Raw genomic sequence first — 72089 nt, 5'->3', positions numbered from 1 at the left:
GTCGCTGTAGGTGTTTGAAACCCTGGACTTACTGGAGAATCCGATCGCCCCTGATTTTTGGCACTCTTACTTCCTCCACCCATTCTTGCTGATAATTTTGAAAACCTGAAAGTGACAGATTAATTAAACAAAAAAGTTTTACGGAAAGAATATACGTATAATAAATCATACACAACATAAATTCCAATCTTATTTGTTTCGTATAACCGATCCCACAGATGGCGCCAAATGATCAAGCATATTTTCACGAGGTCAAGGTGAACTTACGCTTGAGTGCATAATATGGTTTAAGGACTAACAACATTCGGACCTCCGACGCTTAGTTGTGGATAACCCGCACCGTTATCGTTTCGATTCCGACAGGGTGGCCGATTTGAGAGTCCACCAACAACCTAGCATACGAGGTTGAGTGGCCCAAAGACATGAAGGTTTTATAGTTCGATACATACCTGAAAGTCTTTAAGATCGTATGAAGCTTTGTTCGTACAATGAAGATATGTATGCTGTTGTTACGTATGAGTAAACGAATATCTTTTTAGGTTTTATGAGCTATGTATTTAAAGGCTCACGAATTAGGGTTTTGATAGAATCTCTTCCCTAATTAAATGCAATCTTATCCCAACTAACTTTCATTATTTAAGGAAAAGAATCCGAATTGATTATACCGTACATTCTTCTAGAATATACTAGACCCTTATGCAAGTATATGAAACTCGCATCAGATGGTATAGGCGTACGGGATGCGACTATACCCGTGTCATATACTTTATATGACGATTAATGTGCGGTTCAGGGCATTGGATGCGCAATCCGCATGTTCATGCGGATATGCGTATCATTAAATAGCTTCAGTCCCATAAACTAAGCTGAAAGTAGTTTCACCTGTTCTATTCTTATGCGTAGTTCGATGCGCCCACAATACACTTGGGAGTTCATCGACCCATTCGTTTCCATATAAGCACAAGCATGCCATTATCCCCTTTACAATATCCCGGTTGGTTACTTCGCATTGCCCATTCGCCTGGGGGTGTGCTATCGCCGTGAAAGATTGCTTAATATTCAGGTCTTGGCACCAGGACCAGAATGGTTCTCCTTCGAACTGGGTTCTCTTATCGATGGCGATTTCATTGGGAATACCAAACCTGCACACAATATCTTCCCAAAAGAAGTTGCGAATGCGCTTGCTAGTAATCGTTACCAATGCCTTCGCCTCCACCCATTTAGTGAAGTAATCAATTGCTACCACCAAGAATTTGATTCCCCCCGAGTAAACAATGATTGCATTAATACTATGAAAGTGCGTAATTAGCTAAGTATTATTCATATAAATTATTCCACGCGTACCTGAGCACGCAGTAATAGGGCCGACAATGTCGATGGCCCACTTGCAGAATGGCCAAGCCACTGTTATTGGTATCATAGGATGTTGTAGGGCTCTGCTGATGGGCGCGTGTTGTTGGCATGATTGGCATGTTCTCACGACCTCAGCTGCATCTTTGTGAATGGTGGGCCAGTAATACCCAATACGCATAACCTTTGTGGCAATAGTCCGATAGCCGGAGTGTAGAGCGCAATACCCTTCATGAATCTCTCTGAGCACTTCTTTCGCTTGATTTGGACCAATACATAGCAGGCTTGGCCCAAGGAACGACTTTATGTAAAGGGATCCATCCACCAAAGTGTACATTGGCCCTTTCATGCGTACCTTTCTCGCTTCCTTTTCGTCTGTAGGGAGCATTCCTTCTATTAAAAGCTTAAGTATGGGTGTCATCCAGTTCGAGCTTTCCTCCTAGATAGGTGCGATGGTAGACTTCTCATCTATAGACTTTTGTGTCAATTCCTCCACCCATACATTTTTTGCGCAAGTGATCAAAGGCTAGAGAAGCCAACTTGCTAAGTGCATCTGCTTTCTTATTCTGACCCCTAGCTACCTGCGTTAGTCTGAACATGACGAACTCTTCTATCATCTTCTGCACAAGTACCAGGTAGCTTTGCATAAAGGCATCATGTTCCTCAAATAACCCATTAACTTGATTTGCCACGAGTTGCGAGTCAACGTACGCATCCAAAAACTTAATACCCAACTGCTGCACTATACGCATTTCTAATAGTAGTGCTTCATACTCTGATTCATTGTACGTGGCTGCGAACGCGAATCGAAGCGCATAAGCATACTCTTCCCCCTCCGAACTTGTCAGAACTAACCCTGCGCCTGAACCCTCCGGGCCACAAGCTCCATCAGTATACAACTCCCAAGGTTGACTTTCCAGAGGTTCGGTTGTGATACTCTCCTTTGACGCTTCTATCTCGATCGTAGTTTCGGCCAAGTAATCAGCCAATATCTGTCCTTTGACCGCGGTCCGCAGAGAGAAGTTTATTTCGTGCTCCCCCAATTCTATGGCCCACTTAGCCAATTGCCCCGAAACCTCAGGTTTGTACAGCACCTGTGATGATACAATTGTTGTCAGTATGTCGCACCTAATCCATGCACACTAAAAGTGACTTATAAGACTGCGTTATACATAGGTAGCACGTTCCGCAACTTGTACCTGTCTTATGGGTTGGTCAGTCAATACCACTATAGGATGCGCTTGGAAGTATCGACACAACCTACGAGCTGTGTGCACAAGCGCGCATACCAGCTTTTCCATTAGGGTGTAATTGACCTCCCTACCACTAAGCACCTTACTGACAAAGTATACAGGCATCTGTACGTGTGTTTTAGAGAACACATAAACATATAACTTTCTATCCGTATAAAAAATAAACAAAGCATGATACATATCTGCCCCTATCTGTGACAAGAACAGAGCTTATGGCATCCTTCGAAGTCGCAAGATACAGCATCAATGTTTCTCCCACCATAGGCGTGGTTAAAGTAGGCAGTTCATCTCTAGAAAAGCTTTCTCGGCCTCCTCTGTCCACTTGAAGTCTGACTTTTTCAATGAGTTCTTAAAGTCTGGAAGAATGGCAAAGACCTCTATGCTGCTTTTGACAGGAAGTGTGTTAGCGCCGCTAATTTTCCTGTCAGACTTTGAACTTCTTTTCCTGAATTTCGGTGACTGCATCTGTTCCACCGCTTCAATTTTATTGGGATTTGCACGGATTCCTCTTGGGGTTACTATGTGCCCCAACAATTTTCCCTCTTCTTCCCCAAAAATACACTTTGCGGGGTTTAGTTTCATGTTGATTTTGCGCAGGGAGTTGAACGTTTCGGGCATGTCATCCAGTAGTTGCACTTTTGTATTGCTTTTGATAACCAAATCGTCGACATAAGCTTCAAGGTTCCTACCGATTTTGTAGTGACCCGAACTTTTCCATGTTTATATATATTAAATGAAATTGTTATTTACATGATTAAGTGTTTCTAACATATTAAGCAATCAAACTTGTTAAGACTTGATTAATTGAAATAGGTTTCATATAGACATTTGACCATCCAAGTTGACCGGTGATTCACGAACGTTAAAACTTGTAAAAACTATATGATGACATATATATGGATATATATATATATATATATATATATATATATATATATATATATATATATATATATATATATATATATATATATATATATATATATATATATATATATAGTTAACATGATATTATGATAAGTAAACATATCATTAAGTATATTAACAATGAACTACATATGTAAAAATAAGACTACTAACTTAATGATTTTGAAACGAGACATATATGTAACGATTATCGTTGTAACGACATTTAATGTATATATATCATATTAAGATATATTAATACATCATGATATCATGATAATGTAATAATTTAACATCTCATTTGATTTAATAAACAATGGGTTAACAACATTTAACAAGATCGTTAACTTAAAGGTTTCAAATCAACATTTACATGTAACGACTAACGATGACTTAACGACTCAGTTAAAATGTATATACATGTAGTGTTTTAATATGTATTCATAAACTTTTGAAAGACTTCAAGACACTTATCAAAATACTTCTACTTAACAAAAATGCTTACAATTACATCCTCGTTCAGTTCCATCAACAATTCTACTCGTATACACCCGTATTCGTACTCGTACAATACACAGCTTTTAGATGTATGTACTATTGGTATATACACTCCAATGATCATCTATTAGCAGCCCATGTGAGTCCCCTAACACATGTGGGAACCATCATTTGGCAACTAGCATGAAATATCTCATAAAATTACAAAATATGAGTAATCATTCATGACTTATTTACATGTAAACAAAATTACACATCCTTTATATCTAATCCATATACCAACGACCAAAAACACCTATAAACACTTTCATTCTTAAATTTTCTTCATCTAATTGATCTCTCTCAAGTTCTATCTTCAAGTTCTAAGTGTTCTTTATAAATTCTACAAGTTCTAGTTTCATAAAATCAAGAATACTTCTAAGTTTGCTAGCTTACTTCCAATCTTGTAGAGTGATCATCCAACCTCAAGAAATCTTTCTTATTTATAGTAAGATATATTTCTAATACAAGTTAATACTCATATTCAAACTTTGATTCAATTTCTATAACTATAACAATCTTATTTCGAGTGGAAATCTTACTTGAACTTGTTTTCGTGTCATGATTCTACTTCAAGAACTTTCAAGCCATCCAAGATCCTTTGAAGCTAGATCATTTCTTATCACTTTCAGTAGGTTTACCTACTAAACTTGAGATAGTAATGATGTTCATAACATCATTCGATTCATACATATAAAACTATCTTATTCGAAGATTTGAACATGTAATCACTAGAACATAGTTTAGTTAATTCTAAACTTGTTTGTAAAAAAAGTTAATCCTTCTAACTTGACTTTTAAAATCAACTTAACACATATTCTATATCTATATGATATGCTAACTTAATGATTTAAAACCTGAAAACACGAAAAACACCGTAAAACCGGATATACGCCGTCGTAGTAAAACCGCGGGCTGTTTTGGGTTAGTTAATTAAAAACTATGATAAACTTTGATTTAAAAGTTGTTATTCTGGGAAAATGATTTTTCTTATGAACATGAAACTATATCCAAAAATTATGGTTAAACTCAAAGTGGAAGTATGTTTTCCAAAATGGTCATCTAGACGTCGTTCTTTCGACTGAAATGACTACCTTTACAAAAACGACTTGTAACTTATATTTCCGACTATAAACCTATACTTTTTCTGTCTAGATTCATAAAATAGAGTTCAATATGAAACCATAGCAATTTGATTCACTCAAAACGGATTTAAAACGAATAAGTTATGGGTAAAACAAGATTGGATATTTTTTCTTGTTGTAGCTACGTGAAAATTGGTAACAAATCTATATTAATCATATCCTAGCTAACTTATATTGTATTATACATGTATTCTAATATATTATGTAATCTTGGGATACCATAGACACGTATGCAAATGTTTTGACATATCATATCGACCCATGTGTATATAATATTTGGAACAACCATAGACACTCTATATGCAGTAATGTGGGAGTTAGCTATACAGGGTTGAGGTTGATTCCAAAAATATATATACTTTCAGTTGTGATCTAGCATGAGACGTGTATACACTGGGTCGTGGATTGATTCAAGATAATATATATCAATTTTTTTCTGTACATCTAACTTTGGACAACTAGTTGTAGGTTACTAACGAGGACAACTGACTTAATAAACTTAAAACATCAAAATGTATTAAAAGTGTTGTAAATATATTTTGAACATACTTTGATATATATGTACATATTTGTTATAGGTTCGTGAATCGACCAGTGGCCAAGTCTTACTTCCCGACAAAGTAAAAATCTGTGAAAGTGAGTTATAGTCCCACTTTTAAAATCTAATATTTTTGGGATGAGAATACATGCAGGTTTTATAAATGATTTACAAAATAGACACAAGTACGTGAAACTACATTCTATGGTTGAATTATCGAAATCGAATATGCCCCTTTTTATTAAGTCTGGTAATCTAAGAATTAGGGAACAGACACCCTAATTGACGCGAATCCTAAAGATATATCTATTGGGCCTAACAAACCCCATCCAAAGTACCGGATGCTTTAGTACTTCAAAATTTATATCATATCCGAAGGGTGTCCTGGAATGATGGGGATATTCTTATATATGCATCTTGTTAATGTCGGTTACCAGGTGTTCACCATATGAATGAATTTTATCTCTATGTATGGGTTGTATATTGAAATATGAAATCTTGTGGTCTATTATTATGATTTGATAATATATAGGTTAAATCTATAACTCACCAACATTTTTGTTGACGTTTTAAGCATGTTTATTCTCAGGTGATTATTAAGAGCTTCCGCTGTTGCATACTAAAATAAGGACAAGATTTGGAGTCCATGCTTGTATGATATTATGTAAAAACCGCATTCAAGAAACTTATTTTTGATGTAATATATTCTTATTGTAAACCATTATGTAATGGTCATGTGTAAACGGTATATTTTAGATTATCATTATTTGATAATCTACGTAATGCTTTTTAAACCTTTATAGATAAAATAAAGGTTATGGTTGTTTTAAAAATGAATGCAGTCTTTGAAAAACGTCTCATATAGAGGTCAAAACCTCGCGACTAAATCAATTAATATGGAACGTTTATAATCAATATGAATGGGACATTTCAGATTTGATCTTTGAACGTAGCATCAACCACCCGCTGATAGGTCGTGCCCTCGTTTACAGTCCAAAGGTCATCTTTGTGTAACAATAGATACCTTGATCCGTATGGAACGCAGTCTTGTCCTCATCAGCCTTTGCCATCTGAATCTGATGGTACCCCTTGTACGCATCCAAGAAACATTTAAATCTGAACCCAGATAATGATTCAACCTTCCAATCTATCTCCGGGAGAGGATAGTTGTCTTTGGGGCATGCTTTGTTAATATCCTTGAAATCAACACACATGTGCCATGAATCATCAGCTTTCTTGACTAAGACAGGATTTGCCACCCAAATTTGATAGTGCACCTCTCTAAGTATGTTCGCATTCACTAACTTTTCTACCTCCATTCGCAGCCACTCGCTTCTTTCCGGGGCCATAGGTCTTTTCTTTTGTCGCACCGGAGTTAAACTTGGGCTAGCATTTAACTTATGCTCTGCTATTTCGCGAGGTACCCCCGTCATTTCCTCTTCACGCCATGCAAAAACATCCATATTGGTTATCAGCATATTCCAAAACATGACTTTAACATTGTTGGATAAGCTGCCCTCAATCTGAATTCGCTTGTCTGGGTGCTTTGGGTTGACGATAATAGAGCAGCTTCGCATTTGTTCATCAATGGTAGGAAGCGATTCTGATGGTGCGATGGATGAACAAAGCGCCCTTCCAGACTCCATCCAGATGGTTGCTATTCCTTGCTTGGTTGGGAATTTTATCATACCATGAACTGTTGAAGGTACCGCGCCAAACTTCTGCAAAGTAACTCTACCCAAAAGCGCATTGTAACAAGAGTAAGAGCGTACCACGCAAAATTCGATGGGTACAGCTCGAGAGTGAGAGGGATCATTATCATCTGCTAATTCCAATTCGAGTTCAATGCACCCCAACGGCCATGCCGACTCCCCAAAAAACCCAGAGAGCACAGTAGTTAGCACGCGTAATTTTGACTTGATTTCCTCTGGTAGCTGCATGAAGCAGTGCTCGTACATAACATCAATGCTGCTCCTCGTATCAACATTTAATCTCTTAACAATGTATCCACAATCGATAACACGCCCCTTGATAACAATCGGTGCATGTGACAGATTTACGGTCTGCATGGGCGGAAAAGATATTGGTTCTATCTCCCACTTCTCTAACTGTTCGGCTTTTCGCCTTTGTCCCGTGTGCCAAGCGTGCACCATGCTGATCGTTTTATCGGTGCTCTTGTCAGCATTCTTTTTTGGATTTGGCGCGCCCTTATCAGGCGCTTGATTCTGCGAAGAAGGTCCCTACTTTTTTGTAGGTTTCAAATGGTTGAGCTCACCTCTCCTGAGGCACTGTACAACCTTTTTAATAAAAGATTTACACCAATCGATTTCATGGCGATAGTCATTATGGAACTCGCAGAACGTGGATTTATCGCGCCTGGCATATTCTGACATCTTGCCAGGCTCAGAGAACATTAAGCAGATAGGCTCAGTAGCCAAGATTTCCTTAGGAGTTTTATTCAATTCGCGCATAATTGCGAAGTTCTGGTTTGGAAAGTGTCCCTTCCCTTGATCGGCTCCCGTGCTTGATCTTCGGAACTTAATGTTGTGCCTTGACGAGCCATAACTCTGGCCAGAACTGTCACTTTTGCACTTTGACCCACCGGTGGACCCCTGATTAGAATCATCATCTTTGCCACTTTTCCCATCATGATACTTGGTGCCGTGCCAATTGGTATCTTCCCTCGCACGCATATGCTAGTGCACTTCTTTAATTGCTTTTGCTAAAGTATCGGGGACCTTCATGCGCAGATGCTGCCATAGGGTAAGATGTCTTTCCCTGCAGAGCCCATAAATAAACCCTGAAACTTTCGGGCTTTCTGGCAGACCCGCCATCTTAGATACTTCCTTTGTATAGCGATCAATAAACTGACCAAGAGATTCTCTTGCCCCCTGCCTAATTTCATGAAACTCTACATGCGTCCTCTTCCGAGCGTGCATGTTATGGAAATTCATCAGGAAGCATGCGCGAAGATCACTATACGAGCTAACAAGGGGAGATCATAAATTGTTGAACCACTCTCTCGCAACACCTTGAACTAAAGTTTGAAATTCAAGACACTTGATTTCATCATTCCATGCTTGCGCACGGGCAGTCCCCTCGTATCTTTCTAAAAAAAACATCGGTATCTGTCGTGCCATCGTACCATCCTATAGTCAACGGGATAACTGGTGGTGACGCGGGCACGTAGTTAGCGATGTGGGGTGTGAACTTTTTATTAACAGGTGCGACCTCCATAAAAGGTTTAACTTTATGGCGTATTATCCTGGCATAAAATTTGTTTAAGATTTCTTCGCCCCAGTTAGGCACGTTGAACGCATGGGTGTACTCATCTGGCGCAGCTTCAGCCAAGATGTTGAGCAAACTTTCCTGACTCTTCTTTCTATCCTCACCTGCAGAAATGCGGGCGCGCTCGGACGAACCACCTGGGGTAAAGAAAGTAGAAAGCTTTGGGATCGGCGAGGTATATTACCGGAAGTGCACGTTATCAAGTGGAGTCTTGGCATTCGTCGGCTCGCTGAGCTCGATGTTTTCCTTGTACAACCACTCGCATGCACTTGCAGGTGTCATGATCCGCCTAGTATTAACTGTTGACTTTGGCGTTGAATATATCGGGATGGACCCACCGTTGTAATTGGGGTTTCCTTCTCGAATCCAGCTTCTTCGTCTTCTTCATCGTCCTCATCACCCGACATTCAATACGCAAGTTTCTTAGGTGGAACCTCTTCGAATACTGGTGGGACGGTGTCTGACAACTTTTTTGCTTTCTCAGAGGTCTTGTCTGCCCATGCATCAGGTTTCTTTTGTGAAGTAGGTATTTACTCCTAGTTTTTTGATCTGGTCGGGCTGAATGCCTGATGACGGGACTGATATTTACCAGACTTGTTTCCTCCTCCCATAGCTTAGTACCTGTTACAGGAACAAACCATAAAAAGATCAGAAGCTTGAAAGCTAATCGTTCGTAACAAACAAACTTCTTATACATTTATATTTATGGTCCCACGGATGACGCCATTTGATCGAACATAAATCTGTCGCAGAGGACTGATCATATGTTGAGTGCCATGTGGGAGTGTTTAAGAACATTATAGTGTTAATCTCCAGTCAATTGTTACCGTAAATAACCTTATTGAGATGATGATCTACGAAAGGGTGATTAACGACTTAGTTCACCATTAATGGCTTACCCGCAATAATGGCCACTTGGGTGGTTTCGTAGGGTTACAGTTCATAATGAACATACATGTTATCGTATAGTGTTTTCTGGATGCAATCGTTAATCGAGTAATACAGAAAATGATAATTGTTATTCGATGATCCTGAGCTAGGTTTAGGGTTATATTTATAGCTAAACCCTAACTCTAGATGTATCCTTAAACGACTCTAGATCCTCTCATATCATTCCCATAAATATGGGTATTATAGTTAGGAACAAGATTTCAGTTATTTTAGGATAAGATATGCTTTGTTGGCCATCTTACTTATTTGCTAAGCAAGAGTTTACCGACTGCACGCAATAGACACAATGCGAGACATGTTATACATGCAACCAGCATGTGATACGCACGATGCGCTAGGCACAGAGATACGCGTATCATTAAGGGTCTAGCTGACCCATACCTATGTTAAAATGCGAAAGCACGCGCATAAAGAAATTTGTAGGCGGGATACGCAGATTCCCACGCTCAAAAACTACGCTGTATACAACCACCTTCCCGCCGGGAGAACGGTTGGCTCGGTCTAAACGGCCAGGAACAATGGGTGATAACGACCCCATTGGAGGATAATGCTTCGTGAGATGCGCTATGTATTGAGGCGTGATGGATGAAGGAATAGAGCCAACATTGGAAAGATCCACGCAAATACGTTTAAGCCAAGTAATTATACCCAATTGCCCAATACCTCGAATATTAAGAGAGATCGTACACATTAGAAAAAAAAACTTATAAAAAGACGAAGAGTCAGATGGAGTGGATTATCTGATGATTATCTGTTATTCCAACGGGTCCCGATGCTTTGCCCAAATTCATTCGTGTCTAGACTGTTTGTGTTTGAATTAGCCGCAGGGGCCTTAGGCTGCCTTTTAATTGTTGCAGAACTGGTAACACGAGCACAATTCTGGTTATTCCCGTTGGTAAGAGATGAAGACCTGTTACGTTCGGTGAGTTGCGAAAATCTAAGCTTTTGACCACTACGAGCGAGTTGTGTTTTATGTGGAGAATATTCGAACGAGGTCATTTTTCATAATGTTTTGAGGATTTTTGATGGTGGGTTGGGAAGTAGGTTTAGCGTTAAGGTATGTCATCATTAATGGTTCTTTTGAAAGGGTGACCTTTGGCTTTAGGAACTGGGATATTTTTATTATTATTTTTGGAAGTTTGTTTCTTTTTAGCTTTAGCTTGACCAATATTAAGTAAATCGTTAAGGATGAAGGGATCTGAGGAGGTGATCGAGGTTCGTACCGGATGATGAGCAGGCATGAAGTCAATCGGTGAGTTGGGGTGAGGGTCGGAGGTACCATGTTGTGAATTTGGATTTTTAATAGAGATGGTGGGCGGGCTGTTATGTGGGTTAACGGGCTGGGTGGGATCTGTATTGGGCTTAGGTATAGGTTCGAAAGGAGAGCCCACATCAGGAGGATTAGAAGATGGGCTGGCGGATGTAGTAAAAGGTGAGTTGGGTTTATCATTGGGCTAAAAAATGTTGGGCATGTAATATTGATTCTGGGATGTCGATTCAGGTGCCTTTTCAAGGTCATTATTGCTATCATTATTAACTTGCGAGCCATTGGATTGTGAGCGGTTAGGGGAAACAGAGCAATTAATGTGTGGTGGTTGGAAGTAGGCGGTCCCCATTCGCTTTGATGATCTAGGAGGAGTTTGGTTTTCCGATAGATTATTGCCGAAAAACTGACCGAAAACAATGTTCTTTTGAATCGGAGGTTCATCAAGCTCATATAAATTTTTTGAACAATTTTTGGGACCGTTACCTTCAATGGATCGTTCTCCATCCATATGTGATTCTTCGTCGAAGATAGGTTCCTCTAATTGTGATTCAACATCACACTCAGAGGTGAAATCTTCATGAAAATCAAACAGAGAGAAATTGTGGACTTCCGTGATAAAAACTTTGGCCTGTTTGGAGTCTTCGTGAGTGATGATAGCTTGGGTGTTGATCGGCTTAAAACTTTTGGTTTTGATAATAATAGAACCGTGTGATAAATCTTGATTGTCCTCGTCTGTGATGGAGCAGTTAAAAGTTTCGATCACTTCACCCCAATTGCTAGCTATGTCTTTAAAAGTTGATTCCAACCAACAAGTGATTGGGACCCAAAGATGTTGATATAGGCAAGACAACTTGACGAAGTGTACTCAGCAGGATCCCATGGATTAATGTCATCTAGCCAATTCCAAAGCGGGTGTTGTGAATTATTAAGCACCTCTAGAGCAGGTCGTTTATCGTCGTATATAAGGATAAGATCATGACCTCCAAGATATTTGACAGTAAAACCGCTTAAGTTTTCACTCTTACAAATCTCACCAAGTATTCGAGATATTCTACAGTAACAATTGGGGTGAAGTTATTGCTATAGCTTGTAGTTATTGCTATATTCTACAGTAACAATTCGAGATATTCTACACTAAAGTATTTGACTGATTAATCGGAGCATGTAGTTATTGCTATAGCTTATTGACTGATTATTTATTAATTACTACGGTAACATCTTTCTGTTTATCTTTATTTACCCCTTTTATTTTTTAAATCCTAAACCTCGTGAGAATATGTCTCCTTTCAGCCCCAACTAAAGCAAAAATCGGTCAAAACAACATTGAACAAAACTTGCTCCCAAAAAATTTTAAAAACCCCCCTCAACTATAAATAACTTACAAAAAATACCCCAACCTCCAGGGGTGTAAACTGTCATTTTTCTAAACTACAAAACAAACTCCACCCAACCACTTCGACAGCCCGTATCTTCCTCCTCGACCCGAGTTAAATTTCACCGACCATAACGTTAAACTCGAAATAATTTTATGAACAAAACGAAACTAGGTACGTTCGAAAAGGACACTTTTTAAAAAACGTTGAACACAACGACAGCCCGTATCTTCCCGCTCGCCACGAGTTAAATTTTTCCACCAGCAGCGTCATACTCAAAATAATTTTATGAACAAAGCGAAAAAAATTGCGCTCGAAACGGACACTTTTAAAAAACGCTAAACACAACGACAACCCGTATCCTCCTGCTCGTCGTGAGTTAAATTTTTTCGCCAGCACCGTTAGACTCGAAATACTTTTATCAACAAAACGAAACTAACTACATTCGAACCGGACCAAAAGCCTCCGCCGCATCACGCGGGCGGACCTGAACTAGTTTCTCTCCAAAATATAACAAAAACGTTAGATGTGCTTTTCTAATTTCGAGGGGGGGGGGAGGGTTTATTTGATCAAATTTGTTCAACTTTTTACCATTATAAACTTTGGCGTAGCAGTGTACGCGTAGCTAGGGGTGTTCATTTTTGGATATCCGAATTTTCGGATATCCGAATTTTCAGATAGTGAAAAACCCCATCCGAAATCCGAATCCGAAATTTCGGATATCTGAAATTTCGGATTCGGATATATCGGATTATCCGAATATCCGATATTTTTGAAGAACTTCGAATATTTTCGCATAATTTACCGGATATTCGGATAATTTTCGGAAATTTCGGATATTTTTCAGATTTTTTCGGATTTTTAGAAATTTTCGGATATTCGGATATCCGAATATCCGAAAATTTTAAGAACTCAATCCGAAAAATCGGATATCCGATTTTCGGATATCAGATTTTTCGGATAATTTCGGATTCGGATTTCGGATAATTCGGATTCGGATTTCGGATTCGAATTTCGGATTCGGATATTTTGAACACCCCTAGGCGTAGCAGTGTATTAAATTCACTCTCTATCAGAAAAGAACTCCTATATGGTTTTCAAAGAACTCATTCTATATTGTAAAAAAAAATGGCTTTAAAAGATAATACGTCTAAGAGATGATGATGTTCCAACTACAAAAATTAAGTATTTCATTTTTGTTATAATTTAAAAAGTTTATAACTACCTTTAGTGATCTGACTCTTGGTTATGGACTACTGATATTAAAGAGAAAGGAGAGAGTAATAAATCTTATTGAAGTGAATGGTGCAAAAACTCATTACATTCGATCCTATATTTATACTATAAATTTTACCGTGCAGTTAGGTGAAATAATAATACACCCGTGATCATGAACATAGTTTGTCATCCACTTTATGTCTTTATCATAACACTCCCCCTTGGATGACAAATTATTAAAGAGAAACTTAGTACTGCCTCGTTAAAAACCTTGCTAAAGAAAAACCCAGTGGGATAAAAACTTTAGCCAAGGGAAAAAGAGTGCAGCATAGAGTTGACTCCCCCTCAAGTAGACATCGTTGAGTCGTCACATGTTTTGAACATGCCTCATGCCAATATTGTGAACATGCGTTCTGAAAATAGCAGTTGGAAGTGCTTTGGTGAAAAGATCAGCAGAGTTTTTGCTAGATTGAACATGTCTCATTTCAATCTGGTTGTCTTTGATGAGATCTTGAGTGTAAGAGAAGAATCTAGGAGGTATGTGTTTCGTTCGGTCACTTTTGATATACCCTTCTTTCATCTATGCTATGCAAGCTGCATTATCTTCATAGATAGTTGTTGGGCTTTTATCGCGTTCTAGTCCACAAGAATCAGTAATGAGTTGTGTCATTGATCTCAACCAAAAACATTCCCGAGTAGCTTCATGTAATGCAATCACTTCAGCATGATTTGATGATGTTGCAACATGTGTTTGTTTTTGAGAACGCCATGATATTGCGGTACCGCCATTTAGGAATACATATCCAGTTTGAGATTTGGCTTTATGTGGATCAGATAAATAACCTGCATCTGCATAACCAACTAAATTTTGTTTTGAATTGTTAGAATAAAATAATCCTAAATCAGTAGTTCCTCGAAGGTATCGAAATATGTGTTTGATCCCATTCCAGTGTCTTTTGGTAGGAGCTGAGCTGAATCTTGCCAGCAAATTAACTGCAAAAGAAATGTCAGGTCTTGTACAATTTGTAAGATACATAAGAGCTCCAATTGCACTAAGATATGGTACTTCTGGTCCCAGGATATCTTCATGATCTTCACAGGGACGAAATGGATCAGTGTCAACATTAAGTGATCTAACAACCATAGGAGTACTTAATGGTTTTGCCTTGTCCATATTAAAACGTTTTAAAATCTTTTCAGTATATGTTGTTTGATGTACAAGTAAACCATTAGGCATATGTTCAATTTGTAAACCAAGGCAATACTTGGTTTTTCCGAGATCTTTCATTTCAAATTCTTTCTTTAGAAGTTGAATGGCTTCATGGATCTCTTTATTTGTACCTATGATATTAAGATCATCAACATAAACAGCTATGATCACATATCCGGATGTTGTTTTCTTAATGAAAACACATGGGCAAATAAGATTATTAGTATACCCTTTGCTTATCAAGTAATCACTTAATCGTTTATACCACATGCGACCCGATTGTTTCAACCCATATAAAGACCTTTGTAACTTGATTGAGTACATTTCTTTGGGTTTTGCATTGGTTGCTTCTGATACCTTAAATCCTTCAGGTATCTTCATATATATATCACTATCAAGTGATCCATAAAGATAAGCAGTCACAACATCCATGAGATGCATTTCTAAATTTTTAGAAACTGCCAGGCTGATTAAGTATCTAAAAGTAATTGCATCCATAACAGGAGAATAAGTTTCCTCATAATCAATTCCTGGTCTTTGAGAAAAACCTTGAGCTACAAGTCTAGCTTTATACCTTGTAACTTCATTTTTCTCATTTCTTTTTCGCACAAAAACCCATCTATATCCCACAGGTTTCACATCTTTAGGTGTGAGAACGATAGATCCGAAAACTTTTCTTTTATTGAGCGATTCAAATTCAGCTCGTATTGCTCCTTTCCAATGATCCCAATCATGTCTATTTTGACATTCCATGACAGATTTTGGTTCTGGATCATCATCATCATCATTCATGATGTCATATGCAACATTATATGAAAATATCTCATCAAGATTTTTCATTTCATTTCGGTTCCATAACATTTTTGAATGTGCATAATTGATTGAAAATTCCGTATTGACATCATCAATCCCCTCTACAGAAGGAGTATTGATTTGTAGTTCTTCTTGAACACTTTCTTTTACCTCATTATCAGCTGATTTTCTTTTTCGAGGATTTTTGTCTTTGGAACCAATTGGTCTCCCACGTTTCTGGCGTGGCAAAGACTCAAGAATGACATTATTGCAAGTTTTTGAAATTTTAATTCGAGCTGGAGCATTTGCTGCTGGTATATATGATTTAGTCACCCTTTTTGTATCTGTAAATGCATCGGGCAATTTATTCGCAAGTTCTTGCATATGCATTATTTTTTGAACTTCGGTCTCGCATTCTTTTGTGCGAGGATCAAGATACATTAATTGAGGTTCACACTGTAGCGACCCCGACAAATCGTCAAGTGACGGCGTCGTCTACGTAGGTCCCATTGCATGGTCATAAGTCTTTAAGACAAAGTTTGACCAAAATATGTCGCCTTCATTTCAAAATAAAGATTGTTCCCAAAGTTTACAAGAATTGTTCAACCAAAAGTTAAGTTACAAGGTTATAAGTACAAAGGAAATCTAGGCGACACGGTTTAAAGTAAAGTCATAAGACGCTCCATGAAAAGCATGTATACTCGACATCCAATGCAAGTATCAAATAATAAGCGGAAGCATGTTTCACATATCGTGCAAGACCTGAGAAAAACATAGAAATCTGTCAACGAAAACGTTGGTGAAATCATAGGTTTAAGTAAGTAAGTACAAGTGAACCACAAGATTTGCATCAATGAAATAATAGTAATACATTCCAAAAGTTTGTTTCACGAGCACCCAATTATCAATGCTTAACATTTCCTTCCATTGAACCCCATCACTTAGTGCTAGAACATACACTGTTTCTCGAAAATATATTTCATTCGTAAACGGTAGCGAACCGTTTGAATGAGGGTTTGTCAAACCCATATGGATCCATACAACATAAGTTCTCGCTTACACCCGGCAAGTGTAACTAATGATAATCGAATTGAGGATTTTGTTCTAAACTCGTATGTAGAATGTTTGTTTTCCTGTACTTGTGTTCACTTAGTAAAAGAAATGTTTATGTTTTCTCATCCCAAATGTAAGTTCAAAAAGAGTAAGAGTGGGACTATGATCTCACCTTGAGCGCGAGAGTTAATAAAGTACTTCAACAAGTAAACGCGTGCAAAGACAAAGCTAGTCTTGACCTAAACATATAGGTTATATCAATATCGGTAAGCACAAACGGTCAAAGATGTTCAATTAGTCCTATGGCTCGTTACGACTCGATTAATATAGCATGTGAATCAATTTTTCAAGTTTCATGCACGATACAAGTAGTTAAGTATGTTAGAACGATTGTATAATCGTTTGGTTAAGTTTGACTAAAAGTCAAACTTGGTCAAAGTAAAAGTCAACGGGGTCGGGTCGGGTATCCGACAATTTTCCCATGATGAGAAATCATTTATGAGCAGAATGGCCAAGTTTCATGTTAATCGGAGTTACGGTTAAGCGGGAAACATTTTGTGAAAGGAAAAATAAAAACAAAAAATGAGCTGGGCATATGCGCGGCGCGCTATGGGTTGCGCGGCGCGCACCCAAGTGTAAATCCTGGTCAGAACTTAACCACGAAGGCAAACATCTGGGATTTCTAATTCTGCGCGGCGCGCGGGTATATGCGCGGCGCGCAATACCTGGGAAACATGCAGTTTGCAGAAAAATGGTCCAAGTCACGAACCAAAACTCAAATTAACATATTTTATGAACCGAAAACATCCAAAATGCATACTATATATCGTTGGAAAGGTAATTTGACAAGGAAAACAACTAACTACCTTTCACAAGCAAAAACATCAATTACAATAACCGAAAACTCGTCAATTGATCAAGAAAGGTTTATTTTCAAAGTTTCAAGTTCGTAAAACGTATTTTATGATTCGGGAATCCAATTCACACATGTGATATGCCGTTTTGAAGGTAATGAAGCATACATTACTACTAAACACTAACAATTAACATTTCATGGCATTCAAGCATCCAAAAATTCATGTCAAGAACTATCAAACCCTAGTCAAACATCTCAAAATCAATAATCATGTTTTTGGAGTTTCCTTAATCAACCTATACATCAAAACGAAGCTAATGATACTAGTAACACAATTAAAACATGAACTTTAACAATCAAACAACATTTAATCTTCCAAAATGCAAGATTAAGCAAACCCATTTCAAATGTTCAAACTAGTTACTCAAAACAACAAATCGAGCAAGTAAATCATATATTCATGCTAGACACGAGCCATAGACACTAACTAACACCATTTCAAATCAAAAACACGAATTTAGAGAAATCTAGAGTTTTAGAAATGTTACCCAAACGAGATGAAGTTGGTATCAAATTGTAGAGGATGAAGAGAGGATTCCAAATATGTAATTTGTTTTGTTGTAAGCCTCCTAGATCGAATTTAGATGATGAATGATTGAATTGGGTGTTTGTGTGTGTGTTCTTGCTAGAGAGAAAGAGAGAGAGATGGAGGTGATTGAATGGTGGTGATTGGGGTGGACTAGTTGACCTAGTCAACTAGTTTGCCCCGTGTCAATTTTAGTCCCTCGAGTTTAGAAGCGGGTGCGGGATTTAACCGATCGAATATTTTTAAAACGCAAGTTAACGAGAGGTGTTATAATTAAATGACGGAATTATTATGAACGTTAGTCAACGGAAACTACGAATTTAAATAACGAAAGGTATTATTTAAAAAAAAAAGACGGGCGTTAAAATAATTTAACGAAAAAAATGCGGGATGTTACATTATCCACACCTCAAAAGAAATTTCGTCCCGAAATTTAGTTGGAAATAATAATCGATACCTCTCACTCGAGACCGGAGATGTCAATGCTATGAATAAGTGAAGGTACGTCCTTGAGTGTTCTCATGAATTTGGATTTTTACGATCCCCGGTTTCAACTGGTTTTCCTATGAAGAGAAGTTTGTCATCAATAGCTGGTGCATCTAGAAGGATTGCAAGTTCCTGTTCCGCAGGACACGTTTCTAAGTTTGTTACACGAAATGTAAGGTAAACGGAAACTTAATTGAGTCGGCAGTTCTAAATGGTAGGAAGCGGCTCCAATACGCCCCAAGGTTTCAAAAGGTTCAATATTGCGGATATAACCTTCCTCGATTTCCCGAAATGAATTACACCTTTCCAAAGTGCGGTTTCTCAATACTACGCGGTCACACACTGGGTTTGGTGGGGTTTTCATCTAAGTTCGGCATAACTCTTCTGGCGACAATGGGTTGTCTCGAGCCCTTCTCGGACTTGAACGATCTCAATTGTTGTTTCTTGATGGAGTTCAGATTTCGGTGGTTGATGCTTTGGTTAAATGAACAGGGGTATGACATTAGCGGTCATATAGGGTTTCGGAAAGTGCTGCGTTAATATACGAGTGATAGCTGTCGTTGTAAGAGGAACTACTGAAGGTGACAATACCAGTCTGTAACATGTCTTTCCAAGATTGAATCGTACGTTTGCTCGGTTCGTCGGTTGTGGGAGATACGCGGTACATGTGTCTAAGCGGGTTCCCAAGGTTTCTTGTAACACTAGAAGTGAAACGAGTATTTTGATCCGAGGTAATTGGCAATGGTACACTGTGTTAGAATAGGATCTCTTAAGATATGTTTGAACAAGTCAGTTAGGGTTCGAAAAAAAATGTTCGTTAGGACTATTCACCCTCGTGGCGAATACTAATGTAATATGATGAATTTCTCTATCCATGGAGAAATGTTACAAGGAGTTTCTTTAAACGGAAATGCGAGTGATAAAGATAGGAGTGAAATGAGGACTTAGAATAGGATGAGCTTGCATCTCGAGGTTGCCATAACGTGCCTCTAGTTGTCAAAAGTTGAAGTCTGAAAGAGAAACGAGATAGTACACGTGGTTGTATAGTTCGGGGTTGAATAATAGTTGGCCGATTATCAGAAATACAAGGGCGTTAAGTCAAAGAAGAGTGAAGTATCGTTGGATCGTGTGTTATCTTAAATTCCAGTAATATCAGACGGTAACGGTGAAATAACATAGGTATGTAGTGTGGTACGTGATGACGAGAAAGTTGATCGGATCCACAATTTAGTATTCGAATTCTTCGCGCAAAATAACGAATTTTAGTTACGTTGATTTTGAGTCGAGAGGGTATGCCTTTCGGCGTTCAAGTAGAAATATTTCCATGTTTGAGTTCCATCTAGTGCTATACGAATTTAGCTAGGAAGGTTGGTGTGAAGAATCACGTTCAAGGCTCAGACATGAAGAGGTTTAAAGTTGTGTAACACAAGAAAAGTCAGAAATGAATCTTCGGTAACAACCGGTGAGATCTAAGATTTTTACGAATACAAGTCTGAGTTGGGAGAGTTTCCTGATTACATGTGGCTTGATTTCGAGATTGATTGTAACGACCTGACCATAAACATCATGGTCTAGAAAATTGGACTTCGTTCAACAGAAATTCTCACTCAGAGACTTTGGTATAGAGTTGCTCTTTTCTCAAAAGTTCGAGCTTAAGATGGTGATGTTGTTCGTTTTCCTTCTTTACTTGAAAAGGTTAAGATGTCATCTATAAATATGATAACAGATTAGTCTATATGAATTTGCATACGCGGTTCAAGAGGTTTATGGATACGGGCGAGCCCTAAATAAATCAAACGGTACTAAGAGAGATTTACAACTAACGTTGCGAGTTCGGAAAGTGGCTTAGGAGACATCGTCTCACTTAACCCCCAATTGATGATAACCGGAACGGAGGTCGATTTGGAACATACGGGATTCGTGCAAATAATCATGAGGTCATGGATGCGAGGGAGAGGGTATCGGTTTCCAACCGAAAATTTCTTAGTTCACAATAATCTATACATAAATGTAGGGCAACAATTTCTCCTTACTGAATAGGTTTTGAGTTCCTTAGTTCTATTGGTGTCGAGTTCAATTTCTTAACGTATATCCTCCGATAATATTTATAGGCACACAATATTTTTCCGTCGGTCACTTAAATCGTCTAAGTAGTATCTGGGGGAAAGAGGTGGAATATAAAGAGCACGAGTCAAATCCTTGGTTATAAAACGTCTAACGGTACTCGAATCGAATAAGTATGAAATATACGGTTTGTGTGAAGAAACGTACCCGTGACTAGTCCATCATCGTCTCGGGCATCCTAGATGTCGATGTTGTAAGTTCAACGGCGCGCGTTGGTTTTTGCTTTATTCTTTGGGCATTCATTCCTAAAATGACCCGATTGGCCACATTTGTAGCAAATACTCGGCTTTGGTACGTCGGGCCCCTTTTGAGTGACGGGGGCGGTACTTCCACAATACTTGGCAATATGACCACTACCTTGGCACCGATGGCAAATTAGCTTGCCACATTCACCAAAATGATGCTTGTGGCATTTGTTGCAAAAAGGTCGTGTCCCGGCATAACTTTTCTTGCCGACGGGGGTGAGAGGTTCCTTGGAAAAGTTGTTGTTGTAGTTACTCGATTGGGGGGCTTCCCATTTTCTTTTGTTGTTACCCGGGTGGTTCTCGACCATTCGTACCGGTGCTTCCATTTCATTCACCGTTTCTAAAGTTTGGTGGGCCTTTGTTAAAGCCTCTTGTAGGTTAGTGGGTTGGGATGCCATTACCCGGTGTTGAATGCTCTTAGGGAGGCCATCCATGTAAAGTTCGACTCTTAGGGATTCGGGAGTCATGAGATTTGGACACATTGAGACTAGTTCGGTAAACCGTTGATTATAAGCTCCGAGGTCATTCCCGACCGTTCTTAAATTCCTTAGCCCTTGCTCGAGCCTTCGAGTCTCATCGCGCGGGAAGTATTCGGTGATCATTCTTTCTCTTAATTCGGTCCAAGAGAGTGTAAGGGCTTCATCGATACCCACTGATTGTACATACGTGTTCCACCATGAGAGAGCGATACCGGTAAGAGTGAGGGTGGAAAACTTGACCTTATCTTGGTCCTGACAACCGCTTATGCTAAAAACGGATTCTGTTTGTTCAAACCATCGGGTGAGAGTAACCGGTCCTCCGGTTCCATCGAAAGTGGGAGGGTTGTACTTCATGAAGTTCTTGTAGGAGCAACCTTCGCTTGAATTACCGGCTCCACGATTGGTGTTGTTGGAAAAGTGATCGGTCACGGCCGTACCCACGGCGGTGGCTATCATTCGTTGAAGAGCTTGTTCTAGAGTTTCGAGAGGGGTATTGTGTTGACCTTGGTGAGCCATTGTTCCTTCATGACACAAGAATATCGTTGATTAGTATTCTTAACAATACTAACCGTGATATGGAATAAGGATATAGAGAAAATTTTTCCTTGACTCGCCTTAAATTCTTTATGTCATAATGTCGGAACGTCCATGTGAATCACCGTAATATAATCCCGGAAATTATATTACCCTGATTCTCATGTGCATTTAACATTACTTCATAAAGTCAAGGTGGCGCGTCAACAAAATTTATCAACGTAAGATCAAGATCGAATACGAGTTAGATATGATAGAAGAGTTCGAGTATAAATGCACAAATAGTCAAGTAATTCCTACTTCAGTCTATATGCCGGTTGTAGTCTAGATTCACCTATGTACCCTATGACTCGGGGTGGACACAAATGAACTCTAAATCCCTACAACCAAGGCTCTGATACCACTTGTAGCGACAGATGGGGTAGAAACCCACCCAGTGCCTTTCCAGCTAACCGCTTGGTGACCACTGAGTGTACCTCAGACACTGATTTTACGGCCCGCATTTCTGCCAAACTGCCAACCCTCAAATTCCAAGGGATCGCAAGGGGTAAGAGCCAATGCTTCGTCACAGGTAACACTGTGAGAACCCCCTCTACGATTAACCCTCCAAAAAGCATAGTTCGTATGAGTGCCCGGCCTGACAGCCGGCGCGCGTGACTACCTTTACGGCTAAGGTTAAACCAGCTCTGATACCACTTGTAGCTACCCCGACAAATCGTCAAGTGACGGCGTCGTCTACGTAGGTCCCATTGCATGGTCATAAGTCTTTAAGACAAAGTTTGACCAAAATATGTCGCCTTCATTTCAAAATAAAGATTGTTCCCAAAGTTTACAAGAATTGTTCAACCAAAAGTTAAGTTACAAGGTTATAAGTACAAAGGAAATCTAGGCGACATGGTTTAAAGTAAAGTCATAAGACGCTCCATGAAAAGCATGTATACTCGACATCCAATGCAAGTATCAAATAATAAGCGGAAGCATGTTTCACATATCGTGCAAGACCTGAGAAAAACATAGAAATCTGTCAACGAAAACGTTGGTGAAATCATAGGTTTAAGTAAGTAAGTACAAGTGAACCACAAGATTTGCATCAATGAAATAATAGTAATACATTCCAAAAGTTTGTTTCACGAGCACCCAATTATCAATGCTTAACATTTCCTTCCATTGAACCCCATCACTTAGTGCTAGAACATACACTGTTTCTCGAAAATATATTTCATTCGTAAACGGTAGCGAACCGTTTGAATGAGGGTTTGTCAAACCCATATGGATCCATACAACATAAGTTCTCGCTTACACCCGGCAAGTGTAACTAATGATAATCGAATTGAGGATTTTGTTCTAAACTCGTATGTAGAATGTTTGTTTTCCTGTACTTGTGTTCACTTAGTAAAAGAAATGTTTATGTTTTCTCATCCCAAATGTAAGTTCAAAAAGAGTAAGAGTGGGACTATGATCTCACCTTGAGCGCGAGAGTTAATAAAGTACTTCAACAAGTAAACGCGTGCAAAGACAAAGCTAGTCTTGACCTAAACATATAGGTTATATCAATATCGGTAAGCACAAACGGTCAAAGATGTTCAATTAGTCCTATGGCTCGTTACGACTCGATTAATATAGCATGTGAATCAATTTGTCAAGTTTCATGCACGATACAAGTAGTTAAGTATGTTAGAACGATTGTATAATCGTTTGGTTAAGTTTGACTAAAAGTCAAACTTGGTCAAAGTCAAAGTCAACGGGGTCGGGTCGGGTATCCGACAATTTTCCCATGATGAGAAATCATTTATGAGCAGAATGGCCAAGTTTCATGTTAATCGGAGTTACGGTTAAGCGGGAAACATTTTGTGAAAGGAAAAATAAAAACAAAAAATGAGCTGGGCATATGCGCGGCGCGCTATGGGTTGCGCGGCGCGCACCCAAGTGTAAATCCTGGTCAGAACTTAACCACGAAGGCAAACATCTGGGATTTCTAATTCTGCGCGGCGCGCGGGTATATGCGCGGCGCGCAATACCTGGGAAACATGCAGTTTGCAGAAAAATGGTCCAAGTCACGAACCAAAACTCAAATTAACATATTTTATGAACCGAAAACATCCAAAATGCATACTATATATCGTTGGAAAGGTAATTTGACAAGAAAAACAACTAACTACCTTTCACAAGCAAAAACATCAATTACAATAACCGAAAACTCGTCAATTGATCAAGAAAGGTTTATTTTCAAAGTTTCAAGTTCGTAAAACGTATTTTATGATTCGGGAATCCAATTCACACATGTGATATGCCGTTTTGAAGGTAATGAAGCATACATTACTACTAAACACTAACAATTAACATTTCATGGCATTCAAGCATCCAAAAATTCATGTCAAGAACTATCAAACCCTAGTCAAACATCTCAAAATCAATAATCATGTTTTTGGAGTTTCCTTAATCAACCTATACATCAAAACGAAGCTAATGATACTAGTAACACAATTAAAACATGAACTTTAACAATCAAACAACATTTAATCTTCCAAAATGCAAGATTAAGCAAACCCATTTCAAATGTTCAAACTAGTTACTCAAAACAACAAATCGAGCAAGTAAATCATATATTCATGCTAGACACGAGCCATAGACACTAACTAACACCATTTCAAATCAAAAACACGAATTTAGAGAAATCTAGAGTTTTAGAAATGTTACCCAAACGAGATGAAGTTGGTATCAAATTGTAGAGGATGAAGAGAGGATTCCAAATATGTAATTTGTTTTGTTGTAAGCCTCCTAGATCGAATTTAGATGATGAATGATTGAATTGGGTGTTTGTGTGTGTGTTCTTGCTAGAGAGAAAGAGAGAGAGATGGAGGTGATTGAATGGTGGTGATTGGGGTGGACTAGTTGACCTAGTCAACTAGTTTGCCCCGTGTCAATTTTAGTCCCTCGAGTTTAGAAGCGGGTGCGGGATTTAACCGATCGAATATTTTTAAAACGCAAGTTAACGAGAGGTGTTATAATTAAATGACGGAATTATTATGAACGTTAGTCAACGGAAACTACGAATTTAAATAACGAAAGGTATTATTTAAAAAAAAAGACGGGCGTTAAAATAATTTAACGAAAAAAATGCGGGATGTTACACACACCATGAAACATCATTTTCTTTATTTTTTATTTCTCCCCCTAATCTAGGGAATAATGTTTCATTAAAGTGACAATTAGCAAAACGTGCTGTAAAAACATCACCCGTCATGGGTTCAATATATCTTATTATTGAAGATGTTTCATATCCAACATATATTCCCATCCTTCTTTGAGGACCCATTTTAGTACGTTGTGGTGGTGCGATAGGGACATAAACCGCACAACCAAATGTTCTAAGGTGGGAAATATTTGGCTGATGGCCAAAAGCAAGTTGCAAGGGAGAATATGTATGACTTGCGCTTGGTCTAATGCGAATCAATGATGCAGCATGCAAAATTGCATGACCCCATACAGATATTGGGAGTTTTGTTCGCATTATCAATGGTCTAGCTATTAGCTGCAATCGTTTAATTAATGATTAAGCTAAACCATTTTGTGTATGCACATGGGCAACGGGATGTTCAACAATAATCCCAATAGACATGCAAAAATTATTAAATGCTTGAGACGTAAACTCACCGACATTATCTAGTCTCACCCTTTTAATAGTATAATCAGGGAAATGTGCTCTCAATTTAATAATTTGAGCAAGAAATTTTGCAAATGCCATATTTCGACTTGATAATAGACAAACATGAGACCATCTACTAGATGCGTCTATTATAACCATAAAATATCTAAATGGTCCACATGGTGGATGAATTGGTCCACATATATCACCTTGAATTCTTTCAAGAAACATTGGTGATTCTTTTTCAACCTTAAGAGGTGATGGTCTTATTATCAACTTTCCAAGTGAGCATGATGTACATGGGATAAGTGCATCATGAGGGATCCTTTGATCCGCCAATGGATGTCCATGTGTATTTTGTATTATTCTTTTCATCATTGTTGATCCTGGGTGGCCTAATCTCTCATGCCACAAACTGATCATTACAGGATCACATGATTTTTCTTTAACTACCACATTTACTTCAGGTACATTTATATGTGTATAATGTAAAGCAGAATGAAGTCTTGGTAGTTTTTCAATTACACGATTCTTATCAGTGATACTTAAATATTTTTCATTTTTTGTTGTCACTGACTGATAATCATATCCATTTTGGTATATGTCAGAGAAACTTAACAAATTTCTCTTTGACATGGGAGAAAATAAGGCATTATTTATCATAAAATTCGTACCATTTGGTAACATGAATTTTGCCTTTCCCATTCCTTTTATTAAGTCCACAGGACCTGATATAGTATGTATAGTTCCTTCCGTTGCTTTCAAGTCTGTGAAATATTTTTTAGATTTGAGTATGGTGTGAGTAGCACCACTGTCTGCAATACAAATATCTCCACCATTTGACTGATTTCTTACTCCAGCAGTATACATCGTGAACTTCAAAAAAAATATGAGAAACAAATAATGAGTACATAATTCATCAATATATTACATTCAAAACATGTTACAAACAATAGCACATAATAAGGAAATATGTAGTAAACTAGATATGGTGTAGATTGAAAATCTACAACCATTTATTTAACGAGAACATATAATAGGATATCTATATATATAGATATTAGAAATTTATTCATTAAAGTAGTCACAAGTTGGCTCAGTGATTTTTGTATCAAGGTCATCCACAAGATTTGCTTCTTTTCCTTTTCCCTTTAGGGATTCTTGATACCGATTAACAGAATGTTGATTTGTTCGGCAGTTTTTAGACCAGTGGCCAATTTTACCACATCGGTAACAAGAATCTTCAACATTCTTTGAAGAGCCTTCTTCAACATTGTGATTTGTGGGATTGTATGGTGTTTGAATTTTATAATTTTGTGGATTTTTATTTCTTTGTCCACGACCACGACCACCACGACCACGAGCACCACCACGACCATTACCATAAGGGTGATTTCGAACATAGTTATGATTTTTATTATTGTTATGGTAATTTCCATGATGATGGTTTTGGCCAATATGGCTACGACCTTGTCCACGCCCTCGTCCATGTGCATTTCTTCTTTTATTATTATTATTGTTAATAGCATTAGCTTCAGGAAATGCTAGCGCACCGGTAGGACGAGATTCTTGATTTTTCATCAGTAATTCTTTATTAACTTCTGCAACTAAGAGATAAATTTGAAGTTTGGAAAAAGTTTTATAATTCTGCAATCTAAAATTTTCTTGCACAGTTATGTTTGAAGAATGCATTGTGGAGAAAGTTTTCTCCATCATATCAGCATCACTTATTTCTTGACCACAAAATTGAAGCTTTGAACGGGTCTTGAACATGGCCGAGCTGTATTCACTTACCTTTTTGAAATCTTAGAACCTTAGATTTCTCCATTCTTCCCTCGCAGCTGGGAGTAATATTTCCTTTTGATTATCGAATCTACTCTTGATACTTTCCCATAAAACATGTGGATCTTTGATAGTGAGAAACATATGTTTTAAGGTGGTATCAATATGTTTGCGAATAAAAGCAATTGATTTTAATTTATCTTGATCGGAACAAGTATTGTTTTCTTTTAAAGTTTCTAGAATACCCAATGATCCAAGATTTATTTCTACGTCCATAACCCATGATGTGTAGTTTGTTCCCGATACGTCTAAGGCATCAAACTCAAGCTTTGATAAGTTTGACATTTTATATTTTCAGAAAGATGAACAACATAAATCATAATCATAATCAATTTTTTTCATAGACAAATAACAACATGAAATTAGAATTAGTTTAGATTCATAAGTAGCAAACAAAGGAATAATGGTATGATTACAAATAATAAAACCATAAGGGAAGGATAAAATATAGGGTCATCTAGTGGTGTACAAGCAACAAGGATGATAGCTATTATGACCAATACAGTAGGAAAAATCATCCTTGAGTTAATCATCTTTTTAAAAAAAAAAAATTTGAGAGTAGTAATTTGAGAAAATGAAGATTGATTTGTGAAAATGTGAAAACGAGGATGTTTAATTTATATTTGAAAAATATAGTTGTTGTAACGTCATCAGTTGACGTTAACAATCGTTATGTATATATGACCGTTGTAACGTCGTTAGTTGACGTTAACGAATAAAGTCACTATATCAAAACGCGTATGAGTAATATAAAGGACAAGATTTTTTTTTTATATCATACGTAAAGAAAAAAAAAACAAAAGACAAAATCTTTCAAAAAGATACGGATTATATATATGAGATCAATTTATCAACTTGTTGATTTTGAAAATCTTATGTATTTAAAAAGTCGTATTTTTCAAATACTTTAGGGGTATGTTATGTAACTTATAATTAATAATTTCTATCATGTCACTTTCATGTGAATAGTAAATTAATTAATTTCGTTTCATTTACTATTCATATAAATAGTAAATGAATTAATTTCGATTTACTATTTTGTTACTTGAGTAATATATATAATCATATATATATATTTTATTTGACGTCTCGGTGTATATGTGTGTGACCCCGAAGGCTCAAATAAAAATAAACATTAGTATGCATGAAATAAATAATGATTAATTGCATAAGTAATCATAAATGTTAGATAACATAAATATAAATGTTAGTGAAGTTAATAAGAGTTAGATTACAGAAATATAATTCAGGCGGTATAACCGACCATATATAACATAAATATAAATGTTAGTGAACGTAACTGTAAATGTTAGTATACATAAATAAATGTTAGATAACATAAATGTAAATTAGGCGACAGTGTCGACCATATATCATTTAGGTGGTATAACTGACCATATATTAGTTAGGTGGCAGGGCCAACTATATTTAGTATAAATGTTGAGATAATCGTGCTGATAACGTGTTATAATTTAAAAAGTTTATAACTACCTTTAGTGATCTGACTCTTAGTTATGGACTACTGATATTAAAGAGAAAGGAGAGAGTAATAAATCTTATTGAAGTGAATGGTGCAAAAACTCATTACATTCGATCCTATATTTATACTATAAATTTTACTGTGCAGTTAGGTGAAATAATAATACACCCGTGATCATGAACATAGTTTGTCATCCACTTTATGTCTTTATCATAACAATTTTACAATTAAAGTCTTCTTTTAGACGAAATTTTTAATTTAATTTTTAATATAAAATACAATGGTGCTCCAATAATAACAAGTTAACTATTTAATTTTAGAATCAACCTAAAAACTTTCGGATTAATACCAAATAATTAATACTTAATAAGTAATTACAGTAATATTTAATAACAATTAATACGAAGTCATTAATTAGAGAGTGTGTTTGAATGACAAATCTAAGAGCTTATGAGAATTTAAACTTATAATTTTGATAAACTTCATTGTTTGACATGCAATGAAAATTAGAGGTTATAGATATCATAAGCTCTAAGAAATTAAGTAAGAACTCATTCTATATGGTTTTCAAAGAACTCATTCTATATTGTAAAAAAAAAATGGCTTTAAAAGATAATACGTCTAAGAGATAATGATGTTCCAACTACAAAAAATTAAGTATTTCATTTTACAATTAAAGTCTTCTTTTAGACGAAATTTTTAACAAGTTAACTATTTAATTTTAGAATCAACCTAAAAACTTTCGGATTAATACCAAATAATTAATACTTAATAAGTAATTAATATTTGATAACCATTAATACGAAGTCATTAATTAGAGAGTGTGTTTGAATGACAAATCTAAGAGCTTATGAGAATTTAAACTTATAATTTTGATAAACTTCATTGTTTGACATACAATGAAAATTAGAGGTTATAAATATCATAAGCTCTAAGAAATTAAATTCATGATACTAGTTTCTCAAGATAATAAGCTCTCTATCATGTTTATCCTTACATTTAAGCAATTATTACTCCATTGTTTTTTAATATTAATGCTTGCCTTTAAAAAAAAATAAAAAAAAAATTACTCCATTATACATGTGAATAAATACGTCTTTTTATTATATTTTCAGCTTCAGATTATTTATCATATATACTTATATTATATGGAATAAAATAAGCAATAAGCTATAGCAATAGTTGTTTAAAATGGAAGTGTGACTAGAGTGTGCGTATAATGCGCAATTCATTCGGTACCAGGTCTCGCACTTACGGGTTTAACTATCCGAGGTTTTACCTTTTATGGGAAAGCCAATCTGTTCTAAAGGTTTACTCGTTTACTAAAATAAAAAATAAAAAATAACCAGAAGCTCCGAATAATCAGTCAAACACACGCAGAGTTGAAAAATGTTAATGTAGTAATTATTAAATAATCATGGTTAGTTTCAGGGGTTAGCCAGGAGTAGGTGAGTATGCCTATGCCCACCTACCCACTCACACAATCATGGTTAAATTAATTTTCTCACCGTCATTTGTCTCTTCACTCTCCCATTAAACTCTTTCTCGGTTTTCTCTTCGGAGTTTTTGAAGCGGCCACTGAAAATCACTAAATTACGACGTCCTACTATGGATCAAGTTGTCAATGAATTGGATGACGCGCTAGTAGAACATCAATGGAAACATGAAAATATGCTTTTAAGGGAACACCTAGCAGATGAGGCTACATCATCTAACCTCTTTAAGGTAAACAAACTTTTTAGTCAGGTCTTTGTAGATATATAAAACTGACTTGTCATCGGGACATCAACCTAGATACAATATTTTCCCCCAAAATTGAAACGTTTTTAATGTTTTAAAGTAGTTGATTATGAACTCGTGTACACGTGTTTGCCACTAAATTTTTTACTGTGCGGTTGTAAATATATATTTATTTTATTATATATATATATATATATATATATATATATATATATATATATATTGGTAGGATAAAGAGGGAAGTAACCATTCGGGTGAAGCGGGGAAGCAAAAACTTTTTTCTTTTTTTTTTTTCGTTTTTTGAAAAAACTTTGTTCACGAACATTATAGATGAGATGAAAATATGAACATTTAGTATAGACACTTTGTGATAAATGTTTTTATTTTGGCGGAAAAACGCTCGAAGAAGTAATATATAACAATTATTGTATTTTTCGAGCGTATTTTGAGGTTTTAGCTATTGGGGTTTAGATATTAGGGTTTATAGGGTTTAGATATTAGGGTTTAGAAATTTAGGGTTTAGGGTTTAGATTTAGGGTTTAGATTTATGATTTAGATTGAGTTTTTAACACGAACGGTTTAGAGTTTAGGGTTTAGGGTTTAGGGTTTAGGGTTTGGTGTTTTGGGTTTATGGAATAAACCCAAAACACCAAACCCTAAACCCTAAACCCTAAACTCTAAATCGGGCTAAATTTTACTTCACAAAACATGGAAAAAAAACGTTTATATTCTTCACGAACAATATTATCTTGAATGTTATTTTTGTCGATCGTTTTCCCGCCTAAATAATAACATTCATCACGAGGTGTCTCTTCTAAATGTTCATTTTTTCGTGTGATCTTGATGCCGGAAAAAAAAAATTAAAAAAAAAAACGAAAAAAAAAAAATTTGCTTCCCCCCGATTGGTTACTTCCCCATTGATCCTGCCCCTATATATATATATATATATATATATATATATATATATATATATATATATATATATATATATATATATATATATATATATATCAATGGGGAAGTAACAATCGGGGGAAGCGGAAAAAAAAAATTTCGTTTTTGAAAAAACTTTGTTCACGAACATTATAGATTGGATGAAAATATGAACATTTAGAAAAGACACTTCGTGATGAATGTTATTATTTTGGTGGGAAAACGATCGACAAAAATAACATTCAAGATAATATTGTTCATGAAGAATATGAACGTTTTTTTTCATGTTTTATGAAGTAAAATTTAGCCTGATTTAGAGTTTAGGGTTTAGGGTTAGGGTTTAGGGTTTGGTGTTTTGGGTTTATTCCATAAACCCTAAACTCTAAACCGTTCTTGTTAAAAACTCAATCTAAATCCTAAATCTAAACCCTAAACCCTAAATTTCTAAACCCTAATATCTAAACCCTATAAACCCTAATATCTAAACCCTAATATCTAAACCTCAACATACGCTCGAAAAACACGATAATTGTTATATATTACTTCTTCGAGCGTTTTTCCGCCAAAATAAAAATATTTATCACAAAGTGTCTCTATTAAATGTTCATATTTTCATCTCATCTATAATGTTCGTGAACTATGTATGTATTAATCAATCGGGGGAAGCGGGGGGAAGCAAAAACTTTTTTTTTTCGTTTTTTGAAAAAAATTTGTTCACGAACATTATAGATGAGATTAAAATATGAACATTTAGTAGAGACACTTTGTGATAAATGTTTTTATTTTGGCGGGAAAACACTCGAAGAAGTAATATATAACAATTATCGTGTTTTTCGAGCGTATATTGAAGTTTTAGCTATTGGGGTTTAGATATTAGGGTTTAGATATTAGGGTTTATAGGGTTTAGAAATTTAGGGTTTAGGGTTTAGATTTAGGGCTTAGATTTAGGATTTAGATTGAGTTTTTAACACGAACGGTTTAGAGTTTAGGGTTTAGGGTTTGGTGTTTTGGGTTTATGGAATAAACCCAAAACACCAAACCCTAAACCCTAAACCCTAAACTCTAAATCGGGCTAAATTTTACTTCACAAAACATGAAAAAAAACCGTTCATATTCTTCACGAACAATATTATCTTGAATGTTATTTTTGTCGATCGTTTTTCCGCCTAAATAATAACATTCATCACGAAGTGTCTCTTCTAAATGTTCATATTTTCGTGTGATCTTGATGCCGGAAAAAAAATTCCAAAAAAAACGAAAAAAAAAAAAAATTTGCTTCCCCCGATTGGTTACTTCTCCATTGATCATATATATATATATATATATATATATATATATATATATATATATATATATATATATATATATATATATATATATATATGTAATTATTGGAATAATTGTTGGAGACTCAAATGATGGATATGCAAGCATGATAACTTATATGCTGTTCACGAAATCTTGGTCACCTTCTCTATCTAATATCTAATGAATGGGGAGTCTGCTTTAAAAATGAAAATCGTCCGCCCTGCACCCACCCCCCGAGCATATGCTTCAACAGGAATCACACAAGGGTAGATTATAAACCTCTAGTAAAATGACCGCCCGTAACCTAGCAGATAAAGTACATTACATAGCATTACATAGTCCGTTTTAGGGAAGGCCAGGCGGCTCTAGATTCAGGGGCTCTTGCTATAGCCGAACACGAGGGAAAGATTCTTTATACCGATACTGAATCCGATTTCGGTAAGACTTGATCTCAATCGTAGTTCAGATTCAAGTCGGTTCAGTGAGGGCGACCGCGAAAGTCACCGAAGGGGTCAGTCTTTTCCTTCACCCCATATTCAAAAAAAAGGCGGGGAAGGGCGTTGCAGATGTCCGGGACGGACACGACTTCTTCTAACGCTAGAAGACCACTGGCCTAAAATATGAAAATCGCAATAGCTTCTTTATTTCTTCATATTCAAAAAAACAACCAATCTTGCTTGTACAATGGAAAGTGCCACCGGTTTATCTCTCCAACGAATCAAATTGGCCAAAGGTGTGCGTTCATGAGCCCATGCTAAAGTTTCAATCAATTCCTGCCAATAATAGAAGATCCCCTTTAAGATCAAACAATTCCATCGAATTGAGTATGATTGTATGTGTGATAGCATCTACTGCATAATCTCGAATGTTCTCAGTTCCGGTACGTAGACCAAATAAGACTTTAGCTATTCCACGCATTTAACTAGGAAAAAAATAAATTAAATAAGGGGTTTCCAAAATTTTAAAGAAAAAAAAAGAAAAAACGTGAACGGGGACTGGATTGATGATAAAATAGAATCCTGGGTTGCAAACAGTGATTCGATGGATGATGAAAAAAGAGAATTCTTGGTTCAGTTCTCCACCTTAACGACAAGAAAAGATTGAATACGCAGTTGATTTAATCCTTACTACATACTACATCAACATTTCAGAATAGAAAAAAAATAAATTTTTATTGGAGATCTTCATTATTTAATATTTATAAGTAAAGGCTCCGGTGTATAGAGAAGACCTCACCGTTTAAGAAGTAACCATAGAAACGATGGAATCCACTATTTATTTATCATGCTATTTTTTTTTTAATACCTAGTATATCGTATTTCGAAGTGAAATGCCTAGAAAAAATCGTGGTTGGGAAGTTCATTATGACCGGAGCTTTTGCTCATGGAGCTATATTTTTTATTCGGGATTACAATCCGGAACAGAATGAGGATAATGTATTGGCAAGAATGTACGGTTCTGTAGAGTGGCAGTAAGGGTGACTTATCACCGCCCCCCCAAGTTAAACTGGTGCTTGCTGTTGCACCAGGAGCCGTTGCACCGGGTGCTAAAGCATGGGTGTTTTGTATCCATTGAGCAAAAACGGGTTGTAATTGGATAGCGGTATCTGAAAACATATCTTGAGGACGCCCTAAAGCGCTCATGGTAAAAAAAATTGACTTAGGGAATGAAAATATACAACTACACTATATACGAGCCAGAGTAATAGAAAAAACGATTACAATATTGATATTTGAATTGAATTGATAGCTTAATATCATCATACTTACGTGCATTATTAACCACTCATATTGTAGAGCGGGTACTAATATTGTGGGTTTCTTTATTTCATTTAAAAGACCCGATGTAGCAAATTAATTCAACAATTAGATTTTTGGAGTTATCGTGTGATTAGCCTAGGATTTATCTTTTTAACCATAGGTATTCTTTCAGGAGCAGTATGGGCTAATGAAGCATGGGGATCATATTGGAGTTGGGATCCAAAGGAAACTTGGGCCTTTATTACTTGGATCGTCTTCGCAATTTATTTGCATACTAGGGGATACAATTTGACCCTAATCAACCGACTTTATCGAGAAAGATTACTTTTTTTAGGTCAAGAGGTTGATAGCGAGATCTCAAATCAACTTATTGGTCTTATGATATATCTTAGTATCGAGGATGATACTAAAGATATATATATATATATATATATATATATATATATATATATATATATATATATATATATATATATATATATATATATATATATATATATAGAGAGAGAGAGAGAGAGAGAGAGATAGAGATAGAAATACAGTTTTGAAGTAATCACGATCGGTTGCTCTTGTGTTTACTAATTAGCTTTATGCTTAGTACTTTAATTTTTCAATTTAAAAAAAGGCGTGGACCTGAATGGATATTTTGGGCCATCTGATGAATTATAAAGTAAAATCAGTTGGGTGCCTTCAAGTGTAATTTGGGCTGGGCCATCATTTTGTTGGGCTATCTTTTCATTAATTTCAGTTCTGTTTTTCCCTAAAAAAAACGACAAGTATTTTCATAAATTTTATGGGTAAATTGGTCAAAGTACCCTCATTTTCGAAAGTGTTTAACATTATGCCTTTAAATTACGGTAACTGTAAAAAAATTCCCCCGACCATGCATCATGCATCATGCACTATGCATGATGTGTTCAAGTCCGTGTGTGATGCGTGTCACCGATAATGACGAGTCTAGGTTAAATTCCGCGGGGTTACGGACATCACTAATTTAAAATTTTTATGTAACAAATACTCTATAAATTGTATAGGATACCACTAAATTTAACTACAGACCTCATATATTTTTCGAATTTATAGTTTTTCCATTGAATTGTATAAAACACCACTAAATTTAACTACTTGGATCACATATATTTTTCGAATTTGTAGTTTTTTGAAGGTAAACAACCATTAAATATAATTCAGATATAATTAGTACTTGAAAAAAAATTCGAGATCCCATTGAGTTTTGATCCTGGAATCACAACTGGTCACCGAGCATATTGCTCGTTATGCACCACACATTTTGTTGGTTATGCTATTATACAAATCAACACGCACCACACATAGTGAACCGTGTGTGTACATGCGTGGTGCATGTATCATGGGATAAGGTCACGATAAGATTCTCTGATATTTTTTTGATTTACATCTTAAAAGGCAAAAATGGGGGTTTGGATCGAAACTCACGGGCACCAATATCTCAAACGTGCTATATATCACCATCACCACAACCAACATTCTCATTACTAACCAAAATTACCACCAACATCAATACCAGCATCATCACCAGTGGCGAATTCAGGATGAAAACTCTATAGGATCCGATTTTTTTTTTTTTACTAAACTACTTTTATTTAAAGGTCACTTTAGTGGCTGTTTACTTCCAAAAAATCATAAATTTTAGAAATATACGGGGTCCTATAGTAGATTTTAGTGGTGTTATATACAATTTTATGAGTACATGGTATACAAATTTTTCACACTAGTGGGTTCATAGGACCCCGCCCTTCAAGCATTACATTCGCCCTTGATCATCACCATCAACGACATCATCACAACCACCACACCAATCAACGACATCATCACAACCACCACACCAATGTCATTTTTAACGTCACCACCACCAAAAGTCTATACCATCATCACAACCATCGTTCATCTGTACCACCATCACCAATACCAACCGCATCATCACCACCACCAACCATATCATCAACACCATCATCACCATATTCAACAGGCTATACCACCATCACCATCTCATTTACCACCTCTATCATCACCCATGTTGTAATGGTTTATCATCACCATCATCGTTCATCACCATCACCATCACCATCAACATCATCTATACCAACATCACCACCACCTAAAGTCTGTACCATCATCACCACCAACCGCATTATCACCACCATCGTTCAACACCAACTTTAAGTGGATAAATATGTTATTTTAAAGGTTAATGATGGACATATATGATATGATATTAATATTTTTAGTTTGGTATATATGTGATTTTGAAGGTTATGAAGGGTATATTTCATAAGGAACCATTAAATGAATATCGTATATAGTGGGGTCACAAGTGTCAGAGGTCATCTTCCTCAATGTATTTCTTTAGTTTTTTTTTTTCACCTGTATTATTTTCTACAGCAAAAATATGAGCTTTTCAAGATCTAAATTAAAATTATATTGTTTTCCTTAGATATAAATGCATCAGAATTGATTTTGGATAAGCGGGGACATTTTGAGAGTCATTGGGTGGGATTGTGACGTGTAAATGTATATTCTGATTTTTGGATAAGCGGGGACATTTTGAGAGTCATTGGGTGGGATTGTGACGTGTAAATGTATTTTTTTAAGGGGTTTTACGGATGTTAGGAATTCGGTAGTGGACCCTAACAAGAACATGTGATTTACAACAATCACATAGCCCACATACAACAAACGAATAAGCAATGTGATAAATAAAGGCATAAACGACACGGATATTTAACGTGGTTATATCCCAACTCTAAAACACGGAGAAGGGTTTAGTCTACGGGCGCAAACCAGAGATTTTTTACTATTAAATTCGTGCACGCTTTTACAAGTTACATTAGGGTGTTTATATAGGCAAATCTAAATAAGGAAACAACTTAAAGAGCAAGAAAACGCGTTTTTCCTCGTCAGGCTCCCGGATAGGCTTAAGCCGCGCCGCGGCTGGAGGAGCCGCGCCGTGGCTTAAAGCATGATTTCGAAACTGACAGCATTGCAACCTTCGAACCTCAATCCAAGTGTTGTGCCATGGCGCGCCTTAATGAGCCACGACGCGCCTTAACACTAAAACACACTTTTTCTTATTGTTTTGATATCCTCCACACATCCTACAATCTCTCACTTGAAGGATGATCTAAACACAACCCATTTTATCAACCCATACCACCAGTGGTGAAAGTACCTTGGGGCAGAGGGGGGCAGGCCCCCCAGTGGATTTGCAATTTTCATTGTAAATTTTTTTGGTTTTTCGACTTTGCCCCCAGTGGATTTTTTTTTTGGTCCTAAAACCTATATATTTTGCCTAAAAACCTTCAAATTTTGCCCCAAATTCTTCGACTTTTGCCCCAAAACCTTCATATTTTGCGCAAAAAACCCCATATTTTGCCTAAAAACTCATTTTTTTGCCCCAAAATCTCCGTATTTTGCCCAAAAAAACTGAAACGGTTTTAATTTTTTTTTCCCCCGGTGAAAAAAATCCTAGTTTCGCCTCTGCATACCACGTCTTGACTTCATTGAACCTACCCATCTATACCGCCAAGAAAGCTTCTTGGGACACGCACATTCCAATTACCCGAGCTGGCAGCTTCCGATAAAGAGCACTTCAACTACACTCGCCAAAACGTAATCAACTTCACCTGTCAACTGTGTTAGACACCCACAACAACTCTAGATTACCCGATTATGGAACTCCATTTGAACACCGCCGAATAAACACCCGAGACACGCCGCACTTCCACGCCATGGGAAGGAAGACTTTCGACACTCAAAAACCTGAGTAATAATCTAATCTTCGTTGCTATCTTGGGTCATCTCTCGATTTCTACGCCCCCATTGAAGTGTGCTAGACTTCAAACACAGAAACACAGGATTTAAAAAAACAGGAGACAAAACCACCTCAACTCATCACTTTAGACACGCCCAACCCTGTCATCGACATGTCAATGATCACCCTCATACATAATTTCCGTCTATCACTGATTTTCCTTCCCAACAATCAGAAAATCTACACTTTCAACTTTCCGCTTTCACGGTGGTACACTAATCTATCTTCATAGCGCTATGAATTTCACGTACACATCTTCTCAATCTCAAGCACGCTCCCACTGTATGAGTAAGATAATAAACCCAGCTACCCGTGAAGAATCTGTTTTGTACCACCCGATCAATTGCAAATTACTTTGCCATTGGTAGTGGACCTAACAAGAACATGTGATTTACAACAATCACATAACCCACATACAACAAACGAATAATCAATACGATAAATAAAGGCATAAACGACACATATATTTAACGTGGTTATATCCCAACTCTAAAACACGGAGAAGGGTTTAGTCCACGGGCGCAAACCAGAGATTTTTTTACTATTAATTTCGTGCACGCTTTCACAGGTTACATTAGGGTGTTTATATAGGCAAATCTAAACAAGGAAACAATTTAAAGAGCAAGAAAATACGTTTTTCCTCGTCAGGCTCCCAGATAGGCTTAAGCCGCGCCGCGGCTGGAGGAGCCGCGTCGTGGCTTAAAACATGATTTCGAAACTGACAACATTGCAACCTTCGAACCTCAATCCAAGTGTTGAGCCATGACGCGCCTTAATGAGCCACGGCGCGCCTTAACACTAAAACGCACTTTTTCTTGTTGTTTTGATATCCTTCACACATCCAACAACGGAAGATGTTGTGGGAAGTGTTGTTAAAAGACTTAAAGTGATGTGACAAAATATGATTAGAATTTAAGTGAAGAAGAAATAAAATAATAATATATGAATGAGGTTTCAAAATCTGATCGGGGGTCATGGGCGTCATGGGCGTCGTTTAGGTGACATGTAGGAGGCAAGGAGAGAACGACAGCTAGTATGGGGTGGTCTTATGTGTATTGATTTCCAAAAATATCATATCAAACTTTACGTTTTTACTATTTTTATGTAATTTAATTGACGTGTAGCCGATTTTGTTTAGCAAAGTTATTCATTGAATTGTACCTATCTACACATTTATTGAAATCAATACTAGTAGTTATAAGCTACAACACTTTTCTTCTCACTTAACCTAATAATTTTGTAGGGGAACAACGTTGAACGCTTGAGGATTCGACTATCTGATATACAGTTTGCCACCGAAAATTTTAGCGACGTTTATTGTATTGGGTCAGGAGGTTATGGTAAGGTGTACAAAGCAGAGCTTGAACACTTTGATGTCCAATGTTTGTCATTAAACGAAGAGAAGCAAAAAGAGGCATGGCACCAAAGACGTAGCACAGTAGCAATAAAAAGAATAATGAATAGACAAGATGATCAAGACGAACAAGGGTTTTTGACAGATGTGGATTTGCTTACTAGTTGTAATCATCGCAATATAGTCTCTCTTCTTGGATTTTCCGACGAAGGCGCAGATTTGGTTCTTGTCTATGAATTCGTTATTAATGGAAGTCTCGATGATTATTTGACACGTGGTGAAAGAAAGATTAATCTTAATTGGTGTCAGCGATTACAAATCTGTCTTGATATTGCAGATGGCTTGAAGTACCTACACACCAACATGGAGGGAAAACCAATAATTGTACATGGAGATATTAAAAGTGCAAATATCTTATTGGATAAGAATTTGAATGCCAAAATTGGCGACGTTGGCCTCTCGAAATTGCACCGTGAAAATCAGCTAACGAGCACAGAGATTTACTGGGATCCGGAATATGAGACTACAGGCAGGTTTAAAAAAGAATCTGATGTTTATTCCTTCGGGGTAGTAATGTTTGAAATCTTATCTGGGAGGTTGGCCCATGATTCAATTTTCATGGCGGAAAACAGTAAAGGGCTTGCACCTATTGCACGACGAATATTCCTGGCGAACAATCTGAGGGAATTGATTGATCGTAAGCTGATCAATGATGAACATGGAATCAATCTAGATTCTATAAACACATTTTCTAAAATCGCCTACAGATGCCTGGCAGAAACTCCAACAATGGACATTGTCATTGAAGAACTTTTTAAAGCATTAAACCTTCAAGTAAGTAAATTTTATAGGATAATTTTAATTAAGCTTTGCAGTTAAAAACATAAAAAGAAACGGATTCACCGAATATTGTAGTAAAAGAGCTTGTTGTCCTCAGGTAACTACATTAGTAAAAACGTCATTCATCTACCTTTTTAAATTATCTGTTACTTATAAATGCAATACATGTTCGGACATGTGCTCATATGTGTTGCTAGTTTTAGAAGTGTAGGCATATATTTACAAAACAAAGATTTCACAATAATATAAATATTGACCTTATGAATGGTTCTTTTTACATGTTTACATGTCAGTTTTATAAATGTATAAAAATAATGTTTATTACTCATAACTTATATAAATATTGTGTATCAATTCAAATTGATTATTATAACGAATTAGTTTTATCGTACATACAGATGATGTGTCAAGTGGCCACCGAGTTCCTAACGAAGCAGGATATCCAGGTTCAATTCTTGGTAACACCCAAGATTGAATTATTGGGCTCTTGACTAGAGGAGGCGCCAATGTGCGCAATTCACCTTGTTATGGGTCTCGTCGCTCGGGGGCTTGTCACACAGAGGTTTTACTCGCTAGTGGGGACCCAATGTGGTTGTCGCTAGGGAGGTTTCCTCTGTGAACAAAAAAAACATTTCTAAGAGTATATTTTGAAATTATATATTCATGAATGAATATTGGTAACGGTTAGTATAGACAACAATTCGTTAGAGATTTTCCATGCACCTCTCTAAAAATCGTATGCACTTTCTGGCTCTTTTATGATATATGACATTTAATTAGAAGTGATTTAGATCCTAATTAAACATAAAAAAAAAAAAAAAAAATACTCCGTATAATATGACGGATTGATGACTTTCATTAGTAATTATATAGATACCCTTTAATAAGTTGTAACCCCCGTTTTTTTACTTCTGATTGTTTCTTTTAGATGCACACAGAGTTTGTTCACCTACGGATCAGACTTCAAGTGATCGTCTCTGCAACCAGTAACTTTTCTGATGAATATCTCATTCAAGAAGATGAATTGGGAAAGTATTACAAGGGCCAAATGTTGCGATCGGGACAATTGACTGATATTGTTGCACGAAGGGTTGGGGATACATATGTGCAAATAGATGGTTTCTGGACAGAGATTTCCATGCTTGATAGTCTCAGCCATAAAAATATTCTCTCTATTATGGGAATTTGTGACGAATATGGAGAGAAGATCATCGTTTACAAGCGTACAGTTCATGGACATCTAGACCGGCATATTACTGATGTAACTAATTTAACTTGGATCCGAAGGTTGAAAATATGTTTAGGTGCTGCGCATGCGTTGGATTACCTTCATTATGATGTCATACATTGTGACATTAATAGCTCTAAAATTCTTTTAGATGAAGATTGGGAACCCAAGATATTTGGTTTCGAACATTCCACGAAGTTTCCAGGTAGTTGGAGGCATCGCCTTCTTTTGTCTCATCACTTTAATACCTTCTCGAACTACAGAGACCCAGCATATATAGACGCTACAAGTGTGACACCCAAATATGATGTTTATTCATTTGGGGTGATGTTGTTTGAAGTCCTTTGTGGAAGAAAAGCTTTTCTGATTAGAGATGGTGAAGTAGATCAGTCTTTACCTGAAACGGCTAAACGTTATTTTTCAAATAAAAAGTTGGATGAGATAATTGATAAGGGTTTATGGAAACAAATTGGCTTACAATCACTAGAAATCTTCTCGGACATAGCGTATCATTGCTTGGACGAACAAATACAACGTCCTACCATGGATCAAGTTGTCAAAAAACTGGAGGAGGCGATAGAACATCAATGGAAACATGAAAATGTATACCCGGAAGATGCAGATGAGACCTCCAACCTCTTGAAGGTAACCACCCTCTTTTGAGACTTTTCGTTGGTGTTTGTGGATATATAAAACTGATTTGTTATTGGGACATCAAACTAGCTCGAGCTGATTTTCTATCATGACTAAAATTTAATATTAAATACAAATTTTTTTCAAATTGAAATGGTTTTATGCTTCGATCTTATTGAAAATGACTCCATGAACTCGTGTACACGTCTTTGCCACTAATTAAGTTTCATTTTGTTGGTGTAGATTTAATATTCTATATAAATTTTTTGGAGTACATTATAAGGCTAATTGCACCATATAATGACGGAAATATATTATGTTTATTATTTTTTCAAGTTGTATATATTTTTATTTTATTTTTTTGAGAAGCAAGGAAATGATTTTATTATATTATATATGACATACAAATGTACAATGAGAAATCTGCTTGAGATCATACATTACGCAAATTTGAGTCCATACATAATCCAAAGCTATTCATGCACTAAATCTATATACACTGCTTGACATCAAGAACATTTACATGGAGGATGATATCATGATCCGATGAAGTTCTATATATTACGTTTGTAACTTTTATATATTACTATTTGTATCTAATTCCATTGATGGGTTATCAATATAACATACCATGTGAGATCCATACAAATTGTCACATAAAAAATTACATACAATTAACAATAATCTTATTGGATGCATTAATTGATATAAGTTTGATACATAAAGTAGATTTTCGGTCACACCTTATTACATTTCATGCTGATTAAGTGAATAATTAAAACCTATATCACTCCGTATTAACAGTTTTGATGAAGTTATTCTTTTATTAAAACCTACAACACTTTCCATCTCATTTAACATAATAATTTTGTAGAAGGAAAAGTTGGAAGGCTTGAGGATTCAGCTAACTACTATAAAGACTGCCACCAATAGTTTTCACGACGACTTTCGTATTGGGTCAGGAGGTTATGGGATGGTGTACAAAGCAGATCTTGATATCCAAAGTTTTTCTTCAAACAAAGAGAAGAAAAAAGACACATTGACAGTAGCTATAAAAAGAATAATGAATAGACAAGATGATCAAGGCGAACAAGGATTTTTGGCAGAATTGGAATTGCTTACTAGTTGTAATCATCACAACATAGTCTCTCTTCTCGGATTTTCCCGCCAAAATCAAGAAATGATTCTTGTGTATGAATTCCTTATTAATGGAAGCCTTGATGATTATTTGGCAATTGCTGAAAGAAAGATTAAACTTAATTGGTGTCAGAGATTACGAATCTGTCTTGATATTGCAGAAGGGTTAAAGTACATTCACACCAACATGGAGGGAAAACCAAGGATAATACACAGAGACATTAAAAGTGCAAACATATTGTTGGATAAGAATTGGAATGCAAAGATTGCTGACTTTGGCCTCTCCAAATTTCACCCAAAAGATCAGCAAGCGAGCACTATTCTAACTAAACATGCTGTAGGTACAGAGGTGTATCTAGATCCGGAATATATGACTACAGGAAGGTATAAAAAAGAATCCGATGTTTATTCCTTCGGGGTAGTAATGTTTGAAATCTTATCTGGGAGGTTGGCCTATGATTGGACTTTCATGGTGGGAAACAGTAAAGGGCTTGCACATATTGCACGTTGACGATTCAACGAGAAAACTCTAAAGGAATTGATTGATCCTAAGATGATAGAAGAAGATGATGAGCACACATTCACTCTAAATAGAGGACCCAATCAAGATTCTTTCGATACATTCTCAAAAATCGCCTACCAATGCTTGGCAGAAACTCAAGCCAAGCGTCCAACAATGGAAACTGTCATTGAAGAACTTCATAAAGCATTAAACTTTCAAGTAAGTACAATATATTTATAATTATAAGATAATTAATAATAACAGAAATCACTTTTTCATACTGTTACATGATATGATATAAAGAGTAGTTTTTAGGATCTTGTTAGTTCAGACTACAAAAGGGATAACTTGAATTTTATATCTACAAGATTACAAAAAAATTGTAAGTAAGACATTCGCTTTAAATATAAAGATCACCCGACATGTCTTGATGAAATCGTTCATTGTTTGGTATAAACGTTATCCGCTGCAGACTATTTATATCACTACAAATAAATGTTCACTTTTTGACGCTTCCATTATTTTTGACGCTAAAATATATGAATAAATTCGCATGTTTTTAACATCTATAAATGTCACAAAGTTGGAAGCGTGGAAAAATATGGTGTCAAAAATTATAAGTGTCAAAAAATATGGTGTCAAAAATTATTAACTTTTTGACACTTTTAAGTGTTAATGAGTTTTTCTTTTTGACGCTTTTAAGTGTCAAAAACTTTGTGACGCTTTTAAGTGTCAAAAACTTTGTGACACTTATGAGTGTCAAAAACTGTAGCACAATACTATATTGGAATTTGATTTGGAAGTTATAACACAATGTTGCACGGAGAAACCACAATACTCTCACGGTTTCGACACGGTGATATAGTTCGAGCCACTGAGAATTTTGCAGAGAAGTATCGTGTTTGGTTAGACGCATATCACAAGGTGTACAAAGCAGAACTTGATCAATTTGAAAGTAAAACTGTAGCAATAAAACTGATTTCCGCTAGAAAAGATGGGCAAGAAAAACAAGATTTCCTTGTAGAAATTGTACTTCGTACTCGTTATAAAAATCCCAACATAGCCTCTCTTCTTGGCTTTTGTGACAAGGGTCCCGAAATGATCCTTGTATACGAGCATGGTTCTAATGGAAGCCTAAATGACTATTTGAGAAGCAATCATGTTACCAGGAATAAATTGACATGGAAGGTACGTCTACAAATTTGCCTTGAGATTGCACGTGGACTCAATCATCTTCACACCAAGATGGACAATGAAAAAGGGATAATTCATGGTGACATAAGAAGTGCGAACATTCTGTTGGTCAATAAGTTGGAGACGAAGTTGGAAGCGGAGTTGGAGTTGGTGGCAAAGATTGCCTACTTTGGAGTTAATCCTCTTACCAATAATGGCATTGATACAAAAGTGTACCGGGATCCTGAATATGAAAGGACAGGTAAGCTGGAGATAGAATCGGACATTTACGCTTTTGGAGTGGTTCTATTTGAGATTTTTTGTGGGAGGTTGGCATATGATTCTTATTACATAGTTGAAAATGACAAAGGGCTTGCACCCATTGCATGCCGATGCTTCATTAAAGGTACCATGATGGAAATAATGGATCCCATTCTATCAGAAGAAGAAGAAGAAACTGACGTGTTTTCGACGACTAAAGGACCCAATAAAGATTCTTTATATGCATTTCTGAAGATTGCATATGAGTGTATGAGAAAAGATCGAGCCAAGCGCCCGAGAATGGAAACTGTCATCAAGGAACTCGAGAAAGTAGTGGACTTCCAAGTAAGTAAATATTTTCAACTTATATCTTGTTTATTCACCTTCCTGCTAAAGGAAACTCGTTTAGATTAAGTCATAAAGTAATATAATTTGATTCGCGTGAATTTAACCTTTGTTTTAATTTAGATTGAGGCAAAATTCAATCACACATGTTACCTTAACAAAATTTCATGAATAACCTCTAAATTTGGTACTTGACTGGAAGTCTCATGATTCACAGGAAAACCTCATGAATAACCTCGAAATTTCACTTGAAGACATCAATTTTGCAACACAAAACTTCAGTCAAGAAAATTGTGTTGGAGAGGGAAGAGACTGGAAGGCATACAAAGGAAAACTTCCACATGCTAAGGCTGATGTTGATGTTAAAGATGATGCTAATGCTAATATACGTAAAGCCATTGTTGCAAAGCGTTGGAATAGCAAGTCTGGTGAAGGAGATCGTCAATTTAGGACGGAACTTGATATTCTTCTCAAGCTTAAGCATGAGAATATCACTGGTCTTGAAGGCTACTGTAACAAAATGAATCAAACAATTATCGTTTACCAAGATGTGCCTGATAGTAGTCTTAATATGTATTTGAGTGATGCTAGTCTTAACTGGATGAAACGGCTTGAAATATGCATAGCCGTTGCTACCGGATTAGAATTCTTTCACAAGCGTGATGTAACACTAAAGAGGGTGGCACTCAGGGACATTAAAAGCAGTAGCATTCTATTAAATGTCGATTGGAAGGCTGGCTCCAAAGTAAATCCAAAAAACAATTGGAGGGCAAAAATTTCACTTTTGGATATGTCCTTATTAGATTCATTAGAGTTTGACACGGAACATGTCAGCAATGATGCTTACGGCTACCTTGACCCGGAGTACGTCAAACGGGGTTCGTTAACAGAAAAATCTGTCATATATTCATTAGGTGTGATTTTATTCGAGATATTATGTGGGAGACTAGCGTGGGTTGATGGTTATGTGGATCACAGTGAATCATTAGTCCCTTTTGCTAAAAGACACTATGTACAAGGAAAACTTGATGAGATGGTGTTTAAGGGTTTAAAGAAACAAATTGTGCCAAAGTCACTCACTACATTTGCAAATATTGCATATCGATGTTTGTGTGATGATGGTGATGAGCGACCAGAAGCGGCTGAGGTTGTAAAACAACTTAAGGAAGCATTAGAATTTCAGGTAAGTGTTTATCATTCATTTAGTGCATTTATGCCTAGACATAATAGTAAAAATCAAGATATAACTTGTAGGAGATCTTAGTTAATCCGGATCAAATATCAAGCATTTAGTTGATGTATTTATATGTGAACTGCTAGTTAATTTTAAAAGAAATAGAAAGAAGAACATTTCAGTAATATGTTGAGTAATGCTGGGTGCAAATCCATGTCACATTGATATACGAAAGTTGTAAGGTTTTCCGTGTTCAGGTTACCCGGGAATGCCGAGTAATCCGACCTCATACTCTATTGTACGCAGCCCATCAGGAATACTCCTTGGCTGTTTCCAACCCTTCCCTGGCCACCCCAAGATTCGAACCTAGGACCACTTTGCAAGGATGTCAGGGATCCCAACCACTGGGCTACCTTGGGATGGTTTATGAAAATAATAATAATTTAATCATATAAGCTACTCCCTTTATCAACGCCTGGTATTAGAGAGGAATCTCATATGGGCTTTATGTTAGACATGTTGTCGGGCTAAGTTTCGACCTGTACAAGTAATTTTGTTGAATTCATGTATAATAGGAGGAGGATGAAATTTGGGAACCCCAACTGCCTAGAAACTATAGAGAAATCATTGCTATGTTAGATTCCCCTGAGATCTACACTTCAATGCGGAAAAAGGAACTTTACAATTTGCTATCCGAGGGAATCTTCATTCAAAAGGAGAAAGTGGTAATTCCATCTTCACTTTATTTTGTGTATTTATCATGGGCTATATGATACATTGCTGTACAACGTTATACTCCAAAATATCATAATAAACTTACAACTATATTTTGTTAAGTTATGTGGTTATGTGTAACAGTGGCTTTCACTAAGCAGTACTGGACAAGTTAATACATTCATATCACCAACAACGTTTTCATATGGAGACCATAGATCACATAAGTGCAAATCTATTCAGAAGTCAATTACAAGGTTCCTCTGTCCCTCTTAGCCTTGATATACATCTGCAATATATCTTCTTCTTTTTCTCTCGTTTTGAAGTGTGTATGCTGGTAGGGATTAAAAGTTTGTAACATCATGCAGGTTTCCTAGAGTGGTGAAGATGATGGATATAACAAATTTGAAGATCCAAATCAAAATAAACACTGATGTTTTATGGGGTTCGTTTGGTCTTCAAGTTCTGCGATCCAATAATAATATCTAGAAAACTGACGTATGTGAACCTCAAGTACAAAATGGGGGATAAAACATTACGTGCATATTTTGCAACACAGATAGATGATGAGAGTGGGTGGATGACGATTGAATTGTTTCAGTTCATAAAGAAAAAACAAGATACCGTTTTTGAGGTGTCACTAGAGAGCTTCTCACGATGCTATTGTAGTAGCCGATCCATTTATGTTCAAGGCGTCGAGTTTAAAGCAATCGACAAGGTACGCCTGAGAATACTAGTTATTTGGTTTCCATTATAAGTTTGTTTATTTCAAAATGGTGTCCGCTATCAGAGATGTGGCAAAAGAGACTTTAGGGGTGGCAATAGGGACATCGAGAGCCCATAAGAGTAGTAGAGAATCGTGGTGGCTTAATGACGATGTCCAAACGAAAGTCGCGTTAAAACAGACGAGGTTTAGGGAGCTCACTACTTTTGGAGAAGGGACACCTGCAGAGAGAACTAGGATAGAAGAAAGATATAAAGAAGCTAAAAGAGAAGCAAAGAAGGCCGTAGCTATTGCTAAAGACAAAGCATATGAAGATTTATATAGGAAACTAAACTCTAAAGAGGGAGCTAATGACATATATAGGATAGCTAAAGCTAGGGAGCGAAGAAGCAGGGACTTGGTTAACGTCAAATTTATCAAGAATGAAGCGGGTCAAACTATAGTGAAAGAAGACCTTATTAGGAATAGATGGGTGGAGTATTTTGCATCCCTCTTCTGTAGGGAAAGACCCGAGCGGAATGGGGAACTCCATGAGGTTCGTGAGTATCAAAACAACTGTTTCTGTACGAGGATTAACCAGGAGGAAGTTAGATCGTCTCTACGAAAGATGGGGAGAAACAAAGCAGTAGGAACCAGACCAAATTCCGATTGAGGCATGGAGGTGCCTAGGAGATGAAGGGGTTAGATGGCTGACAAACCTTTTCAACATGACGTTTAGAAGCGCAAAGATGCCTATGGAATGGAGACTTAGTGAGGTTATTCCCATTTACAAGAATAAGGGAGATGCGCAAATATGTAGTAATTATAGAGGCATAAAGTTACTTAGTCATACAATGAAGCTTTGGGAGAGAGTGATTGAGACGAGGCTCCGACGTGAGACAAAGGTTTCAGAGAACCAGTTCGGTTTCATGCCAGGACGTTCGTCGATAGAAGCGATCCACATCGTTAGAAGCCTTATGGAGAAGTATAGGGAAAAACAAAAGAACCTACACATGGCATTCGTAGACTTGGAAAAGGCTTATGACTGTGTCCCGCGTGAGCTGATTTGGAAGACCCTTAATGTTAGGGGTGTCCCAAGTAGATATATAAGGACTATTAGAGATATGTATGAGGGGGCGAAGACTCGTGTACGTATGACGGTAGGAAACACTGAGTTTTTCCCAGTAGAGGTAGGTTTACATCAGGGATCGGCCCTTAGCCCATATCTTTTCGCTTTGATTCTAGACGAACTGACTCAAAGGATACAAGATAACATCCCATGGTGCCTAATATTCGCGGATGATATTGTATTAGTTTCGGATTCCCAGGATGAGCTTAACAGAAGGATAGAGCAATGGAGGAGCGCCCTAGAATCAAATGGCCTACGGATTAGCAGACTTAAGTCGGAGTACCTTAGATGCGATTTCAGGACGAGCGAAGAGGAACAAGAGGATATTGTGGACGTCCGAATTGGGGACCAAATTTTACCTCCACAAGAGTCCTTTAGATATTTAGGCTCGATGCTTCACAAATCGGGAAGGATAGATGAGGACGTGACACATCGTATACGAGTAGGATGGTTGAAGTGGAGGGCAGCGAAAGGGGTGTTGTGCGACAAGAAGGTACCCCTTAAATTGAAAGGGAAATTCTTCAAGGTGGCAATCAGACTGGCCATGTTGTACGGATCGGAGTGTTGGCCAATGACGAAAGCCCAGGAGAGAAGGATGGAGGTAGCAGAAATGAGGATGCTTAGGTGGACGTGTGGTAAGACAATGCTAGATTTGATACCAAATGGAGTTTTTAGGGAGAACTTGAAAGTTGGGAACATAACCAACAAGCTGAGGGAAGGACGACTAAGATGGTTTGGACATGTTTTGAGGCGCCCACTTTTAGCCCCGGTTAGGAGAGTCGAGACCCTTGTTGTTGGGGGCGTAAGGAGAAGGGGTAGACCCAGACGTAGGTTGGAGGATAGATTGAAGCTTGACATGAAGGAGCTCTTATTGACTGAGGACATGACTTCTGATAGGAATTTGTGGAGGAGTAGAATTAGAATAGATGACTAGGCTCTACATTTTGTTTATTTTTTTTTATATATTTATATTATATTTCCTGCCTACTTGCTTGTGTGCCTTATCGTATTGGCTGTACCTGTTTTATGGTTATATTATATATCTATACTTATTGTAGCATTTTCATAGGATTTATTGCACTATATGGTTACATGTTTGTATTACATTATATAGCAATTAATTTATACATACTTACATATCACATGCTTTTATGCTATCATTGTATGCTTATTTGTCTATGTTTACATTGTATACCATCTATTTTATACTGCATAGTATACCTACATGCTTCTTAGCAACATATTTTCGTATACTTATTGTACTTACATGACTGGTTATACTTGCATATTTGACACGCGCATATTTTAATTATATGTTATATTACATTATTTTGTTACATGCTTTATTTACCTATACATATCGTATTGATATATACTTTATTCATGGTAAAGTTTCTTTTTTATCTACTTTACTTGTATACTTTTACTGCACATATCGGAATTCATGGTTCTTTATGGTCGGAGGTCCCTAGGAAGCAGCCTCTCTGCTCTACAGAATAGGGAGGGACGACTTCCTCTACCTGGTGACCGATAGGTATCCGTGGGTGGAGGAATGACTTCTCTTTTACTTTAGGGTAGAGGAAAGGACTGTCTACATCTAACCTCTCCCATACTCCACTCTAGTGGAATTGGGTATTGTTATTGTTGTTGTTGTATTTCAAAATGGTGCTCAATGGAGTCAATGCACTAGCACCATTTTCACCTTCTATATTAATTACAGAGTACAACTCTACAATATGCATTTTATGTTTGTTTATTGGTGAATTAGAAAGAAAGTGAGAAATTAAAGGGGGTCAAACAAGTTCTAAAATCAAACTTGAACATTGATCAGGGGCAGCTATTGTCAACTGACAAGAAATCTGAGGATACTTCTGATACAGAAAAGGTCCTTCTCTTACTGTTAACCAGTCTTATCTTTTGAAGATCCAAAGTATTCCTTGTGGCCTTAATTGTTTTAAATTATCTAATTATATGACGAACAGGTATCATCGCTTAGCGGAGAGAACGTAAAGAAACATCTTATGCTTTCTGCAAAGGAGTTTTTGTACAACCCTCCTGGATTGAAGTCCTTCCATTTTGAACCCTCAGATGAGCCAAGGTTTTTTTTTCCCCTCACCCAATTAAAATCTTTGGTATGAGTTCACATAAATAAAATGTAAGAACAGAATGCAAAAAACCAATATTTTTGGGAGTGTATGAACCTCTCCCTTATACGTTAGCCTCCCACAATGCAAATGCAATTGATAAGAGGCTATCTTTTTTTTAGAACGGCAATTTTGGCATCGAATCCTCTTATTTGCCACCCACACACCCGTTAGAAAACTCTCCCTTATACGTTAGCCTCCCACAACCTTGGAGAAAACTACCCCAGGATTTGAACCTGCACCTATTTTTTCAAGGATACGGACCCAGTTTACTCTTTTTACCAACCAATAGTTCGGTGGTAATTGATAAGAGGCTATCTGGTCATTTAATTTTATTAATTATTAATTATGCGCTGCCAATTAGATCACTGTGGATGGCCTTATATTCAACAATTTTCAGTACATTCAGATGTAGCTAACTTGCTCAGATGCAACTAAATTTTATACTTTTAATCTCATTCTCATAATTTGTCTGATATATATTTAATGCTGCAAGTGTACGACACAAAGTTCACCTCTTATATGCACCATCTTATCTGTTAAGAAGAAATTATAATGTCCTTAAAAAATTATGTAATATTATGAAATATTGAACATACAGATTTCAAGATGTAACGGAGCTTCTACAAGAGCAAGTTATTAGGATCAAGTACAAGATTGAAATTGAAAAGCTGTCTCGGTTTACAGAATATGCATGTTACCTTGTGTTCAAGCTTTCAGAAAAATGCAGGGGGCTGTATGGTCCAGTGAAAGTACGGGATCTACTCAATCAGAAAAACACGGCGACTAAATTTATATATTTTAGATCCCCGGCTCCATATAATCAACATGATTATGCTAATTGGGTTCCCAAAGAGAGGAAAGATGGATGGATGGAAGTTATGGTGTGGAACTTCAACTCAAAGTATAAGCACGGAAAGGTTAAAATTCCTATGAACTTGCAACTCATAGCTTATGAGGGAACAATATCAGGGCTTATAGTATGCGGCTTGGAGCTTCGGCCAAAGTAGAATAAGTATTGGCATGTTTCAACTGTATTATGTTTTGATGAACAAACTGGTTTAATACAAATGCCCTGAAAAATACTGTATATTGGTTGTGTACTAAATCGATCTATCTGAAAGAATATTATGAGTATTTGGTGAAACTAGTTTATAGCTGGAGACTTTGTAGCTAGAGCTTAATGTATATGCTAATTTAACTCTTTAGACATGAATGTATCTACACAATGTGTCCTTGATACTAGCGGATATAATATGCTTAAAATCTTCAGAGATGAATGTATATGGACTCTGATTGGGACTAGCGTAATAGCATTTTCTGTATAAAAAAAAAAAAAAAAAATACCGCTTAATGCCTAATCGAAAAGTTGTGTCGGGGTAATTTATTACGAGTCCATTCATATTGACTACTGTATTACTACATAATTATCTTGTACGCATAAAGCAGTACTATTCTGGTTTCCCGTCTCACTATTTACAAAATTATTTCGTAACTTTATACTATGGGCTTGGCGAGTTTGGGTCGGAAGGCATATATGGGTATGGCGATCTGAATCAAATATCCAAACCAAAGCCTTATTAAATTTTCTAGTCCTAACAATGAATAGTCATTGCCTTCAACGTCTTCACTAACGACTTCATACCAATTCATCATCGTATTGATAAATTTGTCACTTTTCAACTTGACTATTGCAAACCAAGTGTTGCAACCTTGGCAATGGTCATTTAGTTATTAGTAACAAAACAGTCACTTCATAATCATGAATATTATTTTGTGACTTTTTCAACGGATTATTACCGCCCGTTAAATGGCGTAACAGTTGTTACCAATCAAGCCATTGTTATACCAACAATCACAATTTATAACAACACATGAGGGGTTCCATGTCAATATCCAAAAGAATATAAACTTTTTTTTATTGACATCACGTATTCATGCATAATTGTATTTACTTTGAGTGAATGTATATATAAATATAAATTCCATAAACCCGTGAAATTAATCCATGGAACCGTAATGAACATTTATTGTCAACCATTGTGACTTTGCCATGGGTCATGACTTTTAATAGCCAACGAATGCCAACAATTTAATTACCATGGAGTGAATAATCACCCATGACTTTACCATACACAATTTGACACATTCACAAATCCAATTTTGTGTATCGATATGCATGAATAAGTAATCATGCATGTTTGATAACACGTAACCGTTGAACATATGTGATATGTGTATTATATCTTATTAATATGCTTATTTAATTAACCACCAACCACAAAATCATGGGACCCTCCAGTATCATATTATAATGGTGAAACATGATTATATTGAACCGCCAAATCATTTCCATGTAAACAAGATTCAACCTCAAATAGTAATAAAAAATGAGGTGTGTGAGAGAGAGTGTGAGGAGAGAGAACGAGAGATGTGAGGGAAAATTCTACAGTGGAGCAAACAAGACGCGATTTGGGAACAACGATCGACTACAAGATAGATTAACAAGACTCTTTGGAATCCAATTGACTTCTTTCATGTTTTTCAATTTCCCAAATAGTTGGAATGTTGAAGATCTATGGAAAAAGTTCAAAAGTTTCGGTGACTTACGTGACATATACATGGCTGGTAGGAAACTACAGAATGGTGAACGATTTGCATTCTTTAGGTTCGGTAATGTTAAGAACCCTAACAGCCTTGCTAATGGATCTGGAATGCATCTCCTTCAACGGCCAGCCTATTAGAATTTTCAAAGCTAGGGCTAGGGCTGATAACCCTAACCCTAATTCCAACCAGCCGTTTCAGCAAAAACCTGCCATACACAAACCAAGTGTTAATGTGCAATATGGCAATTCATTTAGAGATGATCGCAGATTCACGGATGTTGCAAAAAATCATCATGAAGATCTACGGTCCGTTCTAAATAAGCAGAAAAAAGAAGAAGATCTTAGGAATACCCTCAATGGAATAAAGGATAAGAAAGAAAAAGAAAAAGACTCGAGAAAGCATGTTAACAATGGAGTTTATGTTGGAAAATAAACTTGATTTTGGGCTATGTGTTTTGGATTTGGGCTTGCAAGTATCAAGTCTTTTGGATCAAGATCATAATCCATTATGTAGAAACTTCTTGTAAAATGAAGTAGACAAAGTGTGTAGAAAGTGTGTAGAATGATCTTTTAAAATATCTAGGTCTAGAAGTATCATAATACTAAGAAATATCTAGATGCTAGTAGATTGTGAAGTATTCTAGACTACTCCATTGAGTAGTATAAATAGAGGGCTTCACCCCTCATTTGTAATCAAGCAAAGCAAAACAATAAGCAACAAAACAAAGCTTTCAAGATCAATCAAACATCTAAATCATCAATCCTCTCTTCCACAAATAATATACATAACCTCCTATTTCCAACAAATTGGTATCAAGAGTTTGGTTCGACAAGATGATGGCCAACAATGTCATCACGTTTCCTCGCCTCACAAAGGATAATTATGATCGATGGAGCATCCAAATGAAGACCTTCCTAGGTGGACAAGACTTATGGGAGATTGTGGAGGAAGGCTATGAGGAACCTGCAGAAAAAGGTCCTCTCGGCAAGGAGAAAAAATTAATGAAGATGAACGATCAAAAAGCTCTTTCCATCATCCAACAAAGTGTAGATGATGGAGCTTTTTGAGAAAATTGCAAGTGCAATCACCGCAAAGAAAGCATGGGAGATCTTGGAGAATTCTTATAAGGGAGTTGATAAGGTGAAAAAGGTTCGACTACAAACACTACGAGGTGAGTTCGAATCCTTAAATAAGAAAGACTCAGAATCAATTTCTGATTATTTTACAAGAGTCTTGGCGGTTGTCAATCAATTAAAGAGGAATGGTGAAACTCTAAGTGATGTAAGAGTCATTGAGAAGATTCATAGATCATTAGATTCAAAATTCGACTATATAGTCATAGCCATTGAAGAATCTAAAGATCTAGAATCAATGACTATCGATGAACTCATGGGTTCACTACAAGCCCATGAAGAGAGGTTTAATAAGAAAAGTAAAGAGCCTTTGGAGCAAGCTTTACAAGCAAAACTCTCTTTCAAGGAAGAGAAAAGTGAAAAGACTCATCAAACGAGTTAACGAGGTCGTGGTCAAGTACGTGGCCGAGAACGAGGGCAAGGATATATCAAACGTGGAGGTTATAGTTGTAGTGACCCGAACTTTTCCATGTTTATATATATTAATTGAGATTGATGTTTACATGATTAAATGTTTCCAACATGTTAAGCAATCAAACTTGTTAAGACTTGATTAATTGAAATAGGTTTCATATAGACAATTGACCACCCAAGTTGACCGGTGATTCACGAACCTTAAAACTTGTAAAAAACTATATGATGACATATATATGGTTATATATATAGTTAACATGATATTATGATAAGTAAACATATCATTAATTATATTAACAATGAACTACATATGTAAAAACAAGACTACTAACTTAATGATTTTGAAACGAGACATATATGTAACGTTTATCGTTGTAACGACATTTAATGTATATATATCATATTAAGAGATATTAGTACATCATAATATCATGATAATATAATAATTTAAAATCTCTTTTGTTATTATAAACATTGGGTTAACAACATTTAACAAGATCGTTAACCTAAAGGTTTCAAAACAACACTTACATGTAACGACTAACGATGACTTAACGACTCAGTTAAAATGTATATACATGTAGTGTTTTAATATGTATTTATACACTTTTGAAAGACTTCAATACACTTATCAAAATACTTCTACTTAACAAAAATGCTTACAATTACATTCTCGTTCAGTTTCATCAACAATTCTACTCGTATGCACCCGTATTCGTACTCGTACAATACACAGCTTTTAGATGTATGTACTATTGGTATATACACTCCAATGATCAGCTCTTAGCAGCCCATGTGAGTCACCTAACACATGTGGGAACCATCATTTGGCAACTAGCATGAAATATCTCATAAGATTACAAAAATATGAGTAATCATTCATGACTTATTTACATGAAAACAAAATTACATATCCTTTATATCTAATCCATACACCAACGACCAAAAACACCTACAAACACTTTCATTCTTCAATTTTCTTCATCTAATTGAACTCTCTCAAGTTCTATCTTCAAGTTCTAAGTGTTCTTCATAAATTCCAAAAGTTCTAGTTTCATAAAATCAAGAATACTTTCAAGTTTGCTAGCTCACTTCCAATCTTGTAAGGTGATCATCCAACCTCAAGAAATCTTTGTTTCTTACAGTAGGTTATCATTCTAATACAAGGTAATAATCATATTCAAACTTTGGTTCAATTTCTATAACTATAACAATCTTATTTCAAGTGATGATCTTACTTGAACTTGTTTTCGTGTCATGATTTTGCTTCAAGAACTTTGAGCCATCCAAGGATCCATTGAAGCTAGATCCATTTTTCTATTTTCCAGTAGGTTCATCCAAGGAACTTAAGGTGGTAATGATGTTCATAACATCATTCGATTCATACATATAAAGCTATCTTATTCGAAGGTTTAAACTTGTAATCACTAGAACATAGTTTAGTTAATTCTAAACTTGTTCGCAAACAAAAGTTAATCCTTCTAACTTGACTTTTAAAATCAACTAAACACATGTTCTATATCTATATGATATGCTAACTTAATGATTTAAAACCTGGAAACACGAAAAACACCGTAAAACCGGATTTACGCCGTCGTAGTAACACCGCGGGCTGTTTTGGGTTAGTTAATTAAAAACTATGATAAACTTTGATTTAAAAGTTGTTATTCTGAGAAAATGATTTTTATTATGAACATGAAACTATATCCAAAAATTATGGTTAAACTCAAAGTGGAAGTATGTTTTCTAAAATGGTCATCTAGACGTCGTTCTTTCGACTGAAATGACTACCTTTACAAAAATGACTTGTAACTTATTTTTCCGACTAGAAACCTATACTTTTTTTGTTTAGATTCATAAAATAGAGTTCAATATGAAACCATAGCAATTTGATTCACTCAAAACGGATTTAAAATGAAGAAGTTATGGGTAAAACAAGATTGGATAATTTTTCTCATTTTAGCTACGTGAAAATTGGTAACAAATCTATTCCAACCATAACTTAATCAACTTGTATTATATATTATGTAATCTTGAGATACCATAGACACGTATACAATGTTTCGACCTATCATGTCGACACATCTATATATATTTCGGAACAACCATAGACACTCTATATGTGAATGTTGGAGTTAGCTATACAGGGTTGAGGTTGATTCCAAAATATATATAGTTTGAGTTGTGATCAATACTGAGATACGTATACACTGGGTCGTGGATTGATTCAAGATAATATTTATCGATTTATTTCTGTACATCTAACTGTGGACAACTAGTTGTAGGTTACTAACGAGGACAGCTGACTTAATAAACTTAAAACATCAAAATATATTAAAAGTGTTGTAAATATATTTTGAACATACTTTGATATATATGTATATATTGTTATAGGTTCGTGAATCAACCAGTGGCCAAGTATTACTTCCCGACGAAGTAAAAATCTGTGAAAGTGAGTTATAGTCCCACTTTTAAAATCTAATATTTTTGGGATGAGAATACATGCAGGTTTTATAAATGATTTACAAAATAGACACAAGTACGTGAAACTACATTCTATGGTTGAATTATCGAAATCGAATATGCCCCTTTTTATTAAGTCTGGTAATCTAAGAATTAGGGAACAGACACCCTAATTGACGCGAATCCTAAAGATAGATCTATTGGGCCTAACAAACCCCATCCAAAGTACCGGATGCTTTAGTACTTCGAAATTTATATCATATCCGAAGGGTGTCCCGGAATGATGGGGATATTCTTATATATGCATCTTGTTATTGTCGGTTACCAGGTGTTCACCATATGAATGATTTTTATCTCTATGTATGGGATGTGTATTGAAATATGAAATCTTGTGGTCTATTGTTACGATTTGATATATATAGGTTAAACCTATAACTCACCAACATTTTTGTTGACGTTTAAAGCATGTTTATTCTCAGGTGAATATTAAGAGCTTCCGCTGTTGCATACTAAAATAAGGACAAGATTTGGAGTCCATGTTTGTATGATATTGTGTAAAAACTGCATTCAAGAAACTGATTTCGATGTAACATATTTGTATTGTAAACCATTATGTAATGGTCGTGTGTAAACAGGATATTTTAGATTATCATTATTTGATAATCTACATAAAGCTTTTTAAACCTTTATTTATGAAATAAAGGTTATGGTTTGTTTTAAAAAGGAATGCAGTCTTTGAAAAACGTCTCATATAGAGGTCAAAACCTCGCAACGAAATCAATTAACATGGAACGTTTTTAATCAATAAGAACGGGACATTTCAGTTGGTATCCGAGCGTTGGTCTTAGAGAACCAGAAAATTTGCATTAGTGTGTCTTATCGAGTTTGTTAGGATGCATTAGTGAGTCTGGACTTCGACCGTGTTTTCTTTAAAAATGATTGCTTAACATTTTTGTTGGAAACTATATATTTTTAAGATATGAATATTATGTGATATATTAATCTCTTAACGTGTTTGATATTATGTGATAGATGTCTACCTCTAGAACAAGTCCCATTGACTCACCTAATAATAATGAAGAGTCAAATGTAAATTGGAATGATTTGTGGACTGATTCACAAGTTCCCGAAGAGGAACCGGAAGAAGAGTCGGAACTGGAAGAAGAATCGGAACCGGAAGAAGAATCGGAACCGGATGAAGAAATAGAACCGGTGGGGGAAATAATAAAACGGTTAAGTAAAAGAAAATCCTCAACCAACCGACCAAAGTTAATTATGGTCAATGGTGTTTCCGCCAAGGAAGCAAAATATTGGGAGGATTACCAATTCTCCGATGAATCGGATTCCGATGAGAATTCCGATGATGTTATAGAAATTACCCCAACTGAATTTAAAAAGGCAAAAGAAAATAATAAGGGAAAGGGCATAAAAATAGAGAAATCTAATTCCAACCCCGATGAACTTTATATGTATCGTCAACCCCCGAAGTCCTTAAGTTGTAACAATGACCCGGGAACCTCTAAACCACCAGGTTTTTCTAAACCAATGTGGACAACGACGGCTCGTATTAGGGGAACATCATATATCCCTAGAAACTTGGCAAAACGAACCAAAACCGAAGAAGAAGAAACGAGCGAGTCGGAATAAGATAGTTGTATTCGTGTGGTGTAATATATGGAATATAGTGTTCTTATGCTTTATGATATATGTAAAAATTGCTTGTATTAATAAGTATTTTTTTTATGAATCTAACTCTTGTCTATTTTACAGTTTAAAAACACAAAATGGATAGACAACCCAATATTTTAAGAGACCTACCCGGAGACATGATTGATGAAATCTTGTCTAGAGTCGGCCAGAATTCTTCGGCACAACTATTTAAGGCGAGATCAGTTTGTAAGACATTCGAAGAACGTTCCAAGAATGTCTTGGTTTATAAGAGACTTTCGTTTGAAAGATGGGGGATATCACATTGGGAAACCCATAAGTTACGATGTGTTTACTTTGACGCATATATTGCGGGGAACCCAAATGCTATTTTACGCAACGGGTTAAGAAATTATTTTGACTCAATATATCCGAATATTGGACTTCGTGATTTAGAAAAAGCGGCTAACATGCAACATAAAGAAGCATGTTATGCTTACGGATTAGTAATGTTCGCTTCTCACCAAAGTGAGAACAAGAACATCGGGCTACAACTATTAAACAAAACGTTTTCACAAGTGACGGAGTCGGTAATTGGGGTAAGAAATGAGGTTTTTAGATTATTACGGGACTGTTGGACATTACGTAACCCTCATCCCTTTGATGATGTTACAACACGCTGTCTTATCAACGGCCATAACGGTTATGTTGCACAAGACCAAGGATGGGAAGTAGTCCTAGTAAAACCAGAATGCATGACTTGTTTCTGGACGTATGAATTACGTGTCTTTATTGCCTTTGCTGAACGACTTGTGTACTAGCTAGAATTGTCTTCACAACTATCTTGTATCAAAGTTATTTTGTGCTATATTTCATGCTTTATGTAAAATAAGCGGTATTGTAAGTTTGTAAAATATTGTATAAAAGTTTGAACGCGAAATATTATTATAATCAGTTTTTCATATAGAATTGTAGTAGTTGAATTGTATATTAGCTACTAAGTATGAACTTAACGGGTAGGTACTACCCGAATTTAAACTTATAAAACGCTAATATGAAGAAAAAGCTTTTATAAATGAATTCATATTATGCTACGAAATACTATTAACTACTCTTAATATTCTGTATGATTAACTTGTTCCATTTAACTATTTTGAAGGAAATGGCACCGACTACTCGACACACCGTGAATATGAATGAAGAGGAATTCCGTACTTTTCTAGCTTCAAACATAGCCGCAGTACAGGCTGCGCTACATACCAACAATAACCTTGGATCTAGCAGTACAGGAAATCGTGTAGGATGCACCTACAAAGAATTCACTGCCTGCAAACCTTTGAAATTTGATGGAACCGAAGGACCGATCGGATTGAAACGGTGGACCGAGAAGGTTGAATCGGTGTTTTCCATAAGTAAGTGTACTGAAGAGGACAAAGTGAAGTACGCTACGCATACCTTCACAGGTTCTGCGTTAACATGGTGGAATACCTATCTAGAGCAAGTGGGACAAGATGATGCGTACGCACTACCGTGGTCAGCATTCAAGCACTTGATGAACGAGAAGTACCGTCCCAGAACCGAGGTCAATAAGCTCAAGACAGAACTTAGAGGGTTACAAACCCAAGGATTTGATATTACCACGTACGAAAGACGATTCACAGAATTGTGCCTATTGTGTCCGGGAGCATTCGAAGATGAGGAAGAGAAGATCGACGCGTTTGTGAAAGGATTACCGGAAAGAATCCAAGAAGATATAAGTTCACACGAGCCCGCCTCCATACAACAGGCATGTAGAATGGCTCACAAACTAGTGAACCAGATTGAAGAAAGAATTAAAGAACAGACTGCTGAAGAGGCCAATGTGAAGCAAGTCAAAAGAAAGTGGGAGGAAAACGGTGATAAGAATCACCAATACAACAACAACAGCAATTACAACAATAATCGCAACAATTATCCCAACAATCGCAACATCAATCGCAACTACAACAAACGGCCCAACAACAACAACAACAACAACAACAGCAACTACAACAATCATCCCAACAACAATAATAATCGCAACAACAACAACAATCAGAAGCAGCTATGCCAAAGGTGTGAAAAGAATCACTCGGGGTTCTGCACCAAATTTTGCAACAAGTGTAAAAGAAATGGTCATAGCGCGGCGAAGTGTGAGGTCTACGGACCAGGGGTTAATAGAACGAAAGGAACAAATGGTGTCGGAACGAGTAATGGCGGAGCAAGTAGTGTCGGAGCAAGTTATGCCAATGTAGTTTGTTATAAATGTGGAAAACCAGGCCACATTATTAGAAATTGCCCGAACCAGGAGAACACGAATGGACAAGGCCGTGGAAGAGTTTTCAATATTAATGCGGTAGAGGCACAGGAAGACCCGGAGCTTGTTACGGGTACGTTTCTTATTGACAATAAATCTGCTTACGTTTTATTTGATTCGGGTGCGGATAGAAGCTATATGAGTAGAGATTTTTGTGCTAAATTAAGTTGTCCATTGACGCCTTTGGATAGTAAATTTTTACTCGAATTAGCAAATGGTAAATTAATTTCAGCAGATAATATATGTCGGAATCGAGAAATTAAACTGGTTAGCGAAACATTTAAGATTGATTTGATACCAGTAGAGTTAGGGAGTTTTGATGTGATAATCGGTATGGACTGGTTGAAAGAAGTGAAAGCGGAGATCGTTTGTTACAAAAATGCAATTCGCATTATACGAGAAAAAGGAAAACCCTTAATGGTGTACGGAGAAAAGGGCAACACGAAGCTACATCTTATTAGTAATTTGAAGGCACAAAAACTAATAAGAAAAGGTTGCTATGCTGTTCTAGCACACGTCGAGAAAGTACAAACTGAAGAAAAGAGCATCAATGATGTTCCCATTGCAAAAGAATTTCCCGATGTATTTCCGAAAGAATTACCGGGATTACCCCCACATCGATCCGTTGAATTTCAAATAGATCTTGTACCAGGAGCTGCACCAATAGCTCGTGCTCCTTACAGACTCGCACCCAGCGAGATGAAAGAACTGCAAAACCAATTACAAGAACTTTTAGAGCGTGGTTTCATTCGACCAAGCACATCACCGTGGGGAGCTCCTGTTTTGTTTGTCAAGAAGAAAGATGGTACATTCAGGTTGTGTATCGACTACCGAGAGTTGAACAAACTTACCATCAAGAACCGCTACCCACTACAGAGAATCGACGACTTATTTGATCAACTACAAGGCTCGTCTGTTTATTCAAAGATTGACTTACGTTTCGGGTATCATCAAATGCGGGTGAAAGAAGATGATATTCCAAAGACTGCTTTCAGAACACGTTACGGTCATTACGAGTTTATGGTCATGCCGTTTGGTTTAACTAATGCACCAGCTGTGTTCATGGACCTTATGAACCGAGTGTGTGGACCATACCTTGACAAGTTTGTCATTGTTTTCATTGATGACATACTTATTTACTCAAAGAATGACCAAGAACACGGTGAACATTTGAGAAAGGTGTTAGAAGTATTGAGGAAGGAAGAATTGTACGCTAAGTTTTCAAAGTGTGCATTTTGGTTGGAAGAAGTTCAATTCCTCGGTCACATAGTGAACAAAGAAGGTATTAAGGTGGATCCGGCAAAGATAGAAACTGTTGAAAAGTGGGAAACCCCGAAAACTCCGAAACACATACGCCAGTTTTTAGGACTAGCTGGTTACTACAGAAGGTTCATCCAAGACTTTTCAAGAATAGCAAAACCCTTGACTGCATTAACGCATAAAGGGAAGAAATTTGAATGGAATGATGAACAAGAGAAAGCGTTTCAGTTATTGAAGAAAAAGCTAACTACGGCACCTATATTGTCATTGCCTGAAGGGAATGATGATTTTGTGATTTATTGTGATGCATCAAAGCAAGGTCTCGGTTGTGTATTAATGCAACGAACGAAGGTGATTGCTTATGCGTCTAGACAATTGAAGATTCACGAACAAAATTATACGACGCATGATTTGGAATTAGGCGCGGTTGTTTTTGCATTAAAGACTTGGAGGCACTACTTATATGGGGTCAAAAGTATTATATATACCGACCACAAAAGTCTTCAACACATATTTAATCAGAAACAACTGAATATGAGGCAGCGTAGGTGGATTGAATTATTGAATGATTACGACTTTGAGATTCGTTACCACCCGGGGAAGGCAAATGTGGTAGCCGATGCCTTGAGCATGAAGGACAGAGAACCCATTCGAGTAAAATCTATGAATATAATGATTCATAATAACATTACTACTCAAATAAAGGAGGCGCAACAAGGAGTTTTAAAAGAGGGAAATTTAAAGGATGAAATACCCAAAGGATCGGAGAAGCATCTTAATATTCGGGAAGACGGAACCCGGTATAGGGCTGAAAGGATTTGGGTACCAAAATTTGGAGATATGAGAGAAATGGTACTTAGAGAAGCTCATAAAACCAGATACTCAATACATCCTGGAACGGGGAAGATGTACAAGGATCTCAAGAAACATTTTTGGTGGCCGGGTATGAAAGCCGATGTTGCTAAATACGTAGGAGAATGTTTGACGTGTTCTAAGGTCAAAGCTGAGCATCAGAAACCATCAGGTCTACTTCAACAACCCGAAATCCCGGAATGGAAATGGAAAAACATTACCATGGATTTCATCACTAAATTGCCAAGGACTGCAAGTGGTTTTGATACTATTTGGGTAATAGTTGATCGTCTCACCAAATCAGCACACTTCCTACCAATAAGAGAAGATGACAAGATGGAGAAGTTAGCACGACTGTATTTGAAGGAAGTCATCTCCAGACATGGAATACCAATCTCTATTATCTCTGATAGGGATGGCAGATTTATTTCAAGATTCTGGCAGACATTACAGCAAGCATTAGGAACTCGTCTAGACATGAGTACTGCCTATCATCCACAAACTGATGGGCAGAGCGAAAGGACGATACAAACGCTTGAAGACATGCTACGAGCATGTGTTATTGATTTCGGAAACAGTTGGGATCGACATCTACCGTTAGCAGAATTTTCCTACAACAACAGCTACCATTCAAGCATTGAGATGGCGCCGTTTGAAGCACTTTATGGTAGAAAGTGCAGGTCTCCTATTTGTTGGAGTGAGGTGGGGGATAGACAGATTACGGGTCCGAAGATTATACAAGAAACTACCGAGAAGATCATCCAAATTCAACAACGGTTGAAAACCGCCCAAAGTCGACAAAAGAGCTACGCTGACATTAAAAGAAAAGATATAGAATTTGAAATTGGAGAGATGGTCATGCTTAAAGTTGCACCTTAGAAAGGCGTTGTTCGATTTGGTAAACGAGGGAAATTAAATCCAAGGTATATTGGACCATTCAAGATTATTGATCGTGTCGGACCAGTAGCTTACCGACTTGAGTTACCTCAACAACTCGCGGCTGTACATAACACTTTCCACGTCTCGAATTTGAAGAAATGTTTTGCTAAAGAAGATCTCACTATTCCGTTAGATGAAATCCAAATCAACGAAAAACTCCAATTCATCGAAGAACCCGTCGAAATAATGGATCGTGAGGTTAAAAGACTTAAGCAAAACAAGATACCAATTGTTAAGGTTTGATGGAATGCTCGTAGAGGACTCGAGTTCACCTGGGAGCGTGAAGATCAGATGAAGAAGAAATACCCGCATCTATTTCCAGAAGATTCGTCAACACCTTCAACAGCTTAAAATTTCGGGACGAAATTTATTTAACGGGTAGGTACTGTAGTGACCCGAACTTTTCCATGTTTATATATATTAATTGAGATTGATGTTTACATGATTAAATGTTTCCAACATGTTAAGCAATCAAACTTGTTAAGACTTGATTAATTGAAATAGGTTTCATATAGACAATTGACCACCCAAGTTGACCGGTGATTCACGAACCTTAAAACTTGTAAAAAACTATATGATGACATATATATGGTTATATATATAGTTAACATGATATTATGATAAGTAAACATATCATTAATTATATTAACAATGAACTACATATGTAAAAACAAGACTACTAACTTAATGATTTTGAAACGAGACATATATGTAACTTTTATCGTTGTAACGACATTTAATGTATATATATCATATTAAGAGATATTCGTACATCATAATATCATGATAATATAATAATTTAAAATCTCTTTTGTTATTATAAACATTGGGTTAACAACATTTAACAAGATCGTTAACCTAAAGGTTTCAAAACAACACTTACATGTAACGACTAACGATGACTTAACGACTCAGTTAAAATGTATATACATGTAGTGTTTTAATATGTATTTATACACTTTTGAAAGACTTCAATACACTTATCAAAATACTTCTACTTAACAAAAATGCTTACAATTACATTCTCGTTCAGTTTCATCAACAATTCTACTCGTATGCACCCGTATTCGTACTCGTACAATACACAGCTTTTAGATGTATGTACTATTGGTATATACACTCCAATGATCAGCTCTTAGCAGCCCATGTGAGTCACCTAACACATGTGGGAACCATCATTTGGCAACTAGCATGAAATATCTCATAAGATTACAAAAATATGAGTAATCATTCATGACTTATTTACATGAAAACAAAATTACATATCCTTTATATCTAATCCATACACCAACGACCAAAAACACCTACAAACACTTTCATTCTTCAATTTTCTTCATCTAATTGAACTCTCTCAAGTTCTATCTTCAAGTTCTAAGTGTTCTTCATAAATTCCAAAAGTTCTAGTTTCATAAAATCAAGAATACTTTCAAGTTTGCTAGCTCACTTCCAATCTTGTAAGGTGATCATCCAACCTCAAGAAATCTTTGTTTCTTACAGTAGGTTATCATTCTAATACAAGGTAATAATCATATTCAAACTTTGGTTCAATTTCTATAACTATAACAATCTTATTTCAAGTGATGATCTTACTTGAACTTGTTTTCGTGTCATGATTTTGCTTCAAGAACTTTGAGCCATCCAAGGATCCATTGAAGCTAGATCCATTTTTCTATTTTCCAGTAGGTTCATCCAAGGAACTTAAGGTGGTAATGATGTTCATAACATCATTCGATTCATACATATAAAGCTATCTTATTCGAAGGTTTAAACTTGTAATCACTAGAACATAGTTTAGTTAATTCTAAACTTGTTCGCAAACAAAAGTTAATCCTTCTAACTTGACTTTTAAAATCAACTAAACACATGTTCTATATCTATATGATATGCTAACTTAATGATTTAAAACCTGGAAACACGAAAAACACCGTAAAACCGGATTTACGCCGTCGTAGTAACACCGCGGGCTGTTTTGGGTTAGTTAATTAAAAACTATGATAAACTTTGATTTAAAAGTTGTTATTCTGAGAAAATGATTTTTATTATGAACATGAAACTATATCCAAAAATTATGGTTAAACTCAAAGTGGAAGTATGTTTTCTAAAATGGTCATCTAGACGTCGTTCTTTCGACTGAAATGACTACCTTTACAAAAATGACTTGTAACTTATTTTTCCGACTAGAAACCTATACTTTTTTTGTTTAGATTCATAAAATAGAGTTCAATATGAAACCATAGCAATTTGATTCACTCAAAACGGATTTAAAATGAAGAAGTTATGGGTAAAACAAGATTGGATAATTTTTCTCATTTTAGCTACGTGAAAATTGGTAACAAATCTATTCCAACCATAACTTAATCAACTTGTATTATATATTATGTAATCTTGAGATACCATAGACACGTATACAATGTTTCGACCTATCATGTCGACACATCTATATATATTTCGGAACAACCATAGACACTCTATATGTGAATGTTGGAGTTAGCTATACAGGGTTGAGGTTGATTCCAAAATATATATAGTTTGAGTTGTGATCAATACTGAGATACGTATACACTGGGTCGTGGATTGATTCAAGATAATATTTATCGATTTATTTCTGTACATCTAACTGTGGACAACTAGTTGTAGGTTACTAACGAGGACAGCTGACTTAATAAACTTAAAACATCAAAATATATTAAAAGTGTTGTAAATATATTTTGAACATACTTTGATATATATGTATATATTGTTATAGGTTCGTGAATCAACCAGTGGCCAAGTATTACTTCCCGACGAAGTAAAAATCTGTGAAAGTGAGTTATAGTCCCACTTTTAAAATCTAATATTTTTGGGATGAGAATACATGCAGGTTTTATAAATGATTTACAAAATAGACACAAGTACGTGAAACTACATTCTATGGTTGAATTATCGAAATCGAATATGCCCCTTTTTATTAAGTCTGGTAATCTAAGAATTAGGGAACAGACACCCTAATTGACGCGAATCCTAAAGATAGATCTATTGGGCCTAACAAACCCCATCCAAAGTACCGGATGCTTTAGTACTTCGAAATTTATATCATATCCGAAGGGTGTCCCGGAATGATGGGGATATTCTTATATATGCATCTTGTTATTGTCGGTTACCAGGTGTTCACCATATGAATGATTTTTATCTCTATGTATGGGATGTGTATTGAAATATGAAATCTTGTGGTCTATTGTTACGATTTGATATATATAGGTTAAACCTATAACTCACCAACATTTTTGTTGACGTTTAAAGCATGTTTATTCTCAGGTGAATATTAAGAGCTTCCGCTGTTGCATACTAAAATAAGGACAAGATTTGGAGTCCATGTTTGTATGATATTGTGTAAAAACTGCATTCAAGAAACTGATTTCGATGTAACATATTTGTATTGTAAACCATTATGTAATGGTCGTGTGTAAACAGGATATTTTAGATTATCATTATTTGATAATCTACATAAAGCTTTTTAAACCTTTATTTATGAAATAAAGGTTATGGTTTGTTTTAAAAAGGAATGCAGTCTTTGAAAAACGTCTCATATAGAGGTCAAAACCTCGCAACGAAATCAATTAACATGGAACGTTTTTAATCAATAAGAACGGGACATTTCAATAGTTCTTACAAAAATGAAGAAAGAAGTCAAGATTTTTACCCGACAAGAGGTCACGGGAGAGGCTACAGAAGTAGAAGGCCAAGGTATGACAATTCTCAAACCAAATGCTATAATTGTCATAAATTTGGCCACTATGCTTCGGAATGCGAGAAGTCAAACAATTACGTGCAAGAAAGAGCAAATTTTGCACAAGAAGATACTGAAGCCGTGGAAAACACTTTGTTACTAGCATGCAAAGGTGAAGATAACGGAGAATCAAATTTGTGGTATCTCGACACGGGTGCAAGCAACCATATGTGTGGTGACAAAAACATGTTTGTGGAGTTAGACGAGGTAATTAGTGGAAATATCACCTTCGGAGATTCCTCTAAAGTCCCGGTTAAAGGCAAAGGTAAGATTCTCATCCGCTTGAAAAATGGAAGGCATCTATTTATCTCTAACGTGTATTATGTGCCCAATATGAAGACGAATATGCTGAGTATTGGACAACTCTTGGAGAAAGGCTATGATATTCACATGATAAATCGTACCCTTTCTTTAAGAGACCAAAAAGGAGGTTTGATTGCTAAGGTCCCAATGTCAACGAATAGGATGTTCATGCTAAATATTCAACATGACATTCCAAGATGTTTAAAAGCATGTTTCAAAGATAATTCTTGGCTTTGGCACATGAGATACGGGCACTTAAATTTTGAAGGCTTAAAATTATTATCAAGTAAAGGAATGGTGAAGGGTTTGCCTCTAATTAATCATCCGAATCAAATATGTGAGGGATGCCTTCTAGGAAAGCACTTCTGAAACAGTTTTCCAACAGAAGCTTCTAGTAGAGCGAAGAAACCTCTAGAACTTATTCACACGGATGTGTGTGGACCCATCAGCCCACCGTCTTTTGGTAAAAATAGATATTTTCTTCTATTCATTGATGATTTTAGTCGAAAGACATGGGTCTATTTTCTAAAAGAGAAGTCGGAAGCTTTTGGAATGTTCAAGAAGTTTAAAGCATTTGTGGAGAATCAAAGTGGTCTCAACATAGAGGCGATGAGATCCGATCGTGGAGGAGAGTTCACATCCAAGGAATTCAAGGAATTTTGCGACAATAATGGGTTACGACGTCCTCTAACCCTTCCGTATTCACCTCAGCAAAATGGTGTTGCGGAAAGAAAAAATAGGACCATTCTAGATATGGCTCGGAGTATGTTAAAGAGCAAAAGGATGCCTAAGGAGTTTTGGACTGAGGCAGTGGACTGTGCGATCTATCTAGAAAATCGATCGCCCACTAGAAGCGCCAAGAACAAAACGCCCATTGAAGCTTGGAGTGGAAGGAAGCCCGGCATCTTACACCTTCGAGTGTTTGGAAGTGTGGCATATGCTCATGTGCCAGATCAGAAGAGGACGAAGCTCGATGATAAAAGTGAGAAACTCATATTCGTGGGCTATGACTCAAGTTCGAAGGGTTACAAGTTATACAATCCCAAGACCGGTAAAGTAATCTCAAGTCGAGATGTGGTGTTCGATGAAGAAGCAACATGGGATTGGAATGTTCTCGAAGAGGAGAACTACGACTTTCTCCCTCATCTATTCGAAAGTACTACAAGGAACGAAGAATATCTAGAAGTTTAAGATCCTTCTAGTACACCATCTCTGCACTCTCCACGTACTCCAACCACTACACCTAATGAAGTGACACCAACATCAGGAGGAGAATCAAGTAGGCTACAACATCACATAAGGAGCATTAGGGAGTTGTACGAGGTAACCCAGCCTATGGAGGATCTATCATTGTTCTGCCTTCTTGCCGATTGTGAGCCAATAAGTTATAAAGACGTAGCAAAAAGCCAAAAGTGGAAACGTGCTATGGACGAAGAGATTCAAGCAATCGAGAAGAATAATACGTGGGATCTTGTCACACTACCAAAGGGACATAAGGCTATTGGTGTAAAGTGGGTGTACAAGGCAAAGAAAAATTCCAAAGGTGAAGTTAAAAGATACAAAGCAAGGTTGGTGGCGAAGGGATATAGTCAACGAGCTGGCATAGACTATGAAGAGGTATTTGCTCCCGTCGCTCGTCTAGAAACTATAAGATTAATAATCTCACTTGCGGCTCAGCATAATTGAAAGATTTATCAAATAGATGTCAAATCTGCGTTCCTTAATGGCCACTTAGGAAGAAGAAGTCTATATAGAACAACCTTTGGGATACATCGTGAAAGGCCAAAAGAATAAGGTGCTAAAATTGAAAAGGGCCTTATATGGGTTGAAGCAAGCGCCTCGAGCATGGAATAGAAGGATAGACAAGTATTTCCAGCAAAATGACTTTACAAAATGCCCACATGAGCATGCTCTCTATACCAAAGTAAGCAAGGAAGGAGATGTTATGATTGTGTGCCTATATGTGGATGATTTGATATTCACTGGTAGTAATCCCAAAATGTTCGAGGAGTTCAAGAAAGCAATGGTTCGGGAGTTCGAGATGATCGACATTGGACTTATGGCTTATTATCTTGGGATCGAGGTAAAATAAAAGAAAGAAGGAATATTCATATCCCAAGAAGGTTATGCGAATGAGATGCTCAAGAAGTTTAAGATGAATGACTGCAAGTCAATGAACACACCGGTGGATTGCAATCTCAAATTGTCAAAAGATGATGAAGGATACTTGGTGGACCCAACACAATACAAGAGTTTGGTTGGAAGTCTGAGGTACATAACCTG

The 72089-nt window shown here is 36.5% G+C and overlaps 5 protein-coding genes across 5 annotated transcripts; 4 read left to right on the top strand and 1 right to left on the bottom strand.

Annotated features, from left to right (window-relative positions):
• Positions 1-1814: 1814 nt before the first annotated feature.
• LOC139900454 (uncharacterized) lies at positions 1815-2708 on the bottom strand. Its single transcript, XM_071883226.1, has 2 exons — positions 2550-2708; positions 1815-2444 (listed from the first exon to the last, which is right to left on the bottom strand). Exons 1-2 carry the CDS (start codon positions 2706-2708, stop codon positions 1815-1817), a joined length of 789 nt encoding a protein of 262 aa, XP_071739327.1.
• Positions 2709-33320: 30612 nt separating this feature from the next.
• LOC139900453 (receptor like protein kinase S.2-like) lies at positions 33321-44453 on the top strand. The gene is made up of 7 exons (XM_071883225.1): positions 33321-33406; positions 33490-33578; positions 34467-34611; positions 36655-37042; positions 39994-40938; positions 41873-42817; positions 43680-44453. The coding sequence occupies exons 1-7, from the start codon at positions 33321-33323 to the stop codon at positions 44451-44453; spliced, it is 3372 nt and encodes a 1123-aa protein (XP_071739326.1).
• An 804-nt stretch (positions 44454-45257) lies between these two features.
• Positions 45258-48868, top strand: LOC139900452 (uncharacterized). Its single transcript, XM_071883224.1, has 6 exons — positions 45258-46223; positions 46441-47406; positions 47973-48122; positions 48256-48368; positions 48480-48573; positions 48671-48868. Exons 1-6 carry the CDS (start codon positions 45258-45260, stop codon positions 48866-48868), a joined length of 2487 nt encoding a protein of 828 aa, XP_071739325.1.
• Positions 48869-48884: 16 nt separating this feature from the next.
• Positions 48885-49487, top strand: LOC139900451 (uncharacterized). Its single transcript, XM_071883223.1, has one exon. The coding sequence runs from the start codon at positions 48885-48887 to the stop codon at positions 49485-49487; it is 603 nt and encodes a 200-aa protein (XP_071739324.1).
• Positions 49488-49938: 451 nt separating this feature from the next.
• Positions 49939-53097, top strand: LOC139900450 (F-box protein At2g02240-like). The gene is made up of 4 exons (XM_071883221.1): positions 49939-50004; positions 51712-51828; positions 51926-52041; positions 52689-53097. The coding sequence occupies exons 1-4, from the start codon at positions 49939-49941 to the stop codon at positions 53095-53097; spliced, it is 708 nt and encodes a 235-aa protein (XP_071739322.1).
• The last annotated feature ends 18992 nt before the right edge of the window (positions 53098-72089 follow it).

This window comes from Rutidosis leptorrhynchoides, chromosome 3 (assembly GCF_046630445.1).
Source record: "Rutidosis leptorrhynchoides isolate AG116_Rl617_1_P2 chromosome 3, CSIRO_AGI_Rlap_v1, whole genome shotgun sequence".
Classification (NCBI taxonomy): domain Eukaryota; kingdom Viridiplantae; phylum Streptophyta; class Magnoliopsida; order Asterales; family Asteraceae; genus Rutidosis; species Rutidosis leptorrhynchoides.
This window is presented reverse-complemented; position numbering and strand designations above follow the sequence as displayed.

Bases quoted from the DNA above. Each gene is read 5' to 3' on its own strand.
- LOC139900454 (XM_071883226.1), bottom strand. From the start codon at position 2,708: ATGCCTGTATACTTTGTCAGTAAGGTGCTTAGTGGTAGGGAGGTCAAT. The intron at 2,445-2,549 runs GTACAAGTTGCG...GTATCATCACAG, and splicing joins CTGACCAACCCATAAGACAG to GTGCTGTACAAACCTGAGGT.
- LOC139900453 (XM_071883225.1), top strand. From the start codon at position 33,321: ATGAATGGGGAGTCTGCTTTAAAAATGAAAATCGTCCGCCCTGCACCC. The intron at 33,579-34,466 runs GTAAGACTTGAT...CGTATTTCGAAG, and splicing joins CGATACTGAATCCGATTTCG to TGAAATGCCTAGAAAAAATC. The intron at 37,043-39,993 runs GTCTGTACCATC...ATAATTTTGTAG, and splicing joins CAACATCACCACCACCTAAA to GGGAACAACGTTGAACGCTT.
- LOC139900452 (XM_071883224.1), top strand. From the start codon at position 45,258: ATGTTGCACGGAGAAACCACAATACTCTCACGGTTTCGACACGGTGAT. The intron at 47,407-47,972 runs GTAAGTGTTTAT...CATGTATAATAG, and splicing joins AGGAAGCATTAGAATTTCAG to GAGGAGGATGAAATTTGGGA. The intron at 48,123-48,255 runs GTAATTCCATCT...TATGTGTAACAG, and splicing joins TCATTCAAAAGGAGAAAGTG to TGGCTTTCACTAAGCAGTAC.
- LOC139900451 (XM_071883223.1), top strand. From the start codon at position 48,885: ATGGTGTCCGCTATCAGAGATGTGGCAAAAGAGACTTTAGGGGTGGCA.
- LOC139900450 (XM_071883221.1), top strand. From the start codon at position 49,939: ATGTATGAGGGGGCGAAGACTCGTGTACGTATGACGGTAGGAAACACT. The intron at 51,829-51,925 runs GTCCTTCTCTTA...TATGACGAACAG, and splicing joins ATACTTCTGATACAGAAAAG to GTATCATCGCTTAGCGGAGA. The intron at 52,042-52,688 runs GTTTTTTTTTCC...TTGAACATACAG, and splicing joins GAACCCTCAGATGAGCCAAG to ATTTCAAGATGTAACGGAGC.